General features: G+C 35.7%; 4 protein-coding genes and 2 non-coding genes across 11 annotated transcripts; 4 read left to right on the forward strand and 2 right to left on the reverse strand.

Annotated features, from left to right (window-relative positions):
• Nucleotides 1–10,509: 10,509 nt before the first annotated feature.
• Nucleotides 10,510–14,062, forward strand: LOC145132129 (uncharacterized). The gene is made up of 8 exons (XM_079066792.1): nucleotides 10,510–10,533; nucleotides 10,629–10,709; nucleotides 10,860–11,045; nucleotides 11,145–11,244; nucleotides 11,320–11,354; nucleotides 11,431–11,583; nucleotides 11,661–13,681; nucleotides 13,788–14,062. Exons 2-8 carry the CDS (start codon nucleotides 10,633–10,635, stop codon nucleotides 13,853–13,855), a joined length of 2,640 nt encoding a protein of 879 aa, XP_078922918.1. The 5' UTR covers nucleotides 10,510–10,533; nucleotides 10,629–10,632; the 3' UTR covers nucleotides 13,856–14,062.
• Nucleotides 14,063–25,444: 11,382 nt separating this feature from the next.
• Nucleotides 25,445–28,785, reverse strand: LOC145128875 (superoxide dismutase [Fe], chloroplastic-like). 2 transcript variants are annotated; one of them, XM_079063654.1, is made up of 8 exons: nucleotides 28,646–28,785; nucleotides 28,240–28,305; nucleotides 27,882–28,070; nucleotides 27,616–27,787; nucleotides 27,438–27,511; nucleotides 27,307–27,333; nucleotides 25,857–25,880; nucleotides 25,445–25,776 (listed from the first exon to the last, which is right to left on the reverse strand). In XM_079063654.1, exons 2-8 carry the CDS (start codon nucleotides 28,267–28,269, stop codon nucleotides 25,651–25,653), a joined length of 642 nt encoding a protein of 213 aa, XP_078919780.1. In that variant the 5' UTR covers nucleotides 28,270–28,305; nucleotides 28,646–28,785; the 3' UTR covers nucleotides 25,445–25,650. The 2 variants fall into 2 exon arrangements, with proteins under 2 accessions (XP_078919780.1, XP_078919781.1); XM_079063655.1 differs by lacking the exon at nucleotides 27,307–27,333.
• Nucleotides 28,786–35,173: 6,388 nt separating this feature from the next.
• Nucleotides 35,174–35,280, forward strand: LOC145135021 (small nucleolar RNA R71). Its single transcript, XR_013719502.1, has one exon. It is a non-coding gene; the product is annotated as a small nucleolar RNA R71 (small nucleolar RNA).
• A 6,052-nt stretch (nucleotides 35,281–41,332) lies between these two features.
• On the forward strand, nucleotides 41,333–41,439 carry LOC145135022 (small nucleolar RNA R71). The gene has a single exon (XR_013719503.1). It is a non-coding gene; the product is annotated as a small nucleolar RNA R71 (small nucleolar RNA).
• Nucleotides 41,440–44,035: 2,596 nt separating this feature from the next.
• On the reverse strand, nucleotides 44,036–44,443 carry LOC145130219 (uncharacterized). Its single transcript, XM_079065056.1, has one exon. The coding sequence runs from the start codon at nucleotides 44,441–44,443 to the stop codon at nucleotides 44,036–44,038; it is 408 nt and encodes a 135-aa protein (XP_078921182.1).
• A 7,213-nt stretch (nucleotides 44,444–51,656) lies between these two features.
• Nucleotides 51,657–53,795, forward strand: LOC145134684 (translocase of chloroplast 34-like). Of its 5 annotated transcripts, none has more exons than XM_079069528.1 (8): nucleotides 51,657–51,809; nucleotides 52,199–52,297; nucleotides 52,452–52,559; nucleotides 52,639–52,763; nucleotides 52,834–53,098; nucleotides 53,168–53,236; nucleotides 53,319–53,480; nucleotides 53,570–53,795. In XM_079069528.1, exons 2-8 carry the CDS (start codon nucleotides 52,211–52,213, stop codon nucleotides 53,645–53,647), a joined length of 894 nt encoding a protein of 297 aa, XP_078925654.1. In that variant the 5' UTR covers nucleotides 51,657–51,809; nucleotides 52,199–52,210; the 3' UTR covers nucleotides 53,648–53,795. The 5 variants fall into 5 exon arrangements, with proteins under 5 accessions (XP_078925654.1, XP_078925658.1, XP_078925657.1 ...); XM_079069532.1 differs by having other exon boundaries at nucleotides 51,666–51,809; nucleotides 52,206–52,297; XM_079069531.1 differs by having other exon boundaries at nucleotides 51,669–51,813; nucleotides 52,206–52,297.
• Nucleotides 53,796–72,089: the final 18,294 nt, after the last annotated feature.

Below are 72,089 nucleotides of genomic sequence, written 5' to 3' on the forward strand. Positions count from 1 at the left end.
GGTCTCCTCTCTTTATCCTTCCTTCAAGAATACCACAAAACAAACTTTCAAGCTAAAAAGGCACAAACAAGGAATTAGGGTTTGCTTGGGACGAAGATGGGGATGGAGGCTGATGAATGAAAGGGTATCAAAGAGTTAAGGATGTTTAAATAGGGTCCAAACCCTAAAATTTAGGGTTTGACCTTTGACCACTTACGCCCATCGTACTCATGCAACCCCCACTTTTCATTTAAATGTCATTTGTGACCAATTTGCAAGCAATTCTCATACCAAGGGTCAAAATGTAAAATACCTGGAAATCGAGATGTTACATGCATAACCCAAAATAAGGGTTGGCAAATATCAAGGTCTTCATGCTGACGTATCATAACTCTCGTTACATCCTAACATCTCTTATCTTCCTTGTGATTTCTTGACAAATCCATCTGGTGTGTTCTTCTGAGTCTTGACCATTAAACGACGATCAAAACATCAGGACAGTCTGAGCAATAAACTAACGGTGGTTGCTAGTAGTGATGGTGATTATACGTCTCAACTTATGAATCATATGTTGGATTAGGTGTCTAAGCCCATAACTATAATTAGTATGTACTTGAATTGATAGCAGCACAGTCCTTTTGGGTTGCCCTCAAACCTAGCAACTGGACAAGGAAATTATGAAAGGAGAGATATTAATTTATAAGATTAATAAATTAATATAAATGATTTATTAATATGTTAAAAGATTAATATATTAATTAGAAATCATTATGTTTAATTAATAGTTAGCCAGAAATTAATCAGTATTAATTTTGGGGTTAAAAGTATTAATTATAAAGTGCAAGGACTAGTTTGCAATTATCTAATAGTTGAGTGGAAGGCTCCAGAACCTCCTTGGAAGGAGGTGGACGAAATCTATAGGGGAAACCCTAAGGATTTCGTCCAAGGGGCTTTGGATAAGGCCTTTGGGTTAGCTTAGGCCATAAGCAAAGGAGTATTAGGGTTTTCCCTAAACCCTAGATCCCTTAGATATATAAGGAGCCTCCCAGCTCCTAAAATCGGCCACTCCTACCTTGGAAGAAACCCTAGGCTGATTTTTGCATACCCTACCCTCTCTCCTTCAAGTTTTCTTCTTGCTAGTTCTTGGGTGTGATTCCATTAGAGACATTACATTTGTGGTGCTAGGCTTCCAAGAAGATCAAGTTCAAGAGGATTAACAATTGTTTGCTATAACAATTGAAAGGTATGTAATTCTAAAACCCTAGTTTGTTAATTTCGAAATTAGCCTCTCTCCTCTAGGGTTCTTGTTTGCAATTCAAAGTTATATGTTCAATAGTTAAAACATAGATCCAAAGTAGGTTGCATGTGAACTTAGGAATTGTTTTCTAGTTTATTTGTTTTACCTAAAACTTATCAGTGGTATCAGAGCCATTGTTTGTTTTAAATTGAATTGCTATAATAGTTGAATTGCAAATTAGGGTTTATGGCCATTAACCCCTAATGGCCAAAATTTTCGTTTTTAGGGTTTTTGGTTCAAAGGGTTTTTTTCGAAAAACCCTAGCCTCCATGAACCCTAATCGAAATTAGGGTTAAGGTTTTGGAAAACCCTAGCCTCCTCCCTTGAATTTCGAAATTTGCTTGTTATTTTAGGGTTTTATCTTATTTTGGATAATTATTACTTGATTGGATAATTATTGCCTAATTGGATAATTGAGAAAAATAAGGAAATTATCCTTTACCCTAATTTTCGAAATCTAGAGGGATAAGGATTAGGATTAAATTAATTATTTAATTTGATTAGATAATCTTTACAAGATTTAATAAATTAATTAAAAGTTAATTAATAGATAATTATTAAATCTAGTTATTTAGTTTATTTTAAATTTAAATTAGTAGTTTAATTTTTCGAAATTTATATAAACCTTAAAGTTTTAAAAAGTTTAAAACACACCTTATATATGTATTATAATTAAAAGTTCAATATTATATATGTATAAGAATATGGTCAGTCAAATCGCTAGTATGCCTCATTCACGAAGCTAGTTTATAAGGGGGGTATAAGGAAACTGCCTATAAAATAGTAGTTGAATGGGTGTCCACTCTCACCCACCGCTTCCTTGATTAGTGGAGGGTCGTTAGCAGAACGGATTTGATAGGACAACTACATCTCATTAAAAGTATAATGCTATTAAAGAAAGTACTAGAACATTATTTTACAAAATCCCAACTCTAGTTACTTTAGGAAAAATGTGAAAAGTATGCTAATCCATGAAATTGCACATTATGCTTTATTGGTCGTTAGTGGAGCGTGTGTGGTTAACCAGCACACTAAAAGGCACTAATAAAGAGTAGTAATGGGTATCTCATAATTGTCATTTTGATGGAGCGTGTGTGGTTTACTAGCACATCAATAGTTAATGATAAAGACAATGAGGTTATCAAGCACATTTGCATGGTTATTCACATCTTGTTTGTGATCCTCGGCATCCCAGTCACAAATAGAAGAGCATAATCTGAGATTAAAACATGCCATTGAATAGTTTCAATGTATCTCAAAAGAATTAGGAATTTCACTTCATTTATTTCGTCTAATGGTGGAATTGGTGAATCGTCATTCACCTACCTTTATGAAATTTACACTTGGATCTCGGCATCCCATTTCTAAGTTGTGAATCTTCATAGTTGGATCCTAACCTTAATATTATATCTTTGGGTTATTATATTGAGGTATCTTGAAATCTAACTAAAACTTTCTTTCCTTTCAGATGTCTACTCCTGGAACACTTCTGCTTCATCATCCTCCAACCACAACTTCTCTTTGCTCAATATTTGCTCCAAAGTCGTTATGGATGGCTCTAACTATAACGATTGGATGCGTAACATCAAGATGGCGTTTCGATTTAAGGACAAAGAACATGTCCTTGAAAAGGAGCTCAAAGAGCTTGATGAGTCTAAAGCTACTCCTGAAGAATATGCTGCCTACAAGAAACATTATGATGATGCTACCAAAGTGGCATGCATCATGGTCGCAACCATGTCCCCAAAACTGCAGAGGTACTATGAGGACTACTGGCCCTTTGAGATGAACAAGGACCTTATGGAGAAGTACCATAAGCGAGCTCGTAAAGAAAAGTTTGAAGTAGTCAAGTCACTCATGGCTTGCAAGATGAAAGAAGGGGAGTTGGTTGTGTCTCATGTGCAAAGAATGCAACGCTACATAGAGCGTTTGGTCAAGCTCAACATTCACTTTGATGAGGAATTGGCCATTGACATGGTCTTGAACTCATTACCTGATTGTTATGGTCAGTTTATTCTAACTTACCATTTGAACAGCACTGAGCAGACACTGGCCCAATTGCACAACTTATTGCAGACAGCTGAAGCAGGGATGAAGGGTAAAAGTACAGCCTCCACTCCTGCAAGTGCCCCTGTCTTGGCTATTGGACAGGGAAATGGGAAAAGAGGAAAGGTCCTCCTAAGCAAAACTAGAAGAACAAGGCTCAAGCTGGGTCATCTAGTAATGGCCCAAAGGCTAAGCCCAATGCTACCATTCCCCATGTTTCTGATCCAAAAGATGCAGATTGCTTTTATTGCAATGACAAAGGGCACTGGAAGAGAAGCTGCCCAAAATATCTGCAGGATATCAAAGATGGCAAATTGAAGCCATCTTCAGCAGGTATTTACACTATTTCTTCTAATAACTCATTATCTTCTCGTTCATGGGTCCTTGATACAGGATGTGGTTTTCACATCTGTTCTGATTTACAGGGGCTAAAAGAAAGTGAGGAGATAGAGCGAGGAAGGATAAACTTGATCATGGGAAACAAGAAGTCTTCACCAGTGACCAAGATCGGAGTTTATCAACTTTTGCTTAGTAATGATGTTAGATTAGATTTATTAAATTGTTGCTATTCGTCTGAGATGACGAGAAACATTATTTCATTTCATGCATTGTTCAGACAAGGTTTTAAATATTCTTTTAATGATTTGAATGGTTCAATTTCTGATTATAAGAATGGTGTTTTTGTATTTGAAGCTTTGCCTTGTGATGGTGTGTATGAAACAGTGACTTGTGTTGATAGCTTAGGAAATATTGTATTTAATATTGACTTGTCTAATAGTGTAGACAAGGCATGCTTGTGGCATTGTCGTCTTGGACACATTAACAAGAAACGCATAGCCCAACTCCAAAAGGATGAAGTGTTGGAATCATTTGACCTAAAATCAGATGACATGTGTGAATCTTGTCTTTTGGGAAAGATGACAAAATCACCATTCACAGGGTCTTGTGAAAGAGGTGAAGGTCTGTTGGATCTCATACACACAGATGTGTGTGGGCCCTTCAGATCAACTACAAGGGATTCTAATCGATTCTATGTGACTTTTACTGATGATTATAGTAGATATGACTATATCTACTTAATCAAACATAAGTCAGAAACCTTTGAAAAGTTCAAAGAGTTTAAGCATGAGGTCGAAAATCAATTGGGCAGGAAGATAAAGGTACTTATATCCGATAGAGGCGGGGAGTATCTTAGTATCGAGTTCAATGACTATCTGAAAGAATGTGGGATAGTCTCACAATTAACTCCTCCTAGGACACCACAGTTAAATGGTGTAGCTGAGAAGCGTAATCGAACCTTGTTAGACATGGTTCGTTCTATGATGAGTCGTGCTTTGCTTCCTATTCACTTATGGGGGTACGCCTTAGAAACAGCCGCCCACATCCTCAATCTTGTCCCTACAAAGAAGGTTGCCAATACACCTCACGAAATGTGGACGGGAAAAGTTCCCTCGTTAGCACATATTAAAGTCTGGGGTTGTGAAGCTTTCGTAAGACGGGAGACTCACGACAAGCTAGCAGCTAGAAGTGAGAAATGTGTTTTCATTGGTTACCCAAAACAGTCTTTTGGATATTTGTTCTACAGACCTAGTGAAAACGTGGTCTTTGTAGCACGAAGAGGAGTCTTTCTAGAAAGAGAGCTCATATTCAAAGAGGACAGTGGGAGCACCATTGACCTTGAAGAAATTCAAGAGTTAGCCAATGAAGGAACCTTAGATGACACTAGCACTCAACCAGAGGAAACAGTTCCTGTTGAACCAGTTGATAACTCATTACCTCTTCGAAGATCCACTAGGGTGAGTGTGCCACCTGAGTTGTATGGTTTTCATATTACTTCAGACGGTGACACATTCATCAGTGATAGGACACTGGTAAATTTAGATGAACCAGTCACTTATAAGGAAGCAATGGCAGGCCCAGAGGCTTCCAAGTGGAAAGAGGCAATGGACAGCGAGATTAAGTCCATGTATGACAACCAAGTTTGGAATTTGGTTGATAGTGCACCAGGTCGTAAGATAGTTGGGTGCAAATGGATCTTCAAGAAGAAGACAAACATGGATGGAAATGTGCACACATTCAAGGCTCGACTGGTTGCAAAAGGTTTCACTCAAACCCCAAGGGTTGACTATGATGAGACCTTCTCGCCAGTAGCTAAGATTAAATCTATTAGGATATTGCTTGCCATAGCTGCCTTTCATGACTATGAAATCTGGCAGATGGATGTCAAGACTGCTTTCCTTAACGGGAAGTTGGCTGAGGATGTTTACATGAATCAACCAGAGGGTTTTGTTGATGCAAAGTTTCCCAATATAGTGTGCAAGCTTGAGAAATCCATTTATGGATTGAAACAAGCATCTCGCAGCTGGAATCTTTGCTTCCATGAGAAAGTCAAAGAATTTGGTTTCTCTAGAAGTGAAGATGAGTTTTGTGTGTATATCAAGGCTAGTGGGAGTATAGTAACTTTTCTGGTGTTATATGTCGATGACATATTACTCATTGGTAACGACGTTCCAACCTTGAAAGATGTTAAGTCTTGGCTTGGAAATTGTTTTGCCATGAAAGACCTTGGAGAAGCTGCCTATATTCTTGGATTAGAATATTGAGAGATAGAAAGAAGAGACTAATTGGACTTAGTCAGAGCACATACTTGGATAAGGTACTAAAGAGGTTTAGTATGGAAAATTCCAAGAAGGGAGAGCTACCTATCCAAAGCAATACCAAATTGAGTAAGACTCAATGCCCGAGTACAAATGAGGAAATAGCAGACATGAGTCGTGTACCTTATGCTTCCGCTGTCGGATCGATCATGTACGCTATGACATGTACTCGCCCTGATGTGGCATTTGCTTTAAGCATGGTCAGTCGCTACCAGGGAAACCCGGGTAGAGCTCATTGGATAGCGGTTAAGAATATACTCAAGTATTTGCGAAGGACAAAGGATTGGATCCTTGTGCTTGGTGGCAATGATACTTTGAGAGTAGATGGTTACAGTGATGCCAATTTTCAAACGGATAGAGATAACTTCCATTCTCAATCTGGCTGGGTATTTTTACTGAATGGAGGAGCGGTTACTTGGAAAAGTTCCAAGCAAGATACAATGGGTGATTCTACTTGTGAATCAGAGTACATAGCAGCAAGTGAAGCGTCGAAAGAAACAACTTGGTTATGGAACTTCATCGGAGATCTCGGAGTTGTTCCAACCATCCAGGAGCCTATGGAACTGTTCTGCGATAATGAGGGAGCGGTTGCCATAACAAAGGAACCGAGAGATCATGGTAAAACCAGACATATCGACAGAAAGTACCATTTTATCAGACATAGAGTAGAAGAAGGCCATCTTGTAGTAAAGAGGGTGTCATCCGAAGATAACCCAGCAGACCCCCTCACAAAGGGTCTGAGTAGGGCTAAGCATATTCAGCATGCTCTGAGCATAGGCCTGAAAGATGATATTAGTTTTAGTAGTTAGATTAGTTTTGTTCTAAAACTTGTAACAAAGTAAATGTAATTGACTTTTGGTGATTAAATAATAAAGTATTATTTATGAGTTTATTTGCTGCCTTTTGTAAATTGTTTATTGTGTTTCATTTTTGCATGTTTTACTTCCCGAATAATAAGATTATTCAAACTTCACAGTCGCTCGTACTTTTGGAAGTAAGCAGTGAATTAAGACTGTCATGAATTGGATTGCAGATTGTCTGAGGATAAACATGGCAATAGAATTGCTGCAATGTTCATGAGTACTCAGAAATTGATATTTGAGTATTAGATAAGCCCTCGCTCAGAGTATCACTTCATGGAATTCATCACGAGTAATACTGAGACGATAATATCTTATAATCTTGAAACGAAGATATATGAGTTGTAATTTACAAACTCGGTTATACATTGGTGATACGAAAACGCATCAGTAACTTGGTGTTATAAAACGTATTGTCATGTATAATTTGATGAGTAAAAGATACAAGCATATGAGTCAACGTTTATTCGTTCCTTTTGCCCTAACCGGAAAAGCGATATCTGTGGGTCCCTCAATGATTTGGTGTTGACTTATGTGCTGGGCCCAACCAGGACTAAATTGATGTGTTCAATTAGAAGTCCTACATCATCACAAATCAGAAATCGGGAAACATAGATTCTGGACAAAGAGGTTGATTTCGTTCCATGTCTTATGTCTGGGGATATCTTGCAGAACGAAGGATTATATGATCACTTATCTAAGGACACGTAACTGACTGGGTCAGAGTTCAGCAGCAGCTTTTGGAAGCTACAATTTGCTGGTCAAATTTAGAAGGCATACTAGCAATTATAGTTACAGACTTATCCAAGTGGGAGACTGTTGGATTAGGTGTCTAAGCCCATAACTATAATTAGTATGTACTTGAATTGATAGCAGCACAGTCCTTTTGGGTTGCCCTCAAACCTAGCAACTGGACAAGGAAATTATGAAAGGAGAGATATTAATTTATAAGATTAATAAATTAATATAAATGATTTATTAATATGTTAAAAGATTAATATATTAATTAGAAATCATTATGTTTAATTAATAGTTAGCCAGAAATTAACCAATATTAATTTTGGGGTTAAAAGTATTAATTATAAAGTGCAGGGACTAGTTTGCAATTATCTAATAGTTGAGTGGAAGGCTCCAGAACCTCCTTGGAAGGAGGTGGACGAAATCTATAGGGGAAACCCTAAGGATTTCGTCCAAGGGGCTTTGGATAAGGCCTTTGGGTTAGCTTAGGCCCTAAGCAAAGGAGTATTAGGGTTTTCCCCAAACCCTAGATCCCTCAGCTATATAAGGAGCCTCCCAGCTCCTAAAATCGGCCACTCCTACCTGGAAGAAACCCTAGGCCGATTTTTGCATACCCTACCCTCTCTCCTTTAAGTTTTTTTCTTGCTAGTTCTTGGGTGTGATTCCATTAGAGGCATTACATTTGTGGTGCTAGGCTTCCAAGAAGATCAAGTTCAAGAGGATTAACAATTGTTTGCTATAACAATTGAAAGGTATGTAATTCTAAAACCCTAGTTTGTTAATTTCGAAATTAGCCTCTCTCCTCTAGGGTTCTTGTTTGCAATTCAAAGTTATATGTTCAATAGTTAAAACATAGATCCAAAGTAGGTTGTATGTGAACTTAGGAATTGTTTTCTAGTTTATTTGTTTTACCTAAAACTTATCATCATATTGGGGGATATGAACCTCATCTTATGGGTTCCCTAAAGTAAGAACAACAGGGGATGGCTCCTTAACGATTTGTCATACCCAATTCCAAATCTCAAATTGATCATATTAGTATAGATTTGTATATGTCGATAGGTTTGATTTGGTGCTTATGGTGGTTGGATCGATTGATGTGGCAGTGCATGTGACAACACTGATTATTCATGCAATCGATTTCCAGATTTAATATCCATAATTCCACTACAACTCAATCGCCGAACGTCTCTATTTGACGACAAAAAATTCCCAAATTCGTGGTGAAGACGGTGACATCAAACAGTCGACCCGAAAACCTACATGCATTTCTTGTTATTTACACAAGGTAATCTTAGTTTTTAATTATTTTTTGGGATGAATTTAGGAATGTTGGGCTGCTTAACATTTGAAAATTTACAACAGAAACATGTATGTCGATGAGTACATATGAACTCAATGAGGATGCTTCCGGTAATCATTACAAACGATTTTTTTTGAGGGGTAGCCGGAAACTGCAAAAAAATAGAGTATCCATCATAACTGTGAGGAAATAAAGGGATTTTGAGGTTAAAGAAAAATTTGAATTTTTAAGATGGTGGACTCTTATTATAGAAGAAGATGCGAGGAAGTTTATGGTGTATAACCATGGATGGTGGTTGGTTTCTAGTGGAATGTGTTGTATTAGAGAAAATGTGAAGGTAACGAAGGGATACATTAGATAGAATATGGAGATAAGTATGAGGATGACCTCTCAACTATGTACAGGTACTAGCGTACATGATCTCATTAATCCACCTCATACAAATCAAACATGTTGACTTACCTACAAATCGAGAATAACACCCATTGTTACCATTTTAGCAATTTTTTTTGACATTGATATTCTGAAAAGCACAAATATTAATTTAGGGACCAATTAACTCCAAAAAAATAAGATTTCATGGGTTTTTCATGACAATAGCACAATTAGATTGAAGTGATGATATAAAATCCCTACCCTAACTTATTATCTCTCCAAACTGAATTTTATAAACATATTCATTTTGATCACTCGTTTCGGTAGCAATGTGCCCTTTTTTTGGTATTATACCAAAAAACACACTTAATTGTATAATAAAAACCGAAACATTTAATTTTATATAGGATTTGAAGTAAAGTTTTGATTATCTATTAAATGTCTTTAAATGTCTAATAAAGACAATAGAAAAACAAGGATACATTCAAACCCGTTTTATTAATTTTATAGCCATAACGGACGAATAAATAATGTTATTTTGAATATTTATAGACATAAATAATAAATAATATATTTTATAAGACTTTATTCATTCAAACTTCAAAATTTAAACTTCAAACGATATCTTAATAAAGAATACAAATTTTGGTCCACTTTATTCATTCAAAAGAAGAAGGCGACACCACGCGCCATAACACAACACAACAAAGCGCTCTCTCTTTTGTCCTTTCTACTCCTCTCTGCTACAATCTAAAACACAATCAAACGCGCCTCCGTTAAACGCCGTGCGCCTCCGCGAACCCGACAAAGGAACAGACATTTATTGAAGCTACGCAGTTACCTTCATCAGCTTTTTCCTTTTTTCTAGTAATGATCACTTTCTTTTAGTACGTTACAAATGCATCTACGCATGTGGAAGTGTTTATTCTAGTTAGTTAGCACATGAATAATGCGTAGTAGTACTGGTAGTGGTACATTTTAATATTTGAAATGAGATGCTTATCGATTAGAAGCTTTGCTTCCAGTTGCGATGGAATTCTCTTTTTGGTGTCGGTGACTGAGGTTTTTTTCGTCAAAGATTAGGGTTTTTCTTTAGTTAGATCTATTCGTCAATGGTAGGTGGACTTCTATTATTGTATGCTCACGTTTGAATTTTTTTTCCCGATGGTAAACTTTTTAGCTCACAATTATCATCGAGGAGATTTGAATTTTTGTGATACTTTCCCTTTAGTATAGTCAAATTATTTGCATTTTTAGTATAGTTTCACAATGGGGATGGTAATATGCTGTGTTTTTGTTGAAGATTGAGAATAGGCTAGTTTAATTTATGAGTACTGGTGTGTAAATTAGGGTTTTTTCGTTTGTTGCTTCAGGTTGATGGAGATGGAGAGGGGAATTGATCCTGATGCGCTGCTTGATTATGTCGAACTTCAGATATTTCCAAGCCAGAACAGGTTTTTCCTTTTTAAACTTCTTGATCAAACTTTCCTTGCAAATCCTTTTCCCCTGGTTACGAAACTATTATTGCTTCATGCTGTAATGGAGATAAGTATATAACATTTTTTAGCTTCCGTTCAACTATCATCTCATACAAAGTTTTCTAGGTATGAGGCATACGTATGTAGTAGCAATAGGACACAAAAAGTAGCATCCGGAACTTTGAAACAGTTACTACTGCATTCACCTAGAGTAAAAGATTTGTCCTCCAAAGGCTCAAACACAAATTTCAAGATTTTACCACCTGATAACTCCAATGATGCTGAGTGGTTTACAACAGCCACATTGAAAAGGTCCATACCATAGTTCATTCCCTTCTTTTTACTTGCTTAAATGAATCAAAAGGCCATTATTTTTTTTTTCTCATTGGTTTACTTTATATAATCTGTCAGATTTCTACACATCATCAGTTCCCCAGACATCCTTAGTATTGGAAATGAAATCACTCAACTAGAGGAAACCAGAAAATTTCAACTTTCATTGTCTGTGAAGGTATGTCTTCTAACTTTTCCCCTCTTTATGTTATCTGGAACTAAATAACTTGTGGTTTGTGTCTAACTCTAACAGGCTGAAGTTGATATTACATCATCAATCAATTCAAAGTATGTGCTCTTTTTTGTTATCAATCATTTTTCTCATTTCTTTTTCTCAATCAACACATATTGTGGCTTCTGATAGGAATGAACTGCTAAGAGCAGTTGATTTAAGGCTCACAGCATTAAAAGACGAATTAGCCCTTGCCTTTGACCGGGCTACTGGTGCCAGATGCTCAACTAAGGACATCTCTGACTTGGAAAATTTTGCTCATCATTTTGGAGCCAAAGATATAAGGTATCTTTCATTGAAAAAAGAGAAAAGAAAATTTCCCATATGCATATCAACACTTAGTATTACCATACTCTTTTCAGGGATTCGTTACAGAAGTTTGTAGAAATCAGCATATTCCCCTCACCTCAGGACTTGATAAACATCAATTTCAATAAGAATGACAGAAATGCCCCTGCTCCTCCCAGAAAATACAGCGCCTTCCCAACAAAAGCTGCACAAATTGAACGAGAAAACTCAACAGATGATGAAAATTCATCTGTTTCAAGTGAAAATAAACAAGCATATGTTGAAAGAAGTCGTGCCCCTACAAGATCATCTGCAACACCAAGAAGGTCAGCATCTCCTATGAGGCGAATACAAATCGGGCGGTCAGGTTCCCACCGGGCAGCTGCCCTAACTATCAAGAGCCTCAACTATTTTCCACCTCGCGAAAAATTAGGGTTTCAAAGAGATGCAGGTAGCAACAGTAGTGAAGAAGAAGAAGAGGAAGAAGACCCAGAGAAACCCAAGAAGAACAATGTATTAAGAATGAGTGTCCAAGATAAAATCAGTCTTTTTGAAAGCAAACAGAGGGACGAAAGTGTCAATATCCCCAAGACAAAGACTTTACTAAATACAAATACAAAGAAAGGTGTTTTGAGAAGATGGAGTTCAGGAATGGGAGAAAATGCTACCCAACACCAACACCAGCACCTCCATGATAATATTAATAATAATACCGAAACTACCCCTGTCAGCACCAAAAATGTAGCACCAGAAACAGAGGTTTCTGCCGAGACTGCAGAAAACATCACACAGGTGGACAGTTTTGAACCTGAAAGGGAAGAAAGCTGTGAAAAGCATGTTGACTCCATTGAATGGAGTCAACAGAAGGAAGCGGAACTGAACCAGTTATTCACAGAAATGATGGAGAATAAACCGGTCAAACCTCGGAAGTTGACTAATGATGTCAGCAAAAGTAAGAAATCAGAGCAAAGAGGTGGTTTCTATGATCACTATAAGCAAAAGAGAGATGAAAAGCTTCAAAGGGAAACAGCTGGAAAAAAAGCTGAAAAAGAAGCTCAATTGAAAGTAATGCAACGGTTTCTTGATGAGAATAATAAACTCCAGAAAACTCAAAAGAATCCAATTCCATTGACAAACACCAGAAAGGAATCACCAAAACCTTCGGTTTTGAAAAAATCCACACCAAAACCACCTTGTCCTTTACCTGCCACACGCAAATCATGGCCATCACCACAGCCACCAAAAGCTAAAGAGGCATCACCTTCTAGAACAACTTCTCGAAAACCTCAGTCCACGTCATCATCAGATGTTCGTTCAAGTACAAAAAGTGAAAAGTCAAAGCCACGGTCAACGACTCCAAAGTCAACACCAGATGTTGTTACAAACAGGAATCTTAAAAAAACCATCAACGAGAAGAAACAGAAACAGAAACAGCCAACAGTTACAAAAACCACAAAGTCAACCAAACCAACAAAAGTCAACAACACTCCTGATACTGAATCTAAACCTAGTTTTTACAACAAGGTTACTAAGAAAAACAGTGTGGTTCCGTTAGAGACAAAGCCTTTTCTTCGTAAGGGGTCTGGAATGAAGACAAAAGTTGCGGATCAACCTGAGGAAGCTTCTAGAAGCTCTGAAACTCTAGTAATCCAAAGCGAGGAGAATGAGGTTGGTATGATAACGGATGTAACTGAAACCGTAGAATTGGAACCACAGGTGGTTAAACTTAAAAGTGAGGAGGAATTGGAATTGGAATCGGAATCGGAATCAGTGAGCCCCCAAAGGGTAGAAATGTCGGAACAGGAATTGGTGATTTCTCCAACCGCATGGGTGGAAGTGGAAGTGGAAGCGGAAGCGGAAGAAGAGATAATTTCAAGCCCAGTGCAGACTGTGTCTCCAGTGAAAGCTGTTAAAGGAAGCGATGGAATTGGAATTACAAGTCCACGGATTCGTCATTCTTTATCTCAGATGATGTTGGAGGATAACAGTGAAGAAGGTGATAATGGAGAATGGGGAAATGCTGAGCATCCTCCTGCTTTGGTTTACCACAAGGATTCACCCAAAGGATTCAAACGCCTCTTGAATCCCACAAAAGGTCAACTTTCTAATTCTATATAATTTCTTATAACACTTCAAAAAATTTCCCAAATACTGATGAAATTTCAATGTTTTTTTTTTTTTTGGTCATTTTTGTTTTTCAGGAAGGAGGTCATTCTTCTCCCTTTCAACGTTTAGGGGAAGCAAGACAAATGAGAGCAAGGGGTATTGATGTAAAATATACAACATATAGGTTAATTAAGCTTTCTTCTTAACATGCATTTATTGTGGAAGTGGAAACGATTGATTATGGGATGTAAATTGTGGTCATATTTCTTCAAGCAAGAATCCTCCTTGCTAGAAGAACGGGTATGAATATGATAGAGCTTGTTATTCTTGGTATTTTCAGTTTGAGTTACCAAAATATTTGTTAGGTGGATGTTTGGGATTTTGCGTTTATTAGATTATTTATTTATAGTTTCATAATGTTAATAAGCATTTTAAATGTTTGGACGAAATAATATAAAAAATAAAAAAATTGCTTATTCACTTAAATAAATTTATTTTTTATAAGTTGTTTAATTCTAATTTAATTTTATATATTTAAAAGTACGTGGAAATCAATTTACCAATCTACTGATAATATTTTAACTATAAAAAGCCTTATGAATCATTTTTTTCAATGACTAGCTTCATATATACCAATTTATATCTTTTGGTCAATTTACATTTGAAAAAAACATTATTAACATGAAAAATAAGGTAAACAATAAGAATTCTAAAGTTCATCAACATGAGCATGATTCCAAATGCAGGAAAACAGTAAACAGCTTCAGGGATGCCATTGCACTGAAATGACAGGATATTTTGGAACCCTAAACCCAGTCTAAAATTGTTGATTGTTCCAAATTCTCCATTATACCTAATTGGAAACGCATTCTCTTTCAAAACTTCAATTTTTGCTAATACGGCAATTCTCTCTTCCTGTGACATAAAAGATTTTAAAAAGTCAGGGAAACCAGTTTAACATTACAAAAGAAGTGACTATTGTATTGAACTCACCTGATGTGATATTAACTGAAACTGAAAATTATTGAACTCATGCCAATATCTGATAACAAAGATTTCAAAAAACAGTTGGTTAACCCCTCAAATAGGTTAGGTGAAGTTATTGCCTTCTTACATATCAGAAGTGACTTACCTTTCTTCTAACTCTTTGAATAGATTAGATTTGAGTTCGAGTTCCTTCAATTCACCAGTTAATTCAGTGCACTGTTTTTCTGTTTCTTGAATTGCTGCTTCAAGTTTGCCATCTTCTTTTTCTATCTTCAATATCATTTAAAACAAAGAAGATACAAATACTTTAATTTGCTTAGATATGATTTATGAAAATTAAACTTGAATGTCTTTCTGTATGATGTAAAATACACATCTATACATGTTTTCTAATTTTCTAAAACAGAAAATGAAAAATGAAAAAATTTTAACCAAAAACGTTTGTAAATTTTCTAAAGAAAACTGAAAATGAAAACTTAAGGTTGCGTTTAGTTACGGAAAAACAGTTTTCATTTTCTGTTTTTCGTTTTCCCTTTTCATATTTCGTTTTCCGTTTCCGGTTTTCATTGGAAAATTTAGAAAACGCGTTTAGTTAATACTTATTCATTTTTCATTTTCAGTTTTAGAAAATTAGAAAACGTGTTTAGATGTGTATTTTTCTATTGGTTTTCATTTTTAGAAAACAGTTGTGGTGGTAGGGTGGGGGTGGGGGTGGCGGTGGTAGCGGGTCGGCGGCGGTGGTGGTGGCGACAATCGTGGTAGTGGTGGTGATGGCGGTGGCGGCGGCGGCGGTGGTGGTGGTGGTGCTGATGGGGTAGTGGTGGTGGTGATGGTGATGGTGATGATAGGTCGGTGATTGTGGTAGTGGTATTGGGTGGGTAGGTGTGTCTGTGTGTGTATGTTTGTGGGGGTGAGGGTGAGTGTGTGGGTGGGTGTAGGTGTGGGTGTGTGTGCGTGTGTTTTTGGGGATGAGGGTGGGTTTGTGTGTGTGTGTGTTTGTGGGGGTGGGGTAGGTGTGGGTTTGTGTGTGTGTGTGTTTGTGGGGGATTGGGTGGGGGTGGGGATGGGTGTGTGTGTGTTTGGGGGTAGGGGTGGGTGTTTGTTTATGTGTGTGTGTGTGTGTGTATTTGTGGGGGTAGGGATGACTTTGTGTTTGTGTGTGTGTATGTGTGTGTGTTTGTGGGTGTGTGCGTGTGGGGGGGGGGGGGTATGGGTGGGGGTTGGGGTAGGTGTGTGTTTGTAGGGGTGGGCTTGGGAGTGGCTGAGTGTGGGTAGGTAGGGGTGTGGTGGGTTGGAGGTGTAGAGATGGGAGTGAGGGTGTGTTTATATTTTAGAAAAATTTTGGAATTAGAAAAATGTGGAAAACAATAATTATTGGTTTTCTAAAAATTTCCAACTTCTTTGTAATTTTAGAAAACGGAAAATTTTCATTTTCCGTGAAAAATTTAAAAAACTAGACGAACTAAACGCGTTTTCAAAATTCTCATTTTTCTTGGAAATTTTTGCCGAAAAACGGCCCATTTTTCCGCAATAAACGCACCCTAAATCATTTTTCTGAAAACGAAAATTGTTTTTTTGTGACTAAACTCAACCTAAGATTTTAGCAACATTTCGGTTTTAGTCAAAAATCAAATGGAACCAAGGGTCAAAATAATCCAATGTGGGTATATGTCGTAAGAAAATTGTTACAAATGCAAGTTGATTGATAACATGATTTTATATCTTTCAAAGATAAGTTTACCATGTAATTTTTCAAGAACTTGAATAACAGACAATGAGTAGCTTGAAGCTCTTCAATATCTGTATTCAGATTTTTTCCAACTTTAAGCTTCAAAGTCTTGAATCCTTCTTTACAATACTTTGAAGCCAATTCACCAGCTTCTTTCGAGGAAACAATCGATATCTACAATAAGACATCACCTTAATTGATGTTATCTTCTTTTTCATTCTTGTTATAGGTTTTTTTTTCCCTATCAAGTTGTCTTAATAAATGATGTTTAAAAGATATATTTATAGCATCCTAAATTCATTTCTTTCTACTAAAACATTATACTTCCATTTTTTTTTCTTATTATGCAGTTATAGTTTAAAAAATCTACCAAATTACAACAATTTACAGCAATGTACTTTAAGCTTTTTTCCTTATTAAAACGTCATACTTTGAAAACTTTTATCTAATCGTAGCAATAACAATTGGACAGATTTTCAAAGATTTCAAAGAATAATATTGTAATAGAAAGAACTGAAAGTAGGAAGCTATAATAAACAAATAAGGTTGATACTTCATGCATTTAACATACAAATAACTATAACTGAGGGCAAATTTATAAAAAGTTGGTATTGAACGGGGATAGAAAGTGAACTGTTAAATTATAATATACATAAATTTGCAAACAACAATAAAATGCATAAAAATTGAAATACTTGGATAGAAACTGAAGTGTTATATCGGTTGTTATTGTATTTGAAACTCCACCAAAGAATCTCCATAATGGTGTGCCAATGCTAATAGCAACTGCATCAATCACAACCATCTCCACCCCTGCTCTAACCTTTGAGGCATTTAGCAACATTATGAGTACAAAATTGAAAAATATAAAGCAAGGAAATGATAATAATGATTCATGAACCGGATATATTATGTTTAGGAAAAACATTTGAGAAATGTTTGGAATTAATGGAAACAATTATTTCTGCATTAAAAAGGAAGGATTCATGTATAGTTTACTACACTAAGCTATGAATAGGTAGACAAATTATGATTTATTTTCGCAAATTCTTATCCTAAATAATAAAGAAATAGATTTATAATCACTTTTGTCAATAAAGAAATTCAAATATTTTGTCAAAATGGGCAATGTAAGCTATGAAAAGCAAAAAGTGAACAACTTACATAAGCAAAATCATGTCCAGGAAGAAGTTGACAACACATCGCCCAAACTCATCGCTTGACTCTTCATCAAAACCTCACAAGCTTCCCCTGCTTTCTTCAAAACCGTGATCTGATCCTCTGCAGTGGGTGGGGTAGGTCATCATTGCCACTGGCGTACCCCGTCGACTCGGGGTTTCATGTAAAGTTTTAGGGAAAACAGTGAGAACGCATTTGGAACCCATTAGATGATATGAACAACGTTTGGGAGTGACTGTTATGTATCAATTATATTAAATTCATTGAGTTTACATGATACATATATAGGATGATTACAACAAACAATATATAATTAGATGAGTATACATGGAATGTATTAGCTGTGATGAGAAGGAGATCGGTCCTTTAATTAGGTGGGATACGATATATCCTTGACACGCCCCCGCAAGATGGAGGATCCATCAAGACTCCAATCTTGGACCGAAACTTGAGAAAGGAGGGTCGACCCAATGGTTTTGTGAGGACATCAGGTTGATCCAGAGTACGAATGTAGCGAACCTTCAACAAACCCGCAGTGACCTGTTCATGCATAAAGTGATAATCCAAGGCAACATGCTTCATGCGAGACTGATAGATTAGATTAGCACAAAGGTAAGTGGCACCAGTATTGTCACAGTGAATAGTAGGAACTGTAGAGGTTGAGAGACCAAGTTCAATAAGCAAATTTTTGAGCCATGATAATTCAGCAACAATATTGGCTAAGGCTTTGTATTCAGCGGAAGAGCGGAAGACTGATTTTTGTCTTGCACAACACCATGTGATTATGCTCGAACCAAGGTACATGAGATAGCCAGTAGTAGAATGACCTTGAGTGAGAACACCACCCGAATCGGAGTCGGAAAAAGCTATGAGATCAAGAGTTGAGTGCCGATTAAGGAATAAGCCATGATAAATTGTTCCCTTCAAATAACGTAAAAGTCTTTTGAGAGCCTGCCAGCCAGTGAATCTCTGATGGCGAATGCATGAATTGTGACAATTTGTTGACAGCAAAGGAAATGTCAGGCCTAATAAAGGCAAGGTATTGAAGAGAGCCGCATAGCTTCTGGTATAATGTGGGATCAGCTTTAGGAGAACCATCACCATCAATGAGTGATACAGACGAACTCAAAGAAGTATTGACTTCTTTTGCACCATCCATCTTGAACTGAGTGCGAACATCTCGGATGTGACCTGCGACAAGAACAACCTGTTTTGTGGGAATGATTTCGATACCAAGGAAGTGGTTGAGAGAGCCCAAAAACCTGGTAGCAAGCATGTCAATAAACTTGGCAATAAAATTCTTACTTGAGCTCGGCTGATTGCATGCACCACACCCTTTTTCTCTTTTAAAATTCTTTTTATAAAAACGATTTTCTTTTCTTTTCAAAAATTTTCATACCAAGTCCTCAGTTTGAGTTCAGACATACCATAGGGTATGCCCGAATCTCTCAAACCAAGACTCTGATACCAACTTGCAACATCCCAAAAATACGGTCCAAAAATTTCATTTTATATTGCCAAATAAAACCATAGTTAAAAAAATATTTCATCAGAACATGAGTCAAAATATCTCAAAACATTATTATCATAGTTTCCAAATCAAAACATCAGAGTAATCATCCGATGCTAAACATAATGGTGTGTGCACTGCAGTCATCCCGAGCTCTTCCCTTTGCTACCGCAAGTACCTGAAACCAAAACTGAAAACCGTAAGCACGAAGCTTAGTGAATTTCCCCAAACTACCACATACCATACACATAATCATGCTACTAGGAGATACATGCCCCACCCACACTCAAGGAGATACGAGCCTCTCCCACACTCCGCTAACTATGAGATATGAGCCTCACCCACACTCAACTATCTATGAGATACGGGCCTCGCCTACACTCAACTATCTATGAGATACGAGCCTCGCCCACACTCAGATATCTACGGGCCTCGCCCACACTCAACTATCTATGAGATACGGGCCTCGCCCACACTCGACTAGTAAGAAACACATACAAGTATCACACAGGCATCAAATATAATCAAATCTATCAATCCATATCCATACTCAAATAATGCTAAGATACGGGCCCTACCCATACTTAGATACTAATCAACACACATAACATACAAGGTCCGACCTTGGTGCCTTCGACCCGTTCAAACCAGGAGGAAACTCACCTTAAATGTCGGGTGATAGCTGAAACGTCTCTGCCCGGTAATCAACTCTACTCACTTCCTGAACCAAAACAACCCCCTTAGAAAACATTTCATGCTCATAACCCCTTTAGGGTCAACTATGGTCAAAGTCAACGCTCCAAGTTGACTCAACTCGTCGAGTTTACCCTTCAACTTGTCGAGTTCCCATGAATCACATAATCACGAAATCACGATGCAACTCGTCGAGTCCATCCTTGAACTCGCCGAGTTCTTCCTTTCAACAAAATCGGGACACTTCACTTTAACTCGTCGATCCATCCTTGAACTCGTCGAGTTCTTCCCTTTAACAGAATTGGGATAATTCGACCCCAACTCGTCGAGTTCCTCCATGAACTCGCCGAGTTCCTCATAGTTCTTAGTCTATTAAGCCCTTTCCTCAGATCTAAGGTATCAGAGTACGGATCTACATTGTTTCCATGGTATACATCTGTAAAGTCGACAACTTGATGGCTTTGCATGCCTCAAATGGACCTAATCTCGAGATATAGCAGCCTACTTCTATGGATATGGTCTTTTCTTGAGCATGAACGGGTTTAGGACCCTTTTTTTTATGAATCTAAGGACCAAATAATACTGAGAATGGAAGTTTTTATCATCAGGACTATGAAGGTTTATCATGCTCCAACAATGAGGTCAAAAAGATCCATAAAACAACACTAAGAGAGATATAAGCTATTAAGCATCAAGTTTGAGACTTTTTACCTCAGAAAGTTGCCAAAGACGAACGAGATCCCAGATCTAGTGCTTCTCCTCAAGCTCAATGACCTTCTAGTTTTTCCAAGTCCTTCACCAAGCAGAAGAACACACAAAAATCCACTCAAAACCTCTAGTTTCTCAACAAGGAGCTCAAAATACGATTTAGGGTTTTAAGGAGGCTGATGAGGGGCTGGTGGGAAAATTAAGTCCTTTAAATAGGGTGTAGAACCCTGGAAATTAGGGTTTTATCCCAGCTGGTATACTCGTCGAGTTGAGGCCTCTCAACTCGTCGAGTAGGTCACTTATTTACGCGGTCCTTATAATCTCTACTCGACGAGTTTTGGGCTTCCAACTCGTCGAGTTGCTCTTTTGACTTGAATAAATAATGAATTAAATACATACCAGGATCCAGACGTTACATTAATAATTAATGAGAAACTAACTGGAATTAATTTTGGATTAATTGTATTAATTAAAAGTGCAGGGGGTGTTTGGCAATTTATTGATAGTTGAGGAATTCGGCTCTAGAACCTACCTAAAAGGCTTGGACGAAAACTTCTAGGAAGGCCCTAGAATTTTCGTCCAAGGCCTCTTGGATGAGAGTTTTTGGGTTGCTTAGTCCTTAAGCTAAGGGTAATAGGGTTTCCTCCTAAAACCCTAACTTTGGCTCTAAGCTACCACACTATATAAAGGGCTTCACCCCTTCTTATTTTCGGCCACTTGATTCCTTATAGGAATAACTGAAATTTCAAGCTCCCTCCTCCTCTCTCCTCTCTCATCCTCTTGCTAAGTTTTGGGTGTGATCTACTAGAGGTGTGACATTTGTGACACTTGCTCTTAAAGTTCAAGATCTTCAAGGAATTAATTGTTATTACAATATAACAATTAAGGTGTGTATTCTAACCTTAGTTTTATGAATTTCAAAAATAGCATATACCTCCTAGGGTTTTCTTTTTAATGTTCAATAGTTGTATGTTCAATTAGAGAAAACATAGATTCATAATATTAGGGTTGCATGCACACATAGAGATTGTTTGTTATGCTCAAAACCCATCACTAACTTGCTACTTGGGTATTGAAGTATTGCACGAAAATGGTTGTGTAAAGGTGAAGCAAGAGAGTTATGCTATGAAGATTCTAAAAGAGGCAGACATGAAAGAGTGTAATGTAACTCAATGTCTGATGAAGCTGGGACTAAAGTTGTCTACAACTGAAGATGAGCCTGAAGTTGAAGCTACCCATTATTGAAAACTAGTGTGTTACTTACGATATCTCTTACACACTTGCCCAAATTTAGCATATTCGATTGGAGTAGTTAGCTGTTATATGCAAAGTCCAAGAGAATCTCATACATGCGCTATTAAGCAAATCCTTTGTTACTTGTGTGGTACTCCATCTTTTGAGATAGTATATAAACGAAGTAAAAATATGTGCTTGCTAGGTTACAGTGATAGTAGTCATAATGTAGATGGTGATGATGACAGAAGTACAACATGGCATGTTTTCTACCTTGGTGACTCGCCTATCACTTGGTGCCCCCAAAAGCAAGATACAGTAGCTTTATCCTCGTGTGAATCTGAGTTCATGGCAGCTACTAGAACTGCGTGTCAGGCAGTTTGGTTAAGGGCGTTGTTAACTGAGCTGACAGGAATAAAGAAATAGAAGGTGCTGATTCGCATAGACAACAAATCAATAATTGCATTATCAAAGAATCTTGTCTTTCATGGAAGAAGCAAACATATTCACACTCGATTCCATTTCATTTGAGAGTGTGTGGAAAACGAGCAAGTGATTATTGAACATGTTTCGGGAGACAAGCAACGTGCGGATCCACTTACGAAGGCCTTATCTCGAATAAGTTCATGGAAATAAGAGCGTTACTTGGCGTGAAAGAATTACCCTCAATTCATAATAAATTCAGGGGGTGATTATTGGCGAATACCTGAGTCCAATATAGCATTCCATGCGTGTTTGGTCCGGATCATAATTCCTTGGAGTATAGTCAAAGTAACTTGAAGTACTGTTGTCCAAGTTCTAGAGTCCTTGAGTCATAAGGAAACGTATATTATGAGAGTGTATGTTGCTATAACATAATCCTAGTTATATTCTATTATGTTTTGTTTAGTATATAATGATATAGGATCTTGTATTCAGATTCATAGATTGGAGTTACTTGTCTAGGTCTCATTGCTTATAGACCATGACAATTTCATAGAAGTGTCATCAAAGTTAGAAAAAGTTATTAAAACTATTATAAGACCAAAACAAAACATAACAGTTTAAATCGATGACATAATAAGAGCAATAAGTTTTAAACTTATTACTTGATTCCAACTCTTGATACATTCTTGAAAGTTAAATTGACTGCCAATTGAAGAGTTAACCAAATATAGGTTGCAAAACTATTTGATCATGAGATAAAGTAATTCTATTATTATTATACGCTGAAAGCCTACTAAAATTCCATGTTTTATACTTGAAAGCATACTAAAATTCCAATGATTTATACATTGAAAGCCACTTTACCCATACATAACTTAATAGAAAAAAAAGAAACATTTGCTTCCTCTAAAAAGTCATTCCTTATTATCATTTTTGATTTCTTTTCTTGACTGTTGTGGTTGCTTCTTGTAGGGGCCTTCAATTCCTATTGTCTTGGTTGAGATTTGAGAATAGTAGCGGGTGTAATAAAAATGATTGTGCAGAAGTTTAGTGGTTATTGCTATCATGTTTTGCAAGAGCAACACACTTTTATTTTGATTTTACTTTTTTTAGTGGTTACTGCTATCATGTTTTGCAAGAGCAACACACTTTTTCTACACATAAGAGCAATACACTTATATTTCTTTAACAATAATAGAATCTTGGTTACATTATTTACACATTAGCAACGTAATTATCTTCTGGTGTCGCATGTTTTAGTTCTAATAACCATTCACCGATCAAACCAAGAATTTAGTTTAAAATGTAACATTCTAAAGTTTGATTTCTTATAGTTATTCTGGGTATTTAAGGAAATAATATTTTATTTAAATTTGAGTTTTATATTTGTTATGGGATAGGTTAGGCTGCAGGCCCTTTGTGATGAGGGGTCAACAAAGCGACTCGCCGATTCGCCTATGGATCGTTGGGAACGTGGAAAGAGAGTGAAATTAGGGATGGGCATATGGACCGGGGAACTGGCCGGAACCGGTACCGGAACTGGAACCCGATGGAACCGGTCGGGCCGGGACTTGGACGATATTGTTGTGGATTTTTGGAACCGGGAACCGGTGGAACTGGCAAAAACCGGTAGAACCGGCAAAAACCGGAACCGTATGTTGCTATTTCTCGAGGACCGGTTCCGATAAGAAGTCAGTGATATTTCTCGATAGAGATGATGTGATTTGTGAGATTGTCGACATGGATATATGTCATGTTCTACTTGGAAAATCATGAAAATAAGAAGTCAGTGATATTTATAATAAACAAAAAAATATCTACATTTTCACATGGGAAGAGAAACGAATTACATTACTCGGTATCAATGCAAAAATACAAATATAAAAAACCAAAGGTCATGTCAAACAACAAATAATTATAGACAAACGCATAGAGATTGAAGAAAAAACTCTAATAATAATTGTTTTGATGAATCTCAAGTTAAAGAGATTGTAAGAAAGGATATTAAAGTCTTTGTCAAAACTTTGGAGAAGGAAAATGATTTTAGCTTGATAAAAGAATATAATATCAAAGTTGAAGATTCTAAAGAAAATAATGGTTCAAAATTTCTTTAAATGCAATATTTTTGAAACATGGATGATATTGAGAGCCCAAATAAAAAGTTAATGGTGGATAATGATGAATTTTTCAAAGTTGACAACATCAACAATATTTCAATCGAAAATGCCTACTCCAAGAACTCGAGGACAAGTTCTTTTCAAGTGAGAGATAATGATGAGGGACCAACAACACGACTCACCGATTCGTCTATGGATCGTTGGGAACATGGAAAGAGGGTGAAATTCAAGTCATATATTCTTCAATTTAAAATTATATTATATATTTTAGTTCCATAGTTTGATTTTATTATAGATTTTTGGTTTTTTATTCCAAAAAATAAATGTATTAATAACCTTATTTGTTATTTCATAGGTTACTTTTCTAATTAGGATCAATATTAATGTGTAAGTTATTTTGACCGATTTAATGTGTCGGTTATGAATCTTCTCATTTATTATCGTAACGATGTTGAGGTTCCTGGTCTCCTGTATAAGAAGACTAGATTGTAATGTTGAAGAGATCGGAATATTATAATAAAAAGTTTCTCCTGTTTTAAGTTATCTTTATTCACTTGCTAGAAAATATATAGCTTTAATCGCTTCCATATTGCATGATACACGACGGTTTGCAAAACCCATCCTGTGTCACTTTGATTTGATATGTTCGATAACTTTTTCAAACTTGTAAGTTGTAATTCTCGATAAATATCATTGCATACCATAATCCAACTTTAACAAAAGTTATATAACCATACATATACAAATATGTAGAGCTGTAAACGAACTAATGTTCAGCGAACTGTTCATGAACCGTTCGACGGAAAATTCCTTTATGTTCGTTTATTTAATAAACGAACGAACATGAATACAAATTATCGTTCGTTTAGTTAAACGAACAAACATGAACAATTGTCTCGTTCGTTGAATTATGTTCGTGAACGTTCGTTTATGTTGTTCGTTTATGTTCGTTCATATAAGTTCATTTTATGTTCTCATATATCTAATTGTGTTTGATTACATTAGTGTATTATATGTTCATTTATGTTAATATATCTTCAATTATGTTTTTTTTTATCTTTGTTCATTTATGTTTGTTTGTTTATGTTCATTTAGCATGTTCACGAACATAAACGAACGAACATGAACAATGTAATTTGTTAAACGAACGATCATGAACAAGAAAACTCGTTTGTTTATCCGTTCGTGTTCATTTATTTGTTCGGATAACTTAAATGAACGAAAATGAACAAACCCCGTTCGTGTTCGTTCGGTTCGTTTACAGCCCTACAAATATGGTTACAATCATTTATTGCTCAAACTCCATTGGCTCTATAACGTCAAATATGGTTACAATCATTTATTGCTCAAACTCCATTGGCTCTATAACGTCCACATTAATTGCTTCCATCTGCTTTTTCCTTCACTGCCACTAAAATCTTGGCTGCTTCAAGCCTCAAACTAACTGCTTCCCAAGACACAAGCTTATCCAGGAACACCGATACATAATCAGGCCTACGGTTCTGTAAATAAAATAGATTCAATTTCGCTAATCAACCTTTCATATGTCATCTGATTAAGCGGCTAAAAGGGACAAGTTTACCTGAAAATCGAGGTAGTATGCATGCTACAAGTAACAAGTAACAACATATTAGATTAAAAATGAATGTGTCATAAAGATAGTTTTATTTATTTATGGGATAATGACGTGCAATCGGTCATTATTGTTTTAATTTAATTTTACACAATAGATCATTCAACTCGATATTTCTTTATACAAAAACAAAATAATGATGCTTATTATGAAAATATTGAGTTTAAAGACCCATTGTGTAAAATCAAAATAAAATGGGCATGGCTAAAAGGGTATAAAGAGGGTGAAACATGAAGGAGAATTATATCGTGTCTCTGCTCTAAATAACTTGTTATAAGATCCATGTATTACACAAGTTTTTAAAAAATTAAATATGAAGATCTAAATATTTAAGAGTTTGAATTTATAAGAAAAATGATAAAAATATTGAATTATTGAAATTTAAATGCCCTATTCTTTTTTAAATAAAAAAAATAGTTTAAATAAACAAACGAAGGAAAAAAATTGAGTTTTAATTTTGAAAATTTGAAAGTAGAAGGAAAATTGTATTAATGAAATTGGTATACATTCATTATTATATTTATTACAATTATTACATTTAAATACTACGTAGAATTTAATAAAATAGAAAATAAAAACATAAAAGAACATGTGAAAAAATTTTAATTAAAAATAACCACAAAGAGACATATGACAAAATGAATAAGAGTGTGACATGTGGCAAAAAAAATTTATTTATTAGAGTACATAATAAAATGCTATTTTTTTAAATGGTGGATCCATATGTGAATACAAATAGACCCGACAATTTTATACACGACACAAATGTTTTGTGTATATGTTTTAGAAATTCATGTTGCCTATTTATTCGTGTTGACATGTATTTCGATTTTTCTTTTTCCCTTTCTCTTTCTATTTATTGAATTTCCTCTTCAATTCTCTCCAATTGATTAAGTTAATTAACTTTTAATGAAATGTTTTGATTTTAATTATATTTGTTAATAATTTTATGTGCAAGTTAATATTGTTTTTATTTCTATTTAATTATATTGATGTTTTTAAACATAACTTATATTTATATTTATATTAATTTATTTATAATTTATAAAACTGTTATTGCTCAGTTCCTAAAATAAAGATTGGTTTTCAATAAATTTAGCAAAAACATTGTTTATATTCATTTATATTTTAAATGCTTAATGAACAATCAAATAGCTAGTTTGCTTGTTTTAATTGCACACAATAGACCTGGCCTTGGCCTTTAACTTTTTTGTAAAAAGAAGATGACTATTATGGGGTTAAGCAATAATAGTGTTTTTTATATTGTAAATATTAAGTTTTAGGGATCTATTGATTTCAACTGAAATGACAAACGGCAATGACGAATTGTGTATATGGGGCATAAATTTCATTTCTTTATAATGAAAGGGAAATATGAAAATATGTGTTAGTTTGTTACCTCCCAAACATCAATGGTGAGGAGAGGCTACAAAATAGAAGAAAAAGAAACCAATTTATACTTAGTTAGTCCATGCACGGTTAAAAAAACAATAAAAATGTTATAATTATTATCTTTAGTTTTTAACTCACATGGTAGTCCAAAACAAGAGGATTAATTGCATTTGGGCTATTCACGACAACAAGCTTCTTCTCCTCCTCTTTGTCTAGAAAGAAACACAAGGGTAGAAATGTCAAAACTCATCAAAACATTAATGGGTGCATTTTATTTTATTTCAAACTTTTTAGCTTTAACCCAACAAACACTTACATACAAGCCAAGCCCAACCAGAACCGAACTGAGTAGTGGCAGCTGATTTCAACTCACTGATTAGGCTCTCAAACGAACCAAAATCTGTGTTTATCAATTCCAAAAGTTCTCCTGAAGGCTTTCCACCTCCATTAGGCTTCATAGACTCCCAGAAAAATTCATGGTTCCATATCTGAAGAGTTTGAACAATTAATGGATTTACATTAAAAAATCTGACACCACTGAAAGTAAGTTTAAAAAAATCAACAAATGGCATGTTGGCATACCTGTGCTGCATTGTTGAAGGTTGGAAGAATATCACCTTTGTTGTATGAAGTCAAAATTATGCTTTCTAATGTCATTTTATTTAGTTCAGTTCCTTCTATTTGCTTGTTTAGGTTGTTCACATAAGATCTGTGGTGCTTTCCCCAATGATACTCTAAAGTCTCTTTGCTCATATGTGGCTCAAGGGCATCCTACCACAGATGTATCATCATGTAACACAGGAAGTATATATATATATATATATATATATATATATATATATATATATATATATATATATATATTACAGAGATAAACACGTACATCATGCAAATAACGACGTATGGTAATATATATAGGCAGGCAGGCGTACATACGTACCAGTGCAAAAGGAAGAGGCTTCAGATCCATGTTGTCTGATATCGTCAGATGAACAGATCAACGTCTCTGTAACATAAATATTGTAGTTTTTCTTCAAACAGTTAGAAGATGAAGAAGATAACACTTAACAGAAAACTTGCATCTTTATTTGGAGCCAAACCACGTTGGGACACGTGTAAACACAAGTAATAAGTATCTGAAAGAGGTTACGTACTAGGGTTTTATCTGGATAATCCTTATGAAATCACAAATAAACCAGATAAAAATGACTATACTGACAGAGATATTTCGTCCAAACCCATGGTTACTTCCCCAGAAACCCAAGAAATTGTATCCATGTTCAATCGTTTGCAGTTAGAATAATGAATTTGGAAGAAACAGTCGAAGTCGAACAGAGACAACTTACTTGCTCCTGTGTGGCCTTTGTAAAAGCTCCGTGACAATCCACCAAATTCTACAATTAAATGGAATCTTAATATGATATATAGATGAGAAGATGTTGAAAATGTCTCGAATGGGGGGTTGGTTAAGTTTTGTACTACAATTAGTACAGTCTAACTAGTACTATCAAAAAGCTTGTACTGATCTATATATTTATCAAATTTACGTGTGTGGGCCCACATATGAGTGTGAAATGTGAATGGTCTTGTAAAATTGGTTATTGAATGTGAATTTATATCCAAAAAAATAGTAAATAAATATATTTTTAAGGTGGGTGTAAATTGGAATCTGATACTACTTAAAGATACTACTTAAAGGTAACTATCTGGCTCATAACGTATGAGCCATACAAATGGAGAGAGAAAGGGATAGGAAGACGAACCATCATAAGGAGGATCCAAGACCAAGACCAACAGTACGTGGCCGGAAGGAAAAGGAGGGCTAACAACTTGACAACCGTCATGTTCTTCATTCGTAACTTCCTGCATGATTGTGGAAAAACTATACTTTGTGGGAAGCATGTCTTAAAGTGGGACACATTATTGAACAAGGAAGAAGGTTTGCCTTGGTTCGCTTCGGGAAGATGCATGACATTGAAAAACTTTCAAGTCGATTAAACATTTTCATGGCGCTTCCATAATCACAATTCGAAAATCCAAGTAATATATCTCTACCTTCACAAAACATATGGGGTGGTAATGATTTGGATTGTGAAATTGATAGAACCGAATTCGAGGTGGTTAACCTCCAGGAACAAAAGAAAGAAACAACTATTGGAGCAATTTTCTGAATAGTCATTAAACCAAAAAGTACAATACTTAAATACTAGCTAAAGGAATGAAAAAGTGCAGCTAACTGACTACGTGGGTTACTTCTGAAAGTGGAACCCAATTATTTAGGAACATATGCAGAAAACAAGAGAATTAGAAGTATTCACTGCTAACTGTTTTGACTTGGTAAAGTCACATGCTTATTCAAGGAATCGTGCAGGTCTTTTGATGACTCGTTTGGGTCTGGTTGAAGTTTCAGCTTGGGGTCTTTGGGCTCCTTCAAGGTTTGGTAATTGTTGGGCTGTAACAACTCCTTCCCTCTCGAGATTGGACTCGTCCACGAGTCCGGTATTGAAATCAGGGAATCGTAGTGTGATGTCTTGTTTGTCTTCCTGTTAACATGCTGTCGCGCACGTATTAAACAAATAAATTTATCACTGCTGGTTGCACTAAAAATATAGCACAGGGAAGCAGGGTCGGATCCTCAGGAACACAGCCTAAAAGTCAATGCCTTTTTGCATCAGGCACATCTAGTCAAGAAACAGAGTATAAAAGGGGGGTTTTTTTTATTAAAACTAATAACTAGAAATGCAGTGATAATAAAGTAAACGAAAATCAATAATAAAAATGGTTTCAGCTCTGCTGTGACTTTCCTAATCATGCAACTGATCCAGATCTGATTATTTGAGATGCGTTCTATCTAAGCTGGTACTGAGAAAAACTAACAAGCTCTAGTAATTTCTCTTTTACCTTATTTAGTTAACCAAAACAAGCTCTTCAATTAACCCTAACTTTTTACTGTCTAATCAAACAAGCTCTTAATTAAGATCAGAAAAGTTGCATTAAGTTCTTTGTAAAATTCCCAGCAATACCCAATACTTCTCACAAGCTCGGAAGCGTAAAGATATGATTTTTCAGTTTATAATAAAGTCAAATCCCAAACACGGAACCGATTTATTACTTGTTACTTTTACCAATTTATTAGAACAATTACGGATTCTATAACTGATTAACTGGAATGATAAAACCCTAGCTAGGTGATCAAACTAACAAGAATCAAAATCAAACATTCATTAAGAACAAAACTGAAGGATCTAGATAGAAACACAAATCAAAAACCAGATCTAATGATCAATCACATGAAAAGTAATTGTCTTTGCAGAACTGAAAACTAGGGTTTAGCCAGACATGGCTAAAATCTGATCTAAAACAATAAAAAGAAACATTAAACTACTAAATCTTACTAAACTAAACGTAGGAGATGATCCACAGTCTTCAGATCTTCAGAAATTGATGAAATCGGAGAAGAAACACCTCCAAAATCGTATTTTCGTCGTCTGGAACCTCTGGAATCGCCAACTTAGGTTACAGGAATGCTATCAGGGTCTATTTATACGTCCAACAGCAAAAACGGCGCACCTGCGATCGCATGTATACAACCTGCGATCGCAGGTTTTGAAATAAACGCGTCTGGTGCCTTTTTAATGAAGTAGGATGCTATTTTGACACTTTTTGGCCAACCTGCGATCGCATATACACAGCCTGCGATCGCAGGTATTGAGTTTTCACTCCCGGATGAATTTTGGGCACAAAAGAACCTCGAAGGCAACCTGCGATCGCAAAAAGGGTCACCTGCGATCGCAAGGAGACAACCTGCGATCGCAGGTTGTGCCTATGACGTCCGAAATTTTGTCTACTTTTCAGATCATTTTGAATCGCGTCAATCGGAGTTACGATTCTCGAGATATGGTCAAAATACTGACAGGGGGTCAAAGCTGCCAGTAACATCCTTTAACTTTCGATTGCATATTCTATCTTTGTGTGATCAATTCAATTGAATGTTTCTTGACCAAAGCATCTTCCAAACATTCCTCATAATCCTTCATAAGTCCCAAGCTTCATTTTAAGCTCCAAACGCGCATCCAACTACTCCCAAAGCACTGCTCCACTCGAACTATCTGAAATTGACATAAAAACATGAGCAGTACGGGAATTCTAACGAAAGACATGAGCTGAACATTGTTTAAATAAATGACATGCAAATGTACAAAATATGATGCTATAATGATGATAAAAACTACTCTATAAGATGCATAAAATGGCATCTAACAAATCTCCCCAAGCTTAAACCTTACTTGCCATCAAGTAAGAAAAAGATAAAACATTATAAACAAATGGAATAATGTAGATAACCAAAAAAAAAAACTTAGAATTAAAACTAAAACAAGATTAAGGAAACTAAAAATTTAAACTTTATCAAAACACTTCACTATTTTTTTGTTCATATGATTAGATTTCACAACGAGGAAGCTCCAATGAAATCACTACCTAGATAACAGTCTCAATTCTTTATATTAACGATTCAGATTTCATATAATAAGTTAAACCAAGCTTGAGCAAATAATTTTTACGCCGAATTAAATTTGTGAAAACAGTGTATTTTTAAAAATAATTTCACGAAAATTCGTTTCTAAAAACATAGCTTGACCAACCCCTCCTTTTTTTCTGAACTCGTCCAGTAAACGCGGTAAGCTCCATTATGGACAGAAAATCCAAGCTTACCCCTATGATTCCACTATCGAAGGATCAATCTCATTATACCACACATCTTCTTCGTCTTGATCAACTCTTCATATGTAACTTGCTTGCTTCTTGATTTTAACTTGAACTTGACTTTGATTTGACTTTGAATTGCAGATTTCTTCAAGTTGCTTGATATATCATTTCTAACATATATATATTGACTGAGCACGGATTTTACTTTGAGGCCCACCACATCTTCAATACTTCAAAAATGATAACTATTTTGTGGGTATAACGAGAGTTCCCTCCCAACCTCAAAGGCGCAGAAACTATAGGGTTCAGTACTTCAAGGAATGATAAGGATTATCCAATCTAGGTTTTCTTTTTAAGGCATCTAAGGAAATTATTTTCAAAACACTGTTCGTTTTTCCATCCCACACTTCCATTGTAAAAATTATCCGACTCTTATGTTGGTTCATATTGAAAACATTTAAAGCACTTGAAAAGATAATTCTTAAAATTGATTGTAATGAGACCATTATTTTCGGTAACTATCACACTTCATCTTAACAGAGCTATCAAATGTAAAAAGAATCCTCATCTCATGTAAAATATAAAATTTTTATTTTTTAATGATTTTTTTTAAAATTTTTATATGCAGAAAATAAAAATAAAAATAACTAGAAATAAAATATTTTTGGGTTTTCTTTGTTTTTTTAATGCAGAAAAATAAAAATGAAAATATAATATTTTTTGGATTTTTCAAAATTTTGAATTTTTTATATGCAAATGCAATGCAGAAAATAAAATACAAAAAGAAAATTTTGAAAAATTTAACTAAAAAAAACTGAAAAATTAAAATTTTAAATAAAAATGCAAAATGTTACACTAATCTGATTTCCCCAAGCTTGCTTGGAACTGCGACCATCTCTTTATTGATAGCATAAAAAGTAAAAACTACTCATCGGGTTGCCTCCCGGAAAGCCGCCCATTTTTAAAGTCGTTGGCTCGACTTTGCCTAACCAGATTATCTAACTGGTGTAGTTGGGACTTCTCTGAAGCTCAACTCTTTTTCTTGTGACTCCAGATCCCTTTAAATATGGAAAGATTGGTGGATCTGGAACTTGTTCAACAGCATGGAAAAACTCGAGATTGTCTTCAGATATATTTTTCAAATTATTTTCAAACTTCTTCCGTTTTCTGATCTTCTTCTTTTTCTTCCCAAAATTATTGTTTTCAGATTCCTTTCTTTTCAAATTTATATCAGAAATCACATTTCCCTCTTTTTCTTCCAAAAGTTTGTTTCTTTTTAACCCCGTCTCAGCCCCTTCAGATAACTTCTTTTCAGGTTTATCAGCTTCTACGAATTCCTTTTCAACAACCAAGATCCCTCCTTTGTTTTCCCCAAGCTTATCTGTAGCCAGCTCCCCTGATGTGTATGGTAAATTCATGTCTGCGAATTTTTCTTGCACAAAGACATTAGAAAACTCACATCAGCCCTCTAATAAAGGACTGCTGGTACCCATATAATTGACAGAAATACTTTCAGAAGGAAAATCATCATTATTAATTTGAAATTTAACCACTTCCTCATCAAACTCCATTGAAATCATTCCATTAAAAACATCAATTTTTGTTTTTGCAGTTTTCATAGAAGGCCTTCCCAAAATAATAGAGTTTGAATCTGAAGTGTCCAAGTTCCCCATGTCCAAAATGTAAAAATCAGCGGGAAAAATCAGATTATCCACTTGGACAAGAACATCCTCCAGTGCACCTTTTGGGTGTACTGTCGAGTGGTCAGCCAACTGTATAATTGTCCTGGTCTTTTGTAAAGTTCCTATTTTTAATTTTTCAAAAACAGAATAGGGAAGGACATTAACTGAAGCTCCTAAATCAAGCATGACTTTTGAAAAATCAAGGTTCCCCAATTTACAAGGAACTGAGAAAATCCCCGGATCCTTGCACTTTGGAGGCAAACCTTTTTGCAAAATTAAAGAAATATTTTCACCAGCTTTTACAATCTCATTAAATTTCATTTTTTTCTTTGAAATACATAAATTTTTCAGAAATTTAGCATAGCGAGGGATATGTTGGATAATATCTAAAAGTGGGATATTTACCTCAACCTTGCGAAGAATTTCCATAATGTCCTCACCATCTCTTTCGCGCTTCGTGCTCCTCAGTCGCGATGGGAAGGGAGGTAATGGCTTGTACTCCTTCAGAATTGGCTTGGGTAGTGCTGGAGTTTCTTTTTCTTTATCTTTTTCAGCGAATTCTTCAACTAACACTTCTTCATACTCTTCTGTTTCAGTTCCTTTTTTTAGTTTCTTCGATATCTCCTTCTTCTACCAGAACTTCTTCAAATTCGTCTTCAGATTCGTTTTTTGGTTCAGATGCACTTAGGCATGTGTATGTTTTCCCACTTCTCAAGGAAATAGCACTAACATTATGCTTCGGATTGTTTTCGGTGTGGCCCGGTAACCTTCCTTGAGATTCCAGACGACCCACAGAAGTGGCAAGTTGAGACACCTGCTGCTCCAGATTCTTGATACTAGCTCTGGTTTCTGTCTGGAATGCTTGGGTGCTCGTGGCAAGACTCTTCACTATATCTTCTAAGGCCATGATGGAACTATTGGGTTGCTGTTGTGTGTTCTGATTATGGTAATTCAAATTCTGGAAGTTGGGCTGAAAATGAGAATTCTGCTGATTCTGGAAATTTTTGCTGAAAACCCGGCTGCTGAAAATTTCGCTGCTGCTGAAATCCGGGTGGAGGCTGAAATTGTTGTTTCTGCTGATAATTATTCTGAAAATTCTGTGGGTAGCCCCCGACAGCTTTGACTGCAACTGTATCCTCTTGCAATATTGAGCACATATCTGTAGGGTGATCAGTCTTCAAGCACATCCCACATTGTTTCTTTGCAGCTGCTTTTTCTTTAGTCAAGAGCAGAACAGCTTTTGTCAATTCAGATATCTGAGCTTCCAGATAAACATTGCTGACTTCCTTGACCCCTCTTGGCTGATCTGGATACCACTCGTCTTCATTCCCGGAATGTTTAGACTCGATCGCCAACTTTTCAATTAGCTCTCTGATTTCAGATGGGGTCATGTCACCCAAGGAACCACCACTGGAAGCATTTATCAGACGTCTTTCCATGGGTGTCAGACCTTCACAGAAACAATTATAGAGCTGGTAATCACTAATTCCATGTTGGGGGCAATGGACCAACAACTTCTTAAATCTCTCCCAGTATGTATGTAAAGCTTCTATTTTTCCTTGTTTGATACCAAGGATTTCTCTTCTGAGACTGGAGACTCGTGTTTCTGGAAAATATTTCTCTAAGAACAGCTTCGCGAGCTCTGTCCAAGTGGTGATGGAACCAGATGGGACTTCATATAACCATTCCCTTGCAGAATCTTGAAGCGAAAAGGGGAATGCCCTTAACTTTATCTGGTCTTCTGTGACAGCATGAGGCTTCATTCCTGAACAAACCACATGAAATTCCTTGAGGAATTTATGTGGGTCTTCGTTTTCCAATCCGCAGAATTTGGGAAGAAGATGAATCAGCCCAGATTTGATTTCGAAGTTCTGGGCTTCTGGAAATGTAATGCAAAGGGGCTGCTGGTTGACCTCTTGAGTGGCCCACTCTCTAAGGGTCTTTTCAGCATCGTCTCCACTCATGTCTGATTCTTCAGATTCGGTTTCTGAAGAGTCTGTGGTTTCAAATTTAACGGAGGAAGGTGGGGAATAAGTTTTATAAGGGTTGTTTTGAGGAGAAGATGGGGGTACTTTAGGAAAAATCGGATCTGGTTCGTTCCACAAGGGAGTGCCTTGTGGTGTGGAGGTTTCTGGGGGTATGGAAGATGATGAACCAAAGAGACCAGCTGATTGTTTTTTCTTTTTTGCTTCTTTCTTCAGTTTCCTTGCAGTTCGCTCAATTTCTGGATTAAAAACTAAAGGTGTACCTGAACGAATAATTCTTGGCATAAAACTATTAGAAAGCCCCGTGTCCCCGGCAACGGCGCCAATTTGTTAACACACATTCGCGCACGTATTAAACAAATAAATTTATCACTGCTGGTTGCACTAAAAATATAGCACAGGGAAGCAGGGTCGGATCCTCAGGAACACAGCCTAAAAGTCAATGCCTTTTTGCATCAGGCACATCTAGTCAAGAAACAGAGTATAAAAGGGGGGTTTTTTTTATTAAAACTAATAACTAGAAATGCAGTGATAATAAAGTAAACGAAAATCAATAATAAAAATGGTTTCAGCTCTGCTGTGACTTTCCTAATCATGCAACTGATCCAGATCTGATTATTTGAGATGCGTTCTATCTAAGCTGGTACTGAGAAAAACTAACAAGCTCTAGTAATTTCTCTTTTACCTTATTTAGTTAACCAAAACAAGCTCTTCAATTAACCCTAACTTTTTACTGTCTAATCAAACAAGCTCTTAATTAAGATCAGAAAAGTTGCATTAAGTTCTTTGTAAAATTCCCAGCAATACCCAATACTTCTCACAAGCTCGGAAGCGTAAAGATATGATTTTTCAGTTTATAATAAAGTCAAATCCCAAACACGGAACCGATTTATTACTTGTTACTTTTACCAATTTATTAGAACAATTACGGATTCTATAACTGATTAACTGGAATGATAAAACCCTAGCTAGGTGATCAAACTAACAAGAATCAAAATCAAACATTCATTAAGAACAAAACTGAAGGATCTAGATAGAAACACAAATCAAAAACCAGATCTAATGATCAATCACATGAAAAGTAATTGTCTTTGCAGAACTGAAAACTAGGGTTTAGCCAGACATGGCTAAAATCTGATCTAAAACAATAAAAAGAAACATTAAACTACTAAATCTTACTAAACTAAACGTAGGAGATGATCCACAGTCTTCAGATCTTCAGAAATTGATGAAATCGGAGAAGAAACACCTCCAAAATCGTATTTTCGTCGTCTGGAACCTCTGGAATCGCCAACTTAGGTTACAGGAATGCTATCAGGGTCTATTTATACGTCCAACAGCAAAAACGGCGCACCTGCGATCGCATGTATACAACCTGCGATCGCAGGTTTTGAAATAAACGCGTCTGGTGCCTTTTTAATGAAGTAGGATGCTATTTTGACACTTTTTGGCCAACCTGCGATCGCATGTACACAGCCTGCGATCGCAGGTATTGAGTTTTCACTCCCGGATGAATTTTGGGCACAAAAGAACCTCGAAGGCAACCTGCGATCGCAAAAAGGGTCACCTGCGATCGCAAGGAGACAACCTGCGATCGCAGGTTGTGCCTATGACGTCCGAAATTTTGTCTACTTTTCAGATCATTTTGAATCGCGTCAATCGGAGTTACGGTTCTCGAGATATGGTCAAAATACTGACAGGGGGTCAAAGCTGCCAGTAACATCCTTTAACTTTCGATTGCATATTCTATCTTTGTGTGATCAATTCAATTGAATGTTTCTTGACCAAAGCATCTTCCAAACATTCCTCATAATCCTTCATAAGTCCCAAGCTTCATTTTAAGCTCCAAACGCGCATCCAACTACTCCCAAAGCACTGCTCCACTCGAACTATCTGAAATTGACATAAAAACATGAGCAGTACGGGAATTCTAACGAAAGACATGAGCTGAACATTGTTTAAATAAATGACATGCAAATGTACAAAATATGATGCTATAATGATGATAAAAACTACTCTATAAGATGCATAAAATGGCATCTAACAAATCTCCCCAAGCTTAAACCTTACTTGCCATCAAGTAAGAAAAAGATAAAACATTATAAACAAATGGAATAATGTAGATAACCAAAAAAAAAAAACTTAGAATTAAAACTAAAACAAGATTAAGGAAACTAAAAATTTAAACTTTATCAAAACACTTCACTATTTTTTTGTTCATATGATCAGATTTCACAACGAGGAAGCTCCAATGAAATCACTACCTAGATAACAGTCTCAATTCTTTATATTAACGATTCAGATTTCATATAATAAGTTAAACCAAGCTTGAGCAAATAATTTTTACGCCGAATTAAATTTGTGAAAACAGTGTATTTTTAAAAATAATTTCACGAAAATTCGTTTCTAAAAACATAGCTTGACCAACCCCTCCTTTTTTTCTGAACTCGTCCAGTAAACGCGGTAGGCTCCATTATGGACAGAAAATCCAAGCTTACCCCTATGATTCCACTATCGAAGGATCAATCTCATTATACCACACATCTTCTTCGTCTTGATCAACTCTTCATATGTAACTTGCTTGCTTCTTGATTTTAACTTGAACTTGACTTTGATTTGACTTTGAATTGCAGATTTCTTCAAGTTGCTTGATATATCATTTCTAACATATATATATTGACTGAGCACGGATTTTACTTTGAGGCCCACCACATCTTCAATACTTCAAAAATGATAACTATTTTGTGGGTATAACGAGAGTTCCCTCCCAACCTCAAAGGCGCAGAAACTATAGGGTTCAGTACTTCAAGGAATGATAAGGATTATCCAATCTAGGTTTTCTTTTTAAGGCATCTAAGGAAATTATTTTCAAAACACTGTTCGTTTTTCCATCCCACACTTCCATTGTAAAAATTATCCGACTCTTATGTTGGTTCATATTGAAAACATTTAAAGCACTTGAAAAGATAATTCTTAAAATTGATTGTAATGAGACCATTATTTTCGGTAACTATCACACTTCATCTTAACAGAGCTATCAAATGTAAAAAGAATCCTCATCTCATGTAAAATATAAAATTTTTATTTTTTAATGATTTTTTTTAAAATTTTTATATGCAGAAAATAAAAATAAAAATAACTAGAAATAAAATATTTTTGGGTTTTCTTTGTTTTTTTAATGCAGAAAAATAAAAATGAAAATATAATATTTTTTGGATTTTTCAAAATTTTGAATTTTTTATATGCAAATGCAATGCAGAAAATAAAATACAAAAAGAAAATTTTGAAAAATTTAACTAAAAAAAACTGAAAAATTAAAATTTTAAATAAAAATGCAAAATGTTACACTAATCTGATTTCCCCAAGCTTGCTTGGAACTGCGACCATCTCTTTATTGATAGCATAAAAAGTAAAAACTACTCATCGGGTTGCCTCCCGGAAAGCCGCCCATTTTTAAAGTCGTTGGCTCGACTTTGCCTAACCAGATTATCTAACTGGTGTAGTTGGGACTTCTCTGAAGCTCAACTCTTTTTCTTGTGACTCCAGATCCCTTTAAATATGGAAAGATTGGTGGATCTGGAACTTGTTCAACAGCATGGAAAAACTCGAGATTGTCTTCAGATATATTTTTCAAATTATTTTCAAACTTCTTCCGTTTTCTGATCTTCTTCTTTTTCTTCCCAAAATTATTGTTTTCAGATTCCTTTCTTTTCAAATTTATATCAGAAATCACATTTCCCTCTTTTTCTTCCAAAAGTTTGTTTCTTTTTAACCCCGTCTCAGCCCCTTCAGATAACTTCTTTTCAGGTTTATCAGCTTCTACGAATTCCTTTTCAACAACCAAGATCCCTCCTTTGTTTTCCCCAAGCTTATCTGTAGCCAGCTCCCCTGATGTGTATGGTAAATTCATGTCTGCGAATTTTTCTTGCACAAAGACATTAGAAAACTCACATCAGCCCTCTAATAAAGGACTGCTGGTACCCATATAATTGACAGAAATACTTTCAGAAGGAAAATCATCATTATTAATTTGAAATTTAACCACTTCCTCATCAAACTCCATTGAAATCATTCCATTAAAAACATCAATTTTTGTTTTTGCAGTTTTCATAGAAGGCCTTCCCAAAATAATAGAGTTTGAATCTGAAGTGTCCAAGTTCCCCATGTCCAAAATGTAAAAATCAGCGGGAAAAATCAGATTATCCACTTGGACAAGAACATCCTCCAGTGCACCTTTTGGGTGTACTGTCGAGTGGTCAGCCAACTGTATAATTGTCCTGGTCTTTTGTAAAGTTCCCATTTTTAATTTTTCAAAAACAGAATAGGGAAGGACATTAACTGAAGCTCCTAAATCAAGCATGACTTTTGAAAAATCAAGGTTCCCCAATTTACAAGGAACTGAGAAAATCCCCGGATCCTTGCACTTTGGAGGCAAACCTTTTTGCAAAATTAAAGAAATATTTTCACCAGCTTTTACAATCTCATTAAATTTCATTTTTTTCTTTGAAATACATAAATTTTTCAGAAATTTAGCATAGCGAGGGATATGTTGGATAATATCTAAAAGTGGGATATTTACCTCAACCTTGCGAAGAATTTCCATAATGTCCTCACCATCTCTTTCGCGCTTCGTGCTCCTCAGTCGCGATGGGAAGGGAGGTAACGGCTTGTACTCCTTCAGAATTGGCTTGGGTAGTGCTGGAGTTTCTTTTTCTTTATCTTTTTCAGCGAATTCTTCAACTAACACTTCTTCATACTCTTCTGTTTCAGTTCCTTTTTTTAGTTTCTTCGATATCTCCTTCTTCTACCAGAACTTCTTCAAATTCGTCTTCAGATTCGTTTTTTGGTTCAGATGCACTTAGGCATGTGTATGTTTTCCCACTTCTCAAGGAAATAGCACTAACATTATGCTTCGGATTGTTTTCGGTGTGGCCCGGTAACCTTCCTTGAGATTCCAGACGACCCACAGAAGTGGCAAGTTGAGACACCTGCTGCTCCAGATTCTTGATACTAGCTCTGGTTTCTGTCTGGAATGCTTGGGTGCTCGTGGCAAGACTCTTCACTATATCTTCTAAGGCCATGATGGAACTATTGGGTTGCTGTTGTGTGTTCTGATTATGGTAATTCAAATTCTGGAAGTTGGGCTGAAAATGAGAATTCTGCTGATTCTGGAAATTTTTGCTGAAAACCCGGCTGCTGAAAATTTCGCTGCTGCTGAAATCCGGGTGGAGGCTGAAATTGTTGTTTCTGCTGATAATTATTCTGAAAATTCTGTGGGTAGCCCCCGACAGCTTTGACTGCAACTGTATCCTCTTGCAATATTGGGCACATATCTGTAGGGTGATCAGTCTTCAAGCACATCCCACATTGTTTCTTTGCAGCTGCTTTTTCTTTAGTCAAGAGCAGAACAGCTTTTGTCAATTCAGATATCTGAGCTTCCAGATAAACATTGCTGACTTCCTTGACCCCTCTTGGCTGATCTGGATACCACTCGTCTTCATTCCCGGAATGTTTAGACTCGATCGCCAACTTTTCAATTAGCTCTCTGATTTCAGATGGGGTCATGTCACCCAAGGAACCACCACTGGAAGCATTTATCAGACGTCTTTCCATGGGTGTCAGACCTTCACAGAAACAATTATAGAGCTGGTAATCACTAATTCCATGTTGGGGGCAATGGACCAACAACTTCTTAAATCTCTCCCAGTATGTATGTAAAGCTTCTATTTTTCCTTGTTTGATACCAAGGATTTCTCTTCTGAGACTGGAGACTCGTGTTTCTGGAAAATATTTCTCTAAGAACAGCTTCGCGAGCTCTGTCCAAGTGGTGATGGAACCAGATGGGACTTCATATAACCATTCCCTTGCAGAATCTTGAAGCGAAAAGGGGAATGCCCTTAACTTTATCTGGTCTTCTGTGACAGCATGAGGCTTCATTCCTGAACAAACCACATGAAATTCCTTGAGGAATTTATGTGGGTCTTCGTTTTCCAATCCGCAGAATGTGGGAAGAAGATGAATCAGCCCAGATTTGATTTCGAAGTTCTGGGCTTCTGGAAATGTAATGCAAAGGGGCTGCTGGTTGACCTCTTGAGTGGCCCACTCTCTAAGGGTCTTTTCAGCATCGTCTCCACTCATGTCTGATTCTTCAGATTCGGTTTCTGAAGAGTCTGTGGTTTCAAATTTAACGGAGGAAGGTGGGGAATAAGTTTTATAAGGGTTGTTTTGAGGAGAAGATGGGGGTACTTTAGGAAAAATCGGATCTGGTTCGTTCCACAAGGGAGTGCCTTGTGGTGTGGAGGTTTCTGGGGGTATGGAAGATGATGAACCAAAGAGACCAGCTGATTGTTTTCTCTTTTTTGCTTCTTTCTTCAGTTTCCTTGCAGTTCGCTCAATTTCTGGATCAAAAACTAAAGGTGTACCTGAACGAATAATTCTTGGCATAAAACTATTAGAAAGCCCCGTGTCCCCGGCAACGGCGCCAATTTGTTAACACACTGTCGCGCACGTATTAAACAAATAAATTTATCACTGCTGGTTGCACTAAAAATATAGCACAGGGAAGCAGGGTCGGATCCTCAGGAACACAGCCTAAAAGTCAATGCCTTTTTGCATCAGGCACATCTAGTCAAGAAACAGAGTATAAAAGGGGTTTTTTTTTTATTAAAACTAATAACTAGAAATGCAGTGATAATAAAGTAAACGAAAATCAATAATAAAAATGGTTTCAGCTCTGCTGTGACTTTCCTAATCATGCAACTGATCCAGATCTGATTATTTGAGATGCGTTCTATCTAAGCTGGTACTGAGAAAAACTAACAAGCTCTAGTAATTTCTCTTTTACCTTATTTAGTTAACCAAAACAAGCTCTTCAATTAACCCTAACTTTTTACTGTCTAATCAAACAAGCTCTTAATTAAGATCAGAAAAGTTGCATTAAGTTCTTTGTAAAATTCCCAGCAATACCCAATACTTCTCACAAGCTCGGAAGCGTAAAGATATGATTTTTCAGTTTATAATAAAGTCAAATCCCAAACACGGAACCGATTTATTACTTGTTACTTTTACCAATTTATTAGAACAATTACGGATTCTATAACTGATTAACTGGAATGATAAAACCCTAGCTAGGTGATCAAACTAACAAGAATCAAAATCAAACATTCATTAAGAACAAAACTGAAGGATCTAGATAGAAACACAAATCAAAAACCAGATCTAATGATCAATCACATGAAAAGTAATTGTCTTTGCAGAACTGAAAACTAGGGTTTAGCCAGACATGGCTAAAATCTGATCTAAAACAATAAAAAGAAACATTAAACTACTAAATCTTACTAAACTAAACGTAGGAGATGATCCACAGTCTTCAGATCTTCAGAAATTGATGAAATCGGAGAAGAAACACCTCCAAAATCGTATTTTCGTCGTCTGGAACCTCTGGAATCGCCAACTTAGGTTACAGGAATGCTATCAGGGTCTATTTATACGTCCAGCAGCAAAAACGGCGCACCTGCGATCGCATGTACACAACCTACGATCGCAGGTTTTGAAATAAACGCGTCTGGTGCCTTTTTAATGAAGTAGGATGCTATTTTGACACTTTTTGGCCAACCTGCGATCGCATGTACACAGCCTGCGATCGCAGGTATTGAGTTTTCACTCCCGGATGAATTTTGGGCACAAAAGAACCTCGAAGGCAACCTGCGATCGCAAAAAGGGTCACCTGCGATCGCAAGGAGACAACCTGCGATCGCAGGTTGTGCCTATGACGTCCGAAATTTTGTCTACTTTTCAGATCATTTTGAATCGCGTCAATCGGAGTTACGGTTCTCGAGATATGGTCAAAATACTGACAGGGGGTCAAAGCTGCCAGCAACATCCTTTAACTTTCGATTGCATATTCTATCTTCGTGTGATCAATTCAATCGAATGTTTCTTGACCAAAGCATCTTCCAAACATTCCTCATAATCCTTCATAAGTCCCAAGCTCCATTTTAAGCTCCAAACGCGCATCCAACTGCTCCCAAAGCACTGCTCCACTCGAACTATCTGAAATTGACATAAAAACATGAGCAGTACGGGAATTCTAACGAAAGACATGAGCTGAACATTGTTTAAATAAATGACATGCAAATGTACAAAATATGATGCTAAAATGATTATAAAAACTACCCTATAAGATGCATAAAATGGCATCTAACACTTCCCATGTTGCTTCAGAAAGGTTTTGATCGACCCATTTGATGAGTAGCTGAGTAGTTGTGTCGTCCTGTTGTCGTCGTTGGAGAATGCGTTCTGGAATCGGTGTTTGGGTGGGTGTACCAGCGATCCATTCAGTTGGAAATTCTTGTGAGACATCCTAAGAGTGGCTTTGTTTTAACAATGAAACGTGGAAGACTGGATGAACACGCGATGCTGCTGGTAACTCTAGACGATATGCGACTGGGCCGATTCGTTCCAAGATTTTGTATGGACCAAAAAACCTTTTGGAAAGCTTTTGGTTGTCACGAGCCACAACTGAATTTTGTCTGTAGTTCTTTAGACGAAGGTATACCAGTTCACCCACTTTAAATTGTTTGTCCATTCGCTTCTTGTTAGCTTGTCGCATCATTCTCTCTTGGGCTTGTTGAAGTGACTCCTTCAGTAATGTGATGATGCGTTGGTGTTCTAGCAAGGATGAATCGATAGAAGTTGTGTGATTTGTGCCTGGTGTGTAGTCGTGTATTGCTGCTGCATCTGTTCCAAACATGGCTTTGAATGGGGTCATTTTGATGGCTGAATGAAAACTGGTATTGTACCAAAACTCTGCTAGGTACAAGTATCGTTGCCATGAACGTGGTTCATTGTGTGCGAAGGCGCGAAGATAAGATTCCAGGCACCTATTGACCACCTCTGTTTGACCGTCCGTTTGGGGATGGTATGCACTGGAGTGCTTGAGTTTCGTGCCCAGTTGTTTGAATAGTTGTGTCCAGAATTGGCTCAGGAACAGCGGGTCTCGATCGGATATTATGGAGTTGGGTAGGCCATGAAGACGGTATATTTATCTAAGGAAAATAGAGGCTAAGGTGGTGGATGTGAAGTGGTTTGGCAGGGCAATGAAGTGGGCAAATTTGGATAGACGGTCCACAATGACCCATATGGTTGTTTTCCCATTCGATGGGGGTAAGTGGGTAATGAAGTCCATTATGATGTCTGACCATGTTTTTGCTGGTACTGGTAGTGGTTGGATGAGACCATATGGTTTGTGTGTTGGGTATTTTGTTGTTTGGCAAGTCGAGCATTTGCGGATGAAATCGGTGACCTCCTGCTTAAGTTTTGACCATGAAAAAGAAGCTGCAATGCGACGAGTGGTGGCATTGATTCCTGCATGTCCTCCGAGTGTGGATGTATGGAATTCCTGCAAAAGAAGAAGACGAATGTGTGGAATGTTAGGTATGAGTAAACGACCTTGGATGTAAACCAAGCCGTTATGAAGTGTATGATGGGGAAGTGATGATGGTTGCTGCTCCAGTTTTGTTAACAATCTTTGTCCCTCGGGGTTGGTGGTGTAATAAGATCTCAATGTTTTTAACCATGTTGCTGTAGGGCTGGAAATAGCGAGAACAGTTGGGGTATCGATACGACTTAAGGCATCTGCGACTTTATTTTCTTTCCCCGGTTTGTAGTGCAATTCGAAATCGTACCCTAACAATTTTGTTAGCCATTTGTGTTGTTCTGGTGTTTGGATTGTCTGCGTGAGAAGGTGCTTCAAGCTGTGATGGTCTGTGTACACTCTGAATTTGGTGCCTAAGAGGTATTGTCGCCATTTTTTTATGGCTTCTGTGATTGCATACAATTCTCTTACGTAAGTGGAATTGTTTTGCATTCGATCACAGAGTTTCTTGCTGAAGAAGGCGATGGGTTTGTCATGTTGAGAAAGCACCGCACCGATTGCCACACCAGCATCAGTTGTGATGTCGAATATTTCAGCGAAGTTTGGAAGAGCTAGGGTTAGGAGTTGTGAACGCGGTTTGGGCTTGTTCGGTCCAGGTGAATGTGGCTTTTTTTTAGGAGATCTGTTAATGGGGAGGCGATGTGTGCATAGGATTGGACAAATCGACGGTAGTAACCTGTGAGGCCCAGGAAGGCACGTAATGTGGTGAAAGATGTTGGGGTGGGCCATGATTGGATGGATGAAATTTTATCTGGGTCGGCTTTAACTCCTTGGGCGGAAATAATATGACCCAAAAAGGGTATTTCCGTGACTGCGAACAAACATTTGGAGGCTTTGGCATGGAACTGATTGGTCGATAGTGTGTCGAAGACGAAGTGGAGGTGTTCATAGTATGCATCAATTGAAGAACTGTACACCAAAATGTCATCGAAAAAAACCAAGACAAACTTACGTAACACTGAACGAAAAAGATCATTCATGGCTGCTTGAAAAGTGGATGGTGCGTTAGTAAGGCCGAAGGGCATGACCCGAAATTCGTAGTGACCATCGATTGTTCTAAATGCTGTCTTATGAATATCTTGAGGAGAAACCCTGATTTGGTGGTAGCCGGCTCTTAGGTCGATCTTGGAAAAGATGGTGACGCCATGTAGTTCGTCCAAGAGTTCATCTACTGTTGGTATTAGAAAGCGATCTTTAATAGTGACAGCATTGAGCCCCCGATAGTCCACGCAAAATCTCCATGTGCCATCCTTCTTGCGAACTAGTAAGACCGGTGATGAGTAGGGGCTTTGACTAGGCTGTATGACGCCCTCGTTGATCATGTCATTGATGAGGGATGTCATGATTTCTTTTTGGTAGTGAGGGTATCTATATGGTTTGATGTTAACAGGTTTGGCATGTGGTAGTAGTGGAATGTGGTGGTCATGGTCTCTTGGAGGGGGTAAACTGTGGGGGGGGGGGGTTCGAATAGTGTTTTGTATTTGTTGAGTAGTTGTTCGATGGTTGGGTTAGTGTGTGGTTGTCTAGTAGTAGGTGTGGGATTTTCCGGCTGATGGTGGAAGATCAGGGTGTGAAGTGAGGCAATGGAGTTTTTTTTGATGAGTGTATGTAATGAGCTTGGTGACACCGGTGTAGAGAGTGGTTCTCCTTGTAATATGCATGTTTTTCCATTGACTGTGAAAGAGATCTGAGGAATCGAGAAATCAGCAACTAATGGACCCAATGAACTTAGCCAAGCTACACCCAAGATGATATCAGCTCCTGCTACAGGGAGCACAAATAATGGTACCGTGAATGTTGTTTTGTTGAGTTCTAGGGGTACATTGGGTAAAAACCCATTACACTCTAGGTGTTGACCATTGCCGACCATGACAGGGAATGGTGTGATAGAGGTGGGTTCATTGTTGAGGAGAGAGGCGATTCTTGGTTGAATGATGTTGTGGGTGCTCCCACAATCTATGAGAGTTGTGACTGGCCGACCGTTGATGTAACCAGTAATGTGAAGTGTACGAGGTGATTGTAATCCAAAGAAGGCTGCATCTGATAGAGAGAGAAAGTGAGGGGGTGTGGTTATCTCGGTTTGGTCTATATAAGGTTCTGATATGGTAGAGGGATCGGTATTGGTGTTGGTGGCTTCCCATGATTCTTCGTTGTCGACTATCAGTAGGAACTGAGGTGGGTTACAAATGTGGCATGGGTGGTATTTGGCTGGGCATTTGAAGCATAGACCTTCAGCACGTCTCTTTTGGATTGCTTCTGGGGAGAGTTTGGTAAATGGAAGTGGTGAAGTTATTTTTGATGGTGGTTGTACCGTGGTTGTTGTTGGTGTGGATTGTATGAAGGAAGTGGTGGTCTTCAAATATGGAATGGGAGATGTAGGGATGGTCCGTGTATTGCTGTTATAACGACTTCGATTGGAGGTAAGTTTCTCTTCTATGAGTTTGGCTAATCCGTATGTTTGCTGCAGTGTTTGTGGGTGCTGTATTGCAATCTCGGATCGGATATCGGAACGCAATCCTGAGATAAAACAGTTTTGGATGGCATCAGCAGGAAGGCCGACGACATGATTACAGATTTTTTCGAATTCTGCTTGGTAGGCAGCTACTGTGGAGACTTGGCGCAACTTGAAGAGGGTAGCTTGGTGGTTCTCGTATGTTGAAGGTCCGAAACGGGTTTCAACGGCCCTTGTAAATTATGGCCATGTCCCCAACAAATTGTTGTTGTGAAGATGCTTGTACCAACTCAAGGCTTCACCTGTGAAGTAAAGGAAGGCTAGGGTTATCCTTTGGTTTTGTGGTATGTTGTAATAAGTGAAGTAGGTTTCTGCTTGAAAAATCCAATCAAGTGGATTGGATCCATCAAAGTTGTGCAGTTGTATTTTTGGTGGCCGTGGCTGATGGTTGGGTGGTGGTGGTGGGGGTGGGGGTGGGTTTGGTGGTTGATTCAGGTGTTGGTTGGTTAGGAGATTGACTAGGTTGGCTATATTTGTGGAAAGGGTATCGAGGCGGTTGTTGGTTGCGGTGGCTAGGTGCAGGAGTGCTTGGGTGTGGTCTAGTTGAGGTTCACTAGTTTCTGGTTTGGGTGGAATATCGGCTGAAGCATCTTTCCGGGGAGGCATAGTAGGAGATCGGGAATGAAAGCACCAATTGATAGAACCGAATTCGAGGTGGTTAACCTCCAGGAACAAAAGAAAGAAACAACGATTGGAGCAATTTTCTGAATAGTCATTAAACCAAAAAGTACAATACTTAAATACTAGCTAAAGGAATGAAAAAGTGCAGCTAACTGACTACGTGGGTTACTTCTGAAAGTGGAACCCAATTATTTAGGAACATATGCAGAAAACAAGAGAATTAGAAGTATCCACTGCTAACTGTTTTGACTTGGTAAAGTCACATGCTTATTCAAGGAATCGTGCAGGTCTTTTGATAACTCGTTTGGGCCTGGTTGAAGTTTCAGCTTGGGGTCTTTGGGCTCCTTCAAGGTTTGGTAATTGTTGGGCTGTAACAGAAATTGTAGAATGTAGATGCATCTAGAAGATCAAGGGGATTAATGATTAGTCTCACTTTGGGATACTCGTAGTTTTCAAAAAATTAGAGTTGTCAAATTAAGATATGAATTTTCTAGCAGTTACATGTTACTGGGTAAATGTGGACTCAATGGTTTCTTTGGCAAATCTTTATGGTCCTCAGCCATTCGCTGCAAAATTGAAACTTCAGGATGTGATTTATTTGATCATACAAACTCTCCACTAGGAGATTGGTTATTTTCTTGGCAACTTTAATAAAGTTAGATGCTCCGAGGAGAGGATTGATTCACAATTTTGTGAAAGAGGAGTTGCAATGTTTAATGATTTCATCAGGAACAATCTCTTGACATAATATAATTTAGGCGGTAGGAAATTTATTTGCATTTCAAGCGATGGTGTAAAACTTAGCAAATTAGACAAAATCCTCGCATGTACTAATTTTATCAATCATTGGCCTCTTGCATCGGTTATTGCTCTTCTTAGAGAATATTCTGATCATTGTCCGCTCATCTTTCAAAGTTCTATGGTTGCCTTCGCCCCCTCCCCCCTTTAGATTCTATAACTCCATGATTTTTAATGATAACCTTTTCGACATGGTAAAAAACACATGCCTAGTGGTAAGCCTTTTTGGGAGAGCATACTTCATTCTTGCTGCCAAACTCAGAGCAGTTAAAGAGGCGATTGAAATCTGGAAAGTCGTACCTATCGATGATCTATCTTGTAAATCATGTATGCTAAAAGAAAGGATTGATGTCTTGGAGTTCTTTGCTTATAAGTTATAAAGAAAAGATTGATGCCTTGGAGTTCTTTGCTTATTAACATATCCCTTACCTCCCAAGAACTAGACGATAGGCGTGCATGTTTGGAAACAAAGACAAATAGAGATATAAACAGCTAACCGGGTATAATATCCAATAACAACACTACTATATACACTAAAATATAATTCACTTAAAGTAGGGGTAGAATTCATATAGATACAGTTTAACAAAAAATTATGCCTTTTGCTTATGTAACTCTGAGATTTAAATGAGAAACAAGTAAACTAAAAAGAGGGGGTTTGTGTTTAAGAACTAAATTTATTAGAGACATATAAGAAAACAAGAATTAACAATCAACGGTGAACTGGATCCGGTTTCAAATTCTTTCTATCTATTATTTGAAAAAACTTGGAGCGATATGGAATTCAATTAGTGGTGTAAGTTGTTACTAAAAGATATTAATCAAATCTAATACCTTTTTTACTTGCCAAGATGTTTATTTAAAACAATCAATCTCTTTAATTAAACCTAATCTTACTAAGTAATTTAAAGAAACTCTTAAATCGAACTGAAAGATCGCTTACAGTTTCATGGAAGTATACCAAACAATGCTCATTTCTTTTCACAAGCTCGATGGTTTGAAAACAAGTAATTCATGTTTGCAATGACAACTATTCCTAACCTAGAACCATTTTATTGTTTGTTATCAGTTTTAACTCCTAAAAGAAATCAGGATTCCAATAATTGAATAATAACACTAGAATTTAAGTAATTTAAATGGCCAAAATAAACTAAATAAAAATTCAAAATCTTTCAATCAAGAAAAATATGCATTAATTACTAGACCATAAGCGTTTCCAAAACTAATTTGAAAAGTTTAACTACAACAAAGATGAAATACACACTTTAAAACTGGAAATTAGGGTTTTTAGTTGATAATAGCTACAAGCGTTATAAGAATCAAATTGTTGAAAAAAGTTAATCTGACTTAAAATGATGAACAAAGTGCTTTCGAATGATTCCTAATGCCAACATAAAATGAAAATCATATTCTTCACTCTCACCGGTCGTATGTCCCAAAAAATAAGGCCTAACTCCCTATTTGTTGAATTATGGAATGTGCCAAAAGGACTACCATAGGCGAAACAAATATCACATATAAAAAGCCTAAGAAACCCACGAGCCATGTAAACCCAAAAACACACAACTTTTTCTTACAATCCTACCTATGTTTGTTGCCATTTTGTACATCTTATCCATTTACACGACAACAAGAAATACAAAGCAAAAACCATGGCCCGTGAAATTATTAAAGTTCGCAGCCTATTTTTGCTATATGGCCACTATGAAACCGACACTTAATTTTACACGACTCGGATATATAGTCTTCTGTCTTTAACCGCCAAACATGAAATTTCCAACATTTTTGTTCCTTTAATGATTGTTCTGAACCGAAGCTTTCCAACACAATCCCAAGCATGTTCCATGATTCCAATGTCTCTACAACACATCAAAGCCTGCACAAATAATTGAATTCCACGAGACAAAATGGCCCATAAATGATAAAAATGCATAAATAAAATACAATTACATGAAATAAACATGCATGAAATACATCCAACATTCCATTTCGTTATAGTTTTATAAGTCATCTTAAAGCCAATTCAACTATCTAAAACTTTTATATATCCTAAATATAACAAGAACATTTCACAGCTTATTTATGTGTTCAACATATTTAATTGATATCATTTTTGTACGTTTTGTATAAATCAATATATTTCGAAATTAAAGTAATATAAGTAAATATCATATTATAGAGAAATATTACTAGTTTCATTGTGTGTTAATTACTTCATATTTATACCAAGAAAATATGTATACGGATTAAATTGGAATTGACCATTTTACATTTCAAATAAAAATAAAAATAATAAATAATCTTATATTTAATTAAATATGTTACATAACCTAATAATTGTTCAAATATAAAGAATTTTTTTTAATAATTATTCAAATTTCAAAAAAAAAAAAATACAACTACAACCACATATACAAAAAAAAAAAAAAAATCAACTACAAAGTACAACCACATACAAAAATAAAACCATTATTCAAAAGAAACGAAATTCCCTATGTATTGGATTGGGTTGAATCGTTTTTTTACTCTACTACAAGGGCTAAAATATCGTTTATGAGATACTACAGGGGCCATTTGGGCAATACCTCTAAAGTGCAAAACCCTGGTGTTGATAATCTCGTCTTCTGTAATACAGAACAACAACAAGCATTTCTTTTAACCCTCTTCTCTTCCAATTCTGTTTGTTAGGGTTTCTCTTCACGTCCCAATATCCATCATAATTTGCTCTGTTACATACTATTTGAAGTCACAAATATCTTGTTGCTAAAGGTAGGTAAGATCCAAAACCCATGTTCTTATCCTTGTTAATTTGAGTTTCAATTTTGGTTTCCTGCCATTTGATTTTGTATACATTTACTCCCTCATTCCCCGAAAATTGATTTATTATGTCAATCAATAGCAGTTGAAGTCCGTATAAAATTTGAAGTTACAAATCAATCAATTTCAAATCCGAATCGAACTGTAATCTATTTCAAAGTAAGGGAGTAATCTTCAAGTTTTTCTAGCTTTGTTTCCGTTCACTAATGCATAAGTCCTGCTTGACGGAATTTACATGAAATTACTTGTTTACTAAGTTTTCTACATGTTTCGAAATTTCAATTCTGTTCACATGAGTAAAAATTAGGTTACATTATAGTTTAATCGTATTGTTTTACCAGCTTTCAGGTTCGATGGCCCGTGAATGGACAGGGATTCAACTGTTTCCTCTTGCAACCCAGACCAAGTTGTTGGAACTACTGGGAGATTTAAAGACGAAGGTGTACATCAATCCCTAATTGTTCTCTTTACTTTCGTTTAACGTCATTATAAACCCTAATTTTCATGGTTGAAGTCGATTCAATTGAGAATTCCTGAGAACCTTGTAAAAGAAGCATTATTTGCTACTAATTTTCGATCCCTGTAATATCACAGGAGAGGGACAGTTTGACTATCCTTGTAATGGGAAAGGGAGGTGTTGGGAAATCTTCAACTATAAACTCCATTCTTGGTGAAAGAGCAGTTGCAGTCAGTGCCTTTCAGGTATCTCATACACCCTTATAGCTTCATATTAAGTAATTCCACTTCATAACTTTTATTTCAATTATATAATTTTTTTCAGTCAGATGTCCCAAGACCTGTGATGGTTTCCCGTGAGAGATCTGGGTTCACATTGAACATCATTGACACACCAGGGATTGTTGAAGGAGGTTATGTCAATGACCAGGCCCTTGACCTCATCAAAAGGTACCAAAATCTAGATTGAATAATATTGTTTATGAATTATGTGTGAATGGGTTGGTTTGTGATTTTGCAGGTTTCTTTTGAACAAAACAATAGATGTTTTGTTATATGTGGACAGATTGGATGCGTATAGAGTGGACAACTTGGATAAACAGATTGTGAAGGCAATAACAGAGAGTTTTGGTAAAGAAATATGGCATAAAGGAGTGGTAGTGTTAACACATGCTCAGCTTACACCACCAGATTGTCTTGGTTATGATGACTTCTTTGGAAAAAGATCAGAGGCTCTTCTAAAAGTTGTAGAATCTGGAGGTCGTTTCAGGAAACGTGAAATTCAGGTACTCAGTCTCTTTTTATTTATTTTTTTAAATTTCTTTAATCTGATTGTTGTGGATATTTTTTTGTAGGGGCAGTCAATTCCAGTTGTCTTGGTTGAAAATAGTAGCAGGTGTAATAAAAATGAACGTGAGGAGAAGGTTAGTGTTATTGCTATATCATGTTTTGCAAGAGCAACATACTTTTATTTTGATTTTACTTTTTGTTTTTTTTTGGTATCAGATTCTTCCAAATGGAAGTGCTTGGATTCCTAACATAGTTGAAGTGATTACAAAAGTTGCTACCAATGAAAGCAGTAGCATTTTGGTTGACCAAAAGTTGATTGATGGTCCAAATGCAAATGAAAGAGGGAAAATGTTCATCCCTCTCATCATGGCATTTCAAGTAAGTTGCTATTTTTAAACTTTTCTGCTTGTGGGTCCCTTTCCCTTTCTCCCTTTGTTTGATTGTTTTTTATTTTTTTATTTTTGCAGTACTTCTTTGTTGTGAAACAAGTTAAAAAATGGATCAAGGATGATATTGCTAAACAACCCAAGTCTTCATGGGAATGACCCCTTTTTGCTGCTTTTGTGGTTAATGTTATGTCGAGTTAGATACAGTTGTTTGTTGGCGGGTTTTGTTTTTTTTTTTAAGTATTGTGTAACTTTGAAAATGACTTGGTGTTATTATATTAGACGAATTTTGACAAATTTTTAATGATTTTCGGGTGTTGCGTGTTGTGGTTCTAACAAACATTTCGAGTTGAAAAAAAATAAGTTAAGAAAACCACTTTGGTTTTAACCGGATCAAACCAAGAATTGAGTTCTAAAATGCAACATTTGTAAGTTTTGATTTCTTGTAGTCGATGGTGCAATAGATATTATGGATATTAGAAAGAATTAATACTGTATTATTTAAAATCGAGTGTTATATTTTTTGTTCAAAAGAATAAAATATTAGGGTGAAATATGTATAGTAGGAGGGCTTGTTGGCAAGACTATACAATTGATATGTTTGATAAGTTTTTATTTATTTATTTTCTTAAGCCGAGGGATATAAATCCCAGCAACACCTGGTCCTTTGATATGTTAGATTAAGTGTCGTCAAATTTTCAAGTTTCTTCTTCTATCTCTTCTGTTGCCCAGAATTGATATATAAAAGAAAAATAGAGTGAGATCAAGCATTTTAGGGCTTGTGATTTATCAAAATTTTGAAGTGTTTTCACAAAATTTGTTCAGTATTGTAAAGAGATCAGCATCCTTGGAGCATTGATCGAGTTTTGGAGTCCTTATTGGAAGTATATGATGTTGTAGCCCTAACTTTTAGCATTTAATGAAACTTGAATGCAATGGGATGTTTGGATTCCCAAGTCATAAATACTTGGAAGTTATTAAATGTAGTTGTATTTATGGTACACTTATTATACGACAAAAATAAAAACACATCTCATTTTATCATATTTTATCATGAGAAATTAAATATCAACCTTCTTCCTATCTATTTGAAATAATGACAAGTGTGTTAAAATATCATTAATTTTATCTAAATATGACACATGTCACCATTTTAAATTGATAAAAGATAAGTAAGAAAAAAAGATAGGAGAATATTTAATTTCTCTTTTATCATATAGACACTTGCTCACGTATTCAATAATTTTCATCGATTAAAATTACATTGTTTTCAAAAAAAGTTAGCCATAACTCATAAATAATTAATCATATGTTAGATTTTTGAAAAAAGGGTATCCATGGTACTATTTAGCAACACTCATAAACTATTTTTTAATAACAAGCAAAAATTAAGACTTCCAAATATAATGACAAATGTTGGAGGGGTCTCCGAAATGCTCCAACCTCCATCCTATGAAATGGGCCATTGGCTTGTGAAATATACTTACTAAAAAAAAACAAAATAAATAATAAAATCTACCATCTAACTTCAATTTTTAGAATTTCCACATAATATGATTGATGTTCTTTTTATCAAATACCGCAATTAAATAAATCCAATAAAATATAAAAAAAATAATTAAAAAAACCCACCAAAAATTATAGTTTCTTACATCTAAGCTATATCCACTACAAAAATACGTAAATTCTCACCATGAAGTGGTCATTTTCTACACCGAGCAACGTCCACTAAGAAATGGGCGGATTTCTCATTGTGTAAAATGATCATTTCCGACCTGACCTTTTCCAAACAAAGAAATGTATTAAAAGCTCAAATTTTCCTCACTAACAAATGGTTAATTCCCATTAAAAACAATTCTCTATAATTCGAAAGGGAAATCTTCAGAAAATCTCAATATTTTGGCGTAATTTATAAAAAAATATTAAATTTTATTTTGTTAACAAAAAGTCTCAATTACCGGATAAAAACTTTAAATGAACCCTATTTTACCAATAAACTATTTTTTACCTGGCTACTTTTTGAAAAGTCATATTATTTTGGTCCAGTTAATGAAAAAAATCCCCAAATTTTATTTTACTTCAACACTTTTACTATTTCATAACAAATCTAGAAATTTCTTAGTTCTAAAAAATTACATGGGTCTAACCATTTGTTATACTTTCAGGACTATTTTCTATGATGTAAATGGAAAAAGAAATCGTCACCTTTCGTACAAACTAGGCCGAGAGCAAGTCCATCATTGCATCACTTGACATATTATAAAATCACAATGTTATATATTGGTAGGCCGTCTAAAACATGGTTTTGTTTCAAACATTCATGTGTCAAGCCAAAAGTGATCATAGAAGCGAATCTAGAGAAGAGCAAACATCGCATTCCTTACGGTCTTGGTGTTTTAGAGCTCCGAAATTTAAAGTTATTAACATGTGAAGTAATTGATCCATGGAGGAATTGTTCATATATGCTTAAGATTTAAGGATAAAATTCATGTCCTTCTCTAGAATCCATACAACCTCACCTAAACTAATATTGTATTGATTGGTTTGTCACTCAATGGTTTCTTATATGAACATAACAATCGGTTTTTCTTTAACCTACTTTTAGGTAGATTATAATAAGGTGTTCAACACATAATTTGAATATCTTATGATACTTGTAACATAAATTTGTGTGAGAAATTGATTATATGGACGATGATGAGTTCAAAATGATGTTAACGACATTGTTTTGTGGTAGTTAATTGGTTATAGAGAATTTTTGATCCTTAGTTTTATGGAGCTTAATGAAGTTTATTCCTATTCATAATTTGAATCAAGAAATTTCTAGATTTTTAGTGAAAAACTGAAAGAGTTGAAGTAAAAAAAGAATTGAGACTTTTTCAAAAAATGTGCCAAAATAATAACACTTTTCAGAAGGTAACTGGGTAAAAAATAGTTTACCAGTAAAAAAGGTTTTGTTAGGAAATCAGACGATACTTTTCAAGAATTAGAACAGATCTGATACCACTTTCCAAGCTCTGATACCACTTGTTAGGAAGTAAAGCGGAAAACAAGCAAAACCAAAAGCACACAAGACATAGTATTTACATAGTTCGGTCAAGTTGACCTACATCCATAGGCAGAAAGGGGTATTCTTTATTTATGAGCTCTCAAACAGAGGTTACAAGTACAATTCAACAAAGATTCACCTATCACTCTAGAATTAAAGACACAAACAAATGACTAGCAAGCATCCCTATTTATAGTGAAGGGGTCAGACCTAAAACCCTAATGGGCCAACTCATTAACCTATAGGCCCATGAATGGAATCAACCAATCACAATCCACCATGTCGTAGGTTCTGGAATCTTCAACCTCATGAGCATCGTCTATGAGCATCATCGATGAGCATCTTCCATAAGCACCATCGACGAGCATCGTCAATGCGCATCCTCCTTGAGCATCTTCCATGAGTATCATCAATGAGCATTTTCCTTGAGCATCATCCACGAGCATCATCCATGAGCATCGCCGATGAGCATCTTCCATGAGCATCATCGATGAGCATCTTCCATGAGCATCATAACATAAGTGGCTCATCAAGGGATACCATGGCTCATCAAGGAACACATGTGGTGCACCTCTCACCAAGATGTTGCATGATATTCTAGGTGGCACATCCACCTTCCAAAGTGGTGCAACTCCTTTACAAGTGGCGCACCTTACAACCCGATGGCGCACCTTCCTTCCTAATGGCGCACCATGCTTCCCAAGTGGCGCACCCATGCATATGATGACATTTCTTGATCATAGATGGTGTATCCATGCACCAGGATGCTTCATTCCACTCCTAGGTGCTACATACCCCTTTTAGAAGATCCAGTCCTTTGTCACTTGATCATTTCCTTTGTCAGATGACTCATTCCCTTCTTAGATGATTCGTTCATTTGTCACATGCTCCATGAACCCCAAGTGCTCCATTAAGGTTGAATGGCTCATTCCCTTCTTAGATGATTCTTAGATGATCATTTCCTTTGTCAGATGACTCATTCCCTTCTTAAACGAAGTCGAAGAGACATGGAGAAAAAGGTTGAATGGAGATTGGAGATTGATGATTGATGGTCCATGGTGATGGGTTTTGATACATAAAATAGAAAGTTTTTCATAAAAACCGCAACAAAAGCTTTAAAAATTCAATAGTAATTTTCAAGTATATTTTAAAACAAAACCATCAAGGATCTTTTTACATAGGTTATAATGATATAAAAACCAACCATGGGGTGTTTTAGAATGACAATCTTTGGAGCCTTTGAACCCACTTGGAATTGGGGTGTTGAAGTAGATGGCAAGAACAAGGAGTTTGAACTTCTCTACAAGTAATCCACCACCAAGAGTAAGATACAAAGAAATGTTAGTTTCCTTCTTGTATTCTTGTGTTTCTTAAGTCTTAAAGTACTTAGAACAAATAAGCACTTACAGAGAAATCACAAGGAAGCTTCAATCACCAAAAGCAAACTTCAAAAGAAGAGATGGTGAGAGGAAGAAGAAGCTACGGTTTCTTCTTTCTTTTAGGAGAGAAAATGAAAGACTTAAGAACTAGCTCATCTCTCATGCATATCACATTCTTTTATAGTCTCATGCAAAGTAAGGTCAAATCAATATAATACTTTAAATTAATATAAAGTATAAAGTGAATGGGGGGCAAGAGAAGGGAGGTTGAAAAGCAACCTCCCATTTGTTAGTTATGGGCTTCATTTCTGAATCGGATAACTTGCAAAAAATGTTAGTAATAAACGCAGTGGCTGAGGCTCGAGTTGACCTCGATTCTGTTAAAAAAAAATTTGTTGTCTGTTCCCAGGGTTGAACAACCGTAACAATGTGTACTACCGGATATGGCTACTTGTCTGAAAGAATCGACATAAATAGTTGCAGAGAAAAAGAGGAAAAAGATGGGTATTTTCATGTGTATCGAATGAGGAAGAGGAGATTCGCTTTTATACTGGTTTATGTAACAACAAGAAATCAATTTGTCGTTAAAGAATTAATTGTGCCAATAAATGCTTCAGTTACAAAAATTCAAACCAAGGACCAAAACTGTCAAGTTTAGCAAAAACGAGGGTTGCGCGAGCCCGAGTTTTCAGAGCTGCATTCGTGTCCACAGGTCACGCCCATGCACAAGTTCGGTGAATTTGGCTTACAAAATCCAAGATTCGCACCCCCTGAACGCGGGAAGGAGTTGGAGTAAAACCATATATACAAGCTTGTAAGCCTATCATACATTCAAGCTTATAAACTCACTTGAGTATGGTCTTTCTACCAATGTGGACTCAGTCCCACACTCACCTCTCTTCCTAACTTCTATTCTCAAATACACATCTTTAAGCATTGATATCTCATTTATATATACTCTATTTTGGACATACGATATATCGTTTCGAAGCTCTCATGGAGAAGAACACAAACCCACTTAGAGTTAATTATATGCAACATATGTATATATTTATATCTATACGAAGTTAGTAAAAATATACATATTTATACTAAAATTTCCAACAATCCCCCGCATGAATGGAGATCGATCTCTACACATCAAATTTCTATATGAAACTTTCAACATTTGAATCATGCATAAGATAGGTAGGTGTTACCCTTTGAACCCCTCCCTTAAGAACTATACTTAATCTCTTAGTAGTCAGTATATCTCGATGTCTTTGAACTGAGCTAACATTTGTGTAGATGACAATATAATTCTCACAGGACTCTCCATGTCAAGGTCATATCCTCATAGACGTGTTTGTTTTTTTTGTCATGAACACAAACCTGGTTCTGCAAGAGCTTTAGGAATTGTGCCCCTATAATTCCCTTCGAAGCGACCCTATTTCTCTCTTACATAGGTGATTCCAAAAAAATCATTAAAAACCATATGTTTAGCCTCATTTGTCACTATATATAAGAATGGACTAGGAAATAATGTTAATTCCCCCCACAGTGACCAACCTCACTCATACAACTAGGTTGTCCTTTTGAACCCAGATCTTGGGATCTCTAGTCTTCTGGGTAAGGTTTCATTTGTATAAATTTATTCATTCAAGGGATTTAGTCTCATTCCTCTTGACGACTTATAAACTACATTTCTACTCAAGTTTGTAGTAACCGGATCCACAATGTAATCCTTTGATTTCACCCATTGAACCGTGATAACCCCCATAGAGATTAGTTGTCGTATTATTTTATGTCTACGTCTTATGTGTCTTGACTTCCCATTATACATTGTACTTTAAGCTCTACCAATTGCCGATTGGTTATCATAATGTATACATATGGTCGTTACTGGCTTAGGCCATTCAGGAATGTCCTTTACAAATTGACGTAGCCACTCCGCCTCTTCAGCACAAATGTCTAAGGCGATAAATTCCGATTCCATCGTAGATCTATATATAACTGTTTGCTTGGATGATTTCCAAGCTACAACAGCACCTCCAAGTGTAAACACATATCCACTTGTAGATCTGGAATCTTTTATGTCAGATATCTAATTTGCATCAGTGTATCCTTTGAGAACATTCGAATGTCTCCCATAATACAGTCCATATTCACATGTGTATCTCACATACCTCAATAGCCTATTAATACTCTTCCAGTGTGCAGAACTGGGTTTACTAGTATATTTACTTAGTATAATCACATCATATGCTAAGTCAGGTCTGGTACAACTCATTAGATACATCAGACTGTCAATGATTCTTGAATACTCCACTTGATTAACAATGTCACCTATATTTTTACGTAGATGTTGACTAGTGTCAATTGGAGTTCTAGCTATGCTAGTATCTCCCTTAGCAAATTTTTCAAGAATATTGTCCACGTAGTGTGTTTGACTTAAAATCAAACTATTATGGTTCTTGTGATCTTGACTACAAGAATCACATCAGCTAATCCCATGTCTTTTGTGTCGAACCTAGATTTCAACATATCCTTCGTGTACCTTATCATTTTATCATCACTACCAATGAGAAGCATATCATCAACATATAAACACAAGATGACATAACCTTGAGTAATGTTTTTCACAAAGACACACTTATCACACTCATTGATTCTAAAACCACTTTCCATCATGGCTTGATCAAACTTTTGATGCCATTATTTTTAGAGCTTGTTTTAATCCATATAGAGACTTAACAAGTTTACAAAACTTGTTCTCCTGTCCCAAGGAAATAAATCCCTCGGGTTGCTCCATATAAATTTATTCTTCCAACTCCCCATTTAGAAAAGCATTTTTCACATCCATTTGATGAACTTGCAGGTTTCTAATAGCTGCAATGGAAAGAACTAATCTAATGGATGTTATTCACGTTTTCAGTGAATACGTATCAAATTAGTCTAGGCCTTCCTTTTGTCTATACCCTTTGATTACCAACCTTGCCCTATATTTATCAATACTACCATCGACTTTCATCTTTCTCTTAATGATCCAACGCTAACCAAGTGGCTTAGTACCTGGAGGTAGATCCACTAGCTCCTACGTATGGTTTTGTAAGATAGATTCTACTTCATTTTTGATGGCTTCTTTCCATTGAGGTCCCTCAGAAGAAGTAACCACCTCTTGGTATGTTTTAGGTTCACTTTCCACCACATAGGTGTAAAAAATCGTCACCAAATGATTTTTCAACTCTAGCCCTCTTACTTCTTATGAGTTCTATCTCTTCTTCCTCGGATTGAGCTTGTTTGTCATCTCGAACAACTTTTCTATTTGGTAAAGATGAGCTTTTAACCTCCTTGTTTAAACAAGGAAATACATCTTCAAATAATGACGCATTCCTTGATTCCCTTATTGTATCTTGTGTATCTCAGGATTCTTAGAATCATGCACAAGAAACCGATAAGCACTACTATTTTGTGCATATCCAATGAATACACAATCCACTGTTTAAGACCTAACTTTTGTACCTTAGGCAGTGGTACAACAGCTTTGGCTAGGCGCCCGCACTCATGTATTTATACGATGTCTTTCTTCCTTACCAAATTTCATATGGTGTTTCATCATTTTCTTTATGAGGTATCTTATTTAAAAGATAGTTAGGCAAAAAAATAGCTTCCGCCCACATTGAATGGTTTATACCCGAACTAATTAACATGGCGTTAACCATCTCTTTCAAGTTACAGTTCTTTCTTTCAGCAATGCCATTAGATTGAGGTGAATAGGGTGATGTGAATTCATGATGAATTCCATTTTTCGCACAAAATTCAACATATGGAGAAACATATTCTCCACCCCTATCACTTCTAACTACTTTGATTATCTTGTTGAGTTGATTCTCAAATTCATTTTTGTACAAGACAAACATCTTTACTCTTAAGTAAATATATGTAGCAATATTTCGTGTTATCATCGATGAACGTAATGAAGTATTTGTTCCCACCTTGAGTAGGAATTGATTTTAAATCTCACACATCAATGTGAATTAAATCAAGAGGTTTGGTGGTTCTTTTGATTGTTTGGAAAGATCATCTAGTTTGTTTGGCTTCAACATATGTGGGACATTTTTTATTTGAGTCAATATCAATTTTTGGTATGTAGTCTAGTTTAATTAAACGTTTAATATAATTGTAATTAACATGTCCTAAACGACCATGCCAATCAGTTGAACACTCAAGCATATAAGCGGAACTGGAGCTTGCTTTATTCATTTTGTTTGTCACCATTACATTCATTTTGAACATGCCATTAAAGGCATATCCTTTCCCCACAAACATACCATTCTTGGACAAAACAAACTTTTCCGAATCAAACACAAACTTAAAACCAAATTTATTCAACAAACCACCCGAAACTAGATTTTTACGAAGTTCTGGAACATACAAAACGTCCCTAAGTTTCATATCTTTCCCCGATGTCATTTTGAGAACATCATCAATACCTTTGATATTTGCGGTAGCCGCATTTCCAATGTAGAGCTTTTCACCATCTTCAACTTCCTTGTAGGTGTCGAAAATGCTCTTGTCATGACACACATGACGAGTAGCCCCCGTGTCAATCCACCACTCCTTTGAATTAGTATTCATGAGATTCACCTCCTAGACCATAGGCGTGAGATTATTTATCATGGCCACCAAATCCATGTCATCATTTACCATGTTTTTTTACGGTTCTCCCGTTTGGGTTGCGGATACTCCGAAGCCTTGTGACCTGGTTGGCCACAATTATAGCACTTGAACTTCTTCTTTAAAGTTCCTGCCTTGGGGGCTATTTTTTTTTACCCTTTCCCTTCCCTTTGTGAGCTCCATTGCCTTTGTTGTTGGAAGTTTGACCAGCTTCCACCACATGAACCTTAGAAGATTCAACATCACCACCTGTCTTCAAATCCATTCGGTCGTCTTCTTCAATGCGAAGATGCACCACCAGTTCCTCCACTGAATCTCCTTTTGCTTATGCTTAAGGTAGTTCTTGAAGTCTATCCAACTAGGAGGAAGATTTTCAACCATCGATGCAACTTGGAAATACTCATTAAGGTCCATTCCTTCTATATTGTTATCATGTATAATGACCTAAAGATCTTGGACTTGACTCATAATAGACTTTAAGTCAACCATTTTGTATTCTAAGAACTTAGCCACAACATGCTTCTTGGTACCAACATCTTCTGTCTTATACTTCCTTTTCAAAGACTCCCATAGTTCCTTAGCAGTTGCAACTTTACAATAAACATTATAAAGTGCATCAACTAGCCCATTCAACACATTTATGGCACATAAATTCAGAATGCTTCCAAGCATCCACTGCACTTACAGATTGAGCATCAGTCTGTCCATCAACAATTATGGGAGCAGTTTCTATTAGGAACCGAGCCAAGTTCAAAGTAGTCAAGTAGAATAACATCTTCTGTTGCCACCTCTTGAATTTCAGACCAAAAAAAAATTTCAGGTTGCTCAGCATGATTAGCCATGATGTTTGGCACAGGTATGGTAGTATTTGAGTTCACAACAGGGGTACCAGTATCAGCAGGAGTTCCAAACATTTTGAAAGAATCGAAATCATAGTTAAATTGTTTACAACAAATCTTAGGATACAACAACCATAACAGTGTGTACTGTCGGATATGGCTACTTTCCTAAAAGAATCGTCGGGAATAGTTATAGACAAAAGGAGGAAGAAGATGAGTATTTTCATGTGTATCGAAAAAGGTGGTGGAGGTCCTCTTTTATACTGGTTTATTTAATGGAAAGAAATCAATTTGTCATTAAGGAATTAAATGTGCCAATAAATGCACAATAAATGACAATAAATGCTCCAGTTAAAAAAAATTCAAACCAAGGACCAAAACTGTTAAGTTTAGCAAAAACGAGGGTTGCGTGAGACCAAGTTTTCGGAGCTGTATTCGTGTCCTCAGGTCGCGCCCACGCACAAGTTCAGTGAATTTGGCCTACGAAATCCAAGATTCGCACCCCCTACGCGCGATTAGGAGTTGGAATAAAACCATATATTCAAGCTTGTAAGCCTATCATACATTCAAGCTTATAAACTCACTTGAGTATGGTCTTTCTACCAATGTGGACACATTCACAGGTATTTAACATCATCGATATCTCATTCACATATAGTAAAGCTCAACTTCATGATGTTAAAGTTAGAGTTGTATGATTAATAGTTTATGTGTTCTTTTAGTTTGTTTATTTGCATATTCTCATGGTTGGAGTGTGATGTTTTAAAACAATGTTACTTGAATGTGTAAGGTTTTTGTTAGTTGCTGGTTATGCATAGTTGGTGTAATGTAGTTCATAAACAATACTATTTGGATATGTTTATTTAGTTGTTAAGAATATGGTTTATACACATTGTTATTTTTTACCCTTTAGTAATTTAATGCTATGAATATGAATTTGAGCACTTTTAGGTTTATGGTTTATATGATTGTGTGTTAATGTACATTGTTTAGCTCGATGTTTGTTTTTTTTTTTTTTGGAATTTTCTTAAGCCCTAAAATTACTCCTTTTATTACAATAGTTAGATCATGAACCTTTATGATGTAATAATATAAAATATTTTGGATAGTGAATCATAAAATTTGGATCACATTTTCTTATATCAAAATGGTTTTCAATCACACACTTATAATAAAATTTCCATTATTATATTGGATCAAAAACCTTTGACGGGATACAATTATGGATTATAAAAATTTTGATCATGTTTTTTTGGATCATACAATTTTAATCATAATTTATAAATACTTGGATAATTAATATTTTATTGTTATAAAAGTACTTAAAAATAATAAAGATCATGACTTTTATATCTTATATTTTTTAATCATAGATAACCTTTTGCGTCAGAACTTTTGGATTAGAATTTTAGGATCATAAAATTTAAATTATTACTATTCATGTTTCATCTTATATTATCACAGGCCTTGTGCATCATAGATATTGATCATAATTTTTTGTCGCATCAAACTATTATTCTAAGTATCATACTATTTAAAACATCAAACTAGTTTATTATTATGATACATAACATAGTATTATGATCCAAAACTTATTATGAACCAAAATTTAATATGAACTAAAACCTATATGAAAAATCATTCATGATTCAAAATGATATGATTCAAAAATCATATGGTTCAAAATGGTATGATTCAAAATAATATAATCCAAAGCACATAACTACTTTTTGTGTATACAAATTTGATCATATAATATTGATAAACCCGATCTGAACAAATTCTTATAAAAGATGACATAACTCAAAGCATAGAACCATTTGCACTGTAACTAAATAATAATTAATTATATATAATCTATTAGTCAAAATATATAAAACGTCAAATGCTTGAACATTTAAAAAGACATGCATCATATCACCTACTTTCATATGCAAACTAAGATGTACATATTGTTAAATTACATCAATACTTTGACTTTATGCTTAAACAACATATCAACATCAAAGGGTTGCCATGTCTCTTGTGAAAACCATACTCAAACTCAAGATCTCTAAGCGTTGAGGCATCTATCTATATCTATATCTATATCTATATCTATATCTATATCATACATACTTATAAAGCTAGCATTTTTTTCTTGAATCTCATGCATTTGAAACCCCCCTTTTTTAACTTCCTCAAACCACATTCATTTGAAACCCCATTTTTTAACTAATGAAACGCAAAAGTTTTCTTAATTATGATTTAACACACAAAAGTTTTATAACTTATATTATGTTTAATTAGCATTTAGTGAAAAGTTTACTATAAAAAGGCCAATCTTTTGTGTCTTTTGTGTTATATAAAATCTTACATGTAAGAAGGATTTGAAGATATTGTGATTCAAAAGTTTCATATAGTTGAAGCATTCACGATCCAAATATGATGATTTGAAACATTCACGATCCAAAAGTTTCTATATATCAAATGTATGTTGATTTCTAAACATTCATTTTGAATGATTTATAAGTGTTTAATAAGTTTTGTTTGATGTAAATGTTATAATGTTGTAGTGTATTTATTTTATTAAAAGCTATGGTGTTTTTCATACTATTTGTTATTTGTTTTATATAGAAATCGACATACATTTTATATATAATTTCCACAACTTCAAACGTTCTATAAAATCATCAAAAGTTGTAGTATTTATTTTTTCATACTACTTTGTTTTTTTATACATATGAATCAATATATGTTTGATATATAATTTACACAACATAAAACGGTCTATAAAATCATGAATTAATAGGTGAAATAACTAATGATATAAATTTATTAAAACTAATAAAACTAACATGTTAACTATAGAGTTTGTTTTGCCATTGACATTGGTTTTACATGTATAAATATTATATCAGAATTTGTTAAATGTTATTATGTTAATTAAATAATTATATTCACGCGCAATGCGCGGGCATTCGACTAGTATCTTATAATAGAAACATTTTTCTAAGCACCACATTGATTTGAAACTCCTTTGTCTTTTCATATTTTCAAATGACTATATTTCTAAGCACCACATTGATTTGAAACTCCTTTGTCTTTTCTTATTCTCAAATGACTTTTCAAATATCTTCTAAGTAATTGATTTAGCATTAAACACCAAACATGCTATAGAAACTCTTACATGTAAGAAGGATGTCATAAGAAAATGAAAAGAAAAAATTTCAATAGGTGCAATTCTTTTAGAACGTATTTGCAGTGATGGAGTCCCTAAAAGAGCTCTATAAGTCAAGGTTGTGGATGAATGTATCATTTTTTACTCATAGTTTGATCGTGTTATATTTTTTTCCAGTTGTATGAATGAGACCATTCAAAATCATATGTTTAGAGATATTTTGTATTCTCAAACCATACTATTCAAAATTATATGTTTAGAGATATTTTGTTTTCTCAAACCATATTGATTTGAAACCTACATAACTTTTTATATTCCTTAATTAATAACATTTATAATATTTATAAATTTCCAATAATTTTTTGCATTCTCTTATTATATATGTAGTTATATTAGTACATTTTTCTTACAAAAAGTCGTCATTTGGTTGAAGATATTGTGATTCAAAAGTTTTCATATAGTTAAAGCATTCACGATCCAAATATGATGATTTGAAGAAATCAGTTATGCGGCATCGATGGTCATTGTAATATGATTTTTTCTTTCAACCAAAACAAATGAAGCTTTTCTATTTTTTCTTTATATCCAGTTTCTCATTGATCTTTATATGTGATTTGTGTGTATTACTCAATCTTCAATGTGGCCCTCCAAACATCAATGTTTTGCTTGGAATATCTTTCTGGTTCTTCTTTTTCATGAAAAACATTTTGATTGTAGGTTAGTGAAGAATTGTCATCAAGTTTCTATGGTTGAATGGTGTTAAATGAAGAAAGAAGATTCAGAAAATAGATATATGTTTTTTTTATTTGAGCAAAGTAGACGAATGTTAGTTTTTTCTTTTTTATGTAACATTTTTATTTATATATTCAACCACCCAATGTTCTTATTTATTTGATTGTAGTTTTTCTATTTTGATTATGTTTATTTTCTATTTTTTTGTTAGGTTATCCTACACAACATATTTACAAGACAATATTTAAAAGATAACATAACTTTTAACATTTGATATGTAATTATGATTGACTTATCATGATATGTTCTTCATATGAAAGTAATTTATCCTTATTACTACGACAAGAATTACATATGACATTTACGAAAATATATATGATACGTGATTTGTTTAACATATATATGCACTTATGTATGTCATAAATTTATAATTAAATATCTTTATGTTTAATAATTGAAGGGATTAAAATGATGCATCAAAACCAATTATTTAGATGAATATAATAATAATAATAATAATAATAATAATAATAATAATAATAATAATAAATACACATTTCCAAGTACCGCATTCATTTGAAACTCACACTACAACGCAAGAGTTTTCTAATTTATGTATATTTATTAGTTACAAGTCAATAGTTTTTAACCTATGATTATTGATCAGTAATCACTAATAACTTTTTATTTTCCTTTCTTTTATAAGGTTGTAAAGTTTTGCTCATTAAAAACATTAATGTATTTGAAGATATTTGTGATTTAAATATGAAAATTTAATATAAATGTTATAATAGATGTTTAGTGTTTTTATGTTATTAAAAGTAATTGTAGTGTTTATTTTTCATATTTTACATTATTCGTTGTATATATATCTTTTTTAATACAAATGTTATAATAGATGTTTTTGTATTTTTATGTTATTAAAAGTTGTAGTTCATATTTTTGTTCATACATTTTGTTACCCGTTATATATAAGATTATCATACGTTTGATATATAATTTATACAATTTTAAACAGTTTATAAAATTATCAAATAATTGTATATATCACAATGACTTAAAAATTAAAACTATAATGTTTAATAAAACCAATATGCTAACTATATGTTTGCTTTACTACTAACATTTTGTTTCAAAGTAGAAATATTAAATAATAATTTGGTAAAAGTTATTATTTTAACTATATAATTGTATATTCTCGCGCAACGCGCGGGGATTCGCCTAGTATTCAATAACACAAACAAGGAAACTTTCATTTTTTTTTCTATGCCTATACAACATTTGATATTGACAATGTCAAAATATACAGTCTGCTTCTCGAAATAAGAAGATGATGGCTCGATGGAAGCTTTGCATCAAGATGGAGAATAAATAACTCTCCGACTGGAGCATACAAAAAAAATCTGCAATAAAAACGCGGTTGCTAAAAAGTAGTCGAATGAACAATGCACTTAATTAATAATACAAAATAAGAAAACATATCTGGTTACAAGGGCAGATGTCTCATCCACTAATTGGGGTTCTCTAAATGATATATCATTATGAATAACACAACCAAATGATAGATTAAGAATCGTAACATTAATAAATATATCATTCTCAATTTTATGATTTAAGAATGATATGATGCAAATAGTTAATGATTAAATTGTTACAAATCAATCAACATAATGATCCAATTTGAACTGTGTATGATCCAAATATTTATTATCCAAACATGTTATGATCTAATGCTATAAATAATGTGATAAACAAATGAATGATATGATCTAATGCCAAAGAGTATAAAAAATCAATGATATGATATATTTTTCATACTTTCTATGATACAAACACATTATGATCCATAACACAATGCTCCAAATAAAGATATTAAAAAATATAACATAAACAAGGTGCAACAACATTACATATTTATTGTGTCTTGGTACATATAACTAGTCTGACATTAACTAAATCTGATATAGTGAGTGATCCTCTTTTACTTAATAGACTTGTATAATTGTTTCTTTAGGAGGTTATTCTTTATTTATTTAAAACTATTTTTTTTACCAATATGCTTTTCTTTTTTATAATCATCTTTATTCTACACATACCCACAATCCAAAATTCTCTTACCCTTTCATCCAGACATATGTTACATTTAAAATTTTGGGGAAATGACACAAATGCCCTACAAACTTTCTAGGGTTTACCCGTTGAGTCCCTAAAGTTTTTTTCGGGCTTTATGGGTCCCTAAACTAGGATACGACCTGCTCTTTTAGTCTCTGTCAACCTGTAATAGCCGGTTAATGTAACACCCCAAAATTTCTAGACCAAAAATTTTATTTTTGATATAACGATTCATAAAACAATTTATAGAAAACATCATCAAGTTATTTCATTTCATAAAAACCATAGATCATATGTCTCAAAAACATGTCATCAGATAGTAATAATGTCAGAGTACAAATCCCAAGAATCTCATGTGCGGAAAATCATGTGTGTGATGCGCTGCAGTCATGCCGGCTCCTTCCCTTTTGAAGAAGAGGTACCTGAAACCAAAACTGTAAACCATAAGCACGAAGCTTAGTGAGTTCCCCCATCATACCACATACCATACAATAAACATATTGTCAGGCATACCGGGGTGCCCGACCTACCCCATGTCAGGCATATATGGGTGCCCGACCTACCATGCTGAGCGTACCGGGGTACTCAACCTACCCCATTGTCAGGCATACCGGGGTACCCGACCTACCCCATGCCAAGCATATCTGGTTGCCCGACCTACCCTCCGGTGTATCTCCACCGGTTTCGGGGACTTTTTCACCCCCTACTACTACCACATAATAACATAACATAAACATATTGTCAGGCATACCGGGGTGCCCGACCTACCCCTTGGGTCCTTCCGACCGGATACGGGGACTATTCCCCCTACTACCACTATCACATAACAACATACCATACTAGCACATAAAACATAACAGATAGTGGCATACCAGACAATTATCACAAAGACAATCATCTAACAAACAACTCCTACTAGTGGGCCGACATTGTGGCCTTAGACCCACTTCTACTGGAAGGTAACTTACCTCATACTGCTGAAGTCCACTGCAAGAGTTCCTTAGCTGCTGCCCTGGCAACTCCTCGAGCTATCAATACCCAAAACATCACCCAATTAGCAATTGGGTCTCAAACTATGATCCAAAACCCTTACTTGGGGTGAAATGACCGTTTCTCCCTCAAGCCATCGAGGTCCATACTATATAATCCATGAAAGCCTATCAATGGCCCAATTTTTCAAATTGGGCCCAAACCCTTACATGGGACTACCCTCTAGAACCCATTTTGTACTTCATAACCCCCAAGGGTCAACCTTGGTCAAAGTCAATATCCAAGTCAAAGTCAAAGTCAACGCTCTAAGTTGACTCAACTCGTCGAGTTGTCCTTCAACTCGGCGAGTTCCCTTAAACCAGAGAATCGTGACACTACGAATCAACTCGTCGAGTTCTTCCTTATAACATAATCGGGATTTTTCCATACAACTCGCTGAGTTCCCTTGTGGACTCGCCGAGTTCCATGAACAGAATCGGGAATATTCAACCGAACTCGTCGAGTTCCTCTATGAACTCGCCGAGTCCCTTGCATTTCTAGACTATACAACTTTTTTCCTCAGATCTAAGGTTCCAGAATACGGATCTATATTGTTTCCTTAACCTATTTCTGTAAAGTTGACAACTTGATAACTTTGCACGCCTCAAATGGACCCAAACTCGAGATATAGCAATCTACTTCCATGAACATGGCCCTTTTCTTGGACAAAAACAGGTTTGAGACCCTTTTTATGATTCTAAGGGCCAAATATTATTGGAAAGTGGGAATCCTTAACATACAATCCATGGATGGTATCATTTTTCCCACAATGGGGTAAAAAAGACCCATAAATCAAAACTAGAAGAGATCTAAGCTATGAATCACCAAGTTAAGGATTTTTTACCTCAGAAAGTTGCCAAAGATGGACAAGATCCCAGATCTAATGCTTCTTCTTGAATCCCCAAGCTTCTCCTTCTTCCACAAGCTTCAATGCACACAAACTCACTCAAAAATGGCTCACACACTCTCACAATGAATTAGGGTTTCGAGATTTAGGGTTTGGGGCTTGGAGGCTGGAAATGAGGCCAAAACCCTAGAGTTAAGTTGTTTAAATAGGGTGCAAAATCCCGGATTTAGGGTTTCCCAAACCCAGTCCAACTCGTCTAGTTGGTCCTCCCCAACTTGTCGAGTAGGTTTCTCAACCCATGTCCAAACTTATTCCTAATCGTCGAGTTATCCCCCTTGGACTCGACGAGTTGACCTTTAATTTGCATGTTATCTTTCCTTAATTAGTATTCCAGATTCTAGGTGCTACAGTTAACCATGCGACAGTGACCATTTAGAACAAAAAAAAACTCACATTGTGGCCCTATAAAGCCAAAAAAAAAAAATAAGTTTGGGGATCAAATGCTTATGCCACAAGATCGAAGTGATTTGGGAGAAGAATGAAAGATAGCATCCTATATTCTTGTGTTTCTTCGTGTATACCAGCATCCAACAACAAAAATCGACTTTATTAGCTCTCCTTCTTTTCTTCTAAAGCCAATTCACACTCAATTCGTACCCTCCCAAGAAATCAATCGCTGCTCTTCTTTCCGTCTTCACCCTCGGTCGTTACACACACTCACCGAAGATCACAACCCTTTTCTCCTTCTAATCGATTCTCAATCACAGCCCCTTCCACTCTTTTCTTTGATTGGATTTC

Source organism: Lactuca virosa, chromosome 8 (assembly GCF_052849685.1).
Source record: "Lactuca virosa cultivar CGN04683 chromosome 8, Lactuca_virosa_CGN04683_v6, whole genome shotgun sequence".
NCBI classification, from domain to species: domain Eukaryota; kingdom Viridiplantae; phylum Streptophyta; class Magnoliopsida; order Asterales; family Asteraceae; genus Lactuca; species Lactuca virosa.

What these genes read in the sequence shown, in the direction of transcription:
- LOC145132129 (XM_079066792.1), top strand. Translation starts at nt 10,633, where the DNA reads ATGGAGATGGAGAGGGGAATTGATCCTGATGCGCTGCTTGATTATGTC. An exon ending in ACATCATCAATCAATTCAAA is followed by an intron (nt 11,355 to 11,430) that starts GTATGTGCTCTT and finishes GGCTTCTGATAG; the next exon opens with GAATGAACTGCTAAGAGCAG. An exon ending in CCTCTTGAATCCCACAAAAG is followed by an intron (nt 13,682 to 13,787) that starts GTCAACTTTCTA and finishes TTTGTTTTTCAG; the next exon opens with GAAGGAGGTCATTCTTCTCC.
- LOC145128875 (XM_079063654.1), bottom strand. Translation starts at nt 28,269, where the DNA reads ATGGATCTGAAGCCTCTTCCTTTTGCACTG. An exon ending in CCTTCAACAATGCAGCACAG is followed by an intron (nt 27,788 to 27,881) that starts GTATGCCAACAT and finishes CAAACTCTTCAG; the next exon opens with ATATGGAACCATGAATTTTT. An exon ending in CATACTACCTCGATTTTCAG is followed by an intron (nt 25,777 to 25,856) that starts GTAAACTTGTCC and finishes TTTTATTTACAG; the next exon opens with AACCGTAGGCCTGATTATGT.
- LOC145130219 (XM_079065056.1), bottom strand. Translation starts at nt 44,443, where the DNA reads ATGACCCCATTCAAAGCCATGTTTGGAACAGATGCAGCAGCAATACAC.
- LOC145134684 (XM_079069528.1), top strand. Translation starts at nt 52,211, where the DNA reads ATGGCCCGTGAATGGACAGGGATTCAACTGTTTCCTCTTGCAACCCAG. An exon ending in TTGCAGTCAGTGCCTTTCAG is followed by an intron (nt 52,560 to 52,638) that starts GTATCTCATACA and finishes AATTTTTTTCAG; the next exon opens with TCAGATGTCCCAAGACCTGT. An exon ending in CTCTCATCATGGCATTTCAA is followed by an intron (nt 53,481 to 53,569) that starts GTAAGTTGCTAT and finishes TTATTTTTGCAG; the next exon opens with TACTTCTTTGTTGTGAAACA.